This window comes from Myxine glutinosa, chromosome 10 (assembly GCF_964187855.1).
Source record: "Myxine glutinosa chromosome 10, kmMyxGlut1.1, whole genome shotgun sequence".
NCBI lineage: Eukaryota > Metazoa > Chordata > Myxini > Myxiniformes > Myxinidae > Myxine > Myxine glutinosa.
The window spans coordinates 104,869,108-104,941,196 of NC_136270.1; the positions used below are offsets into that span (position 1 = coordinate 104,869,108).

The 72,089-nt window shown below is 44.2% G+C and overlaps 2 protein-coding genes and 1 long non-coding RNA gene across 4 annotated transcripts in view; all 3 read right to left on the reverse strand.

Moving 5' to 3' along the window:
* Nucleotides 1–17,547: 17,547 nt before the first annotated feature.
* On the reverse strand, nt 17,548–18,445 carry LOC137433580 (uncharacterized). Its single transcript, XR_010985665.2, has 2 exons — nt 18,306–18,445; nt 17,548–18,016 (listed from the first exon to the last, which is right to left on the reverse strand). It is a non-coding gene; the product is annotated as an uncharacterized LOC137433580 (long non-coding RNA).
* Nucleotides 18,446–26,234: 7,789 nt separating this feature from the next.
* SCNN1B (sodium channel epithelial 1 subunit beta) lies at nt 26,235–55,590 on the reverse strand. The gene is made up of 12 exons (XM_078785220.1): nt 55,071–55,590; nt 53,822–54,134; nt 52,556–52,758; nt 50,982–51,079; nt 44,835–44,998; nt 42,612–42,710; nt 42,227–42,338; nt 35,728–35,806; nt 34,357–34,414; nt 33,878–33,939; nt 27,139–27,214; nt 26,235–26,731 (listed from the first exon to the last, which is right to left on the reverse strand). Exons 1-12 carry the CDS (start codon nt 55,550–55,552, stop codon nt 26,309–26,311), a joined length of 2,169 nt encoding a protein of 722 aa, XP_078641346.1. The 5' UTR covers nt 55,553–55,590; the 3' UTR covers nt 26,235–26,308.
* Nucleotides 55,591–61,497: 5,907 nt separating this feature from the next.
* The window catches only part of SCNN1G (sodium channel epithelial 1 subunit gamma), a 106,800-nt gene continuing 96,208 nt past the window's right edge, over nt 61,498–72,089 (reverse strand). For both annotated transcript variants that reach the window (XM_068126335.2, XM_068126334.2), the window contains exons 12-13: nt 70,516–70,591; nt 61,498–62,526 (exon numbers count right to left, since the gene is read on the reverse strand). In XM_068126335.2, coding sequence (XP_067982436.2) covers nt 62,164–62,526; nt 70,516–70,591 — 439 coding nt within the window. In that variant the 3' untranslated portion in view covers nt 61,498–62,163. The remainder of the gene's footprint in view (nt 62,527–70,515; nt 70,592–72,089) is intronic.

A 72,089-nucleotide genomic window follows, 5' to 3' on the forward strand; every position in this document is an offset into this window, starting at 1 on the left:
AAATCATGTACGTAATTAGTGAACAGAGAATATCGGGACATTATATTGTGGGTTAAACCGAAATCATGTACGTAATTAGTGAACAGAGAATATCGAGTTCTTTTATTTTTTTGTTGTTGTAATCGTCGTTGATGTCCCGATTCAGGGGACTCAATAAATAAACAGACTTCCGGTGCCGACCGGAAGCGTCAGGTACAGTACGCTTGAGTTTAATTTAACCGGGCCGAGCACAGTGACGTGTGTGATCGAGCAATGGGGATAGTCATGTTAAATGGAGGATATTTGGGAGGATGAAGAGATGCAAGTAACACGGATTAAGTTGTGGTATCAAGAGGTGGGTGCTGTATATTGGTATATTGGTACATCAAGTAGGTATATTGTGGTTATTATAACTCGCTGATTATAGGGGGCGCCGGGCGCACCAAGTACAGATCGGGTTGCATGATGGAGCATGGAGCAGGGTGGAACACCCCGTGTGGTTGGAGGTTGAAATGCAGTGAAATGCAGTGAACATGCCCGATTTTTGGCTTTGCGAGGCTCCGGATAGAAGTTGGCATTTCGATACTGTGGATTATATTGTGCCTGCCTGGAAAGGTGATGTCCTGTGCGGAGGCTGGCGACATGCCTCTGTTATTTGTCTGTCTGTCGGTCTGATTGTAAGTCTTTGGTACTGGGAGGGCTAATTGAGTGCTCAGGCGTCATTGTTCCATGAAGGCAAGTACTGGGCCCAGGTACTCATGGGAATGAATTAAACCCACAAGGAAATTCAGTCGCTGAAGTTGCCAGAACTGAGAATCGAACCCTGGGCTTCTCAAATGGTCACAAATTTGGACCTGGGATGGGATATAAGGTCAATGAATCAGGGAAAGGTAGATGTAACACAGAGAGATGGACAGGACAACAATGGAGTTTATATGGACGGGTTTGGGGCAGTTTCAATCTGACGATTACAGAGTGCTTTGTTCTGTTCACGAAACATGTAAAATTCATGGAGTTGAAGTGGTTTGCAAGAAGGCAGCAGAGTCAGTACTGGGATGCAACCTCGTCCAGGGGTTTTGGTCCAGCCTGCAAGGAGTCCAGGGGCTTGTTTCAGGGGTTTTGGGGAGGTTTTGGATGCAAAAAAAAAAAAAATGGGATGCTGTGCCCATCTGGATGTAAAATTATCCATCAAGGACGGGGAATGATGTGCAGTGTGATTGGGTAGGAGGTAAAGGCCATAAAACACCAACCCCATGAGGAACGAAATAAATGGAGACGTCGACAATCACATGATGGTTGGGATTGAAGAACAACCTACTGGGATTTCATGATGTGCAACAGTGTATGAGTGAGTAATTGTGATCTGTTTAAGTGTAAGAGGCGGTGGAGAAGAAAGGGGTGATGAAAAGTTATTTGTTTTAGTGTGAAGTAGGTTGGTTGCTTATTTGTCACAGTAAGGTGAGAGTTGTGTTTTTAAGCTTGGTTGCTGATATCGAGCTGGACTTGGTGTCAGTGAACTGCTAAAGGGCATAAAATCGTGTTGTGTGCATGGTAAATTGCATTTTCCCTGAGTTGATTTATCTGGTATGATTTATCTGGTACATTGGTGTTGAAATAATTGTGGCTTTGAATGAATTGTTGTTTGGAATGTGTTGATTGGAAAGTGATTTCTGATCGCTGATCCGATCTGGTTTTGAATTGTTTGATTTAATTTTGAGTTGATTGGAGGTATTAGTAAACAAAGACAGATGGGATTAATGTGTATATCAGAAACATTTTGGAAAAGAAATATGGATATATGACATTACTAAAATATAACCAAGCAATTGAGAGTTCTTGGGTTAATGGGATATAAATAAATGCATCTACAAGTTGATGGTTTATAAAAATTTAGTTCTGGATGATACTTAAACGATGAACAATGTTGGCAATATACAAAGAATGTGACTTGTTTTTTGGGGGGAAAACATGTGGTTTAAAAATGGTTGGCTAAGTTTTAAAGATGGAGATGTTTCGCAGAACTCTTATGATTATTTATATGAGTGGTGGACTATTCCATGGCGAAGCATTTTTCAGTTTATTGAAAGTTGGATTTTGTAAAATAATGGTTTAATATAACCACAGTAGAAAATAATATACAGATTTGGGACATTTTGTAAACTTTCGAATAATGAGAAGATTCATAAAATTCATTTTATTTATTTCATGGAAAATATTTGGGTTGCAAGTGGAGAAGCATGGTTGAAATTACGATCCAGTGGATGATATATATCCCAACACCATACAGTTTGATAACGTGTGACATCTACATACCGGTGCCATTTGTATTCACTGGTGAGAGTGGAAATATGAAAATTGTAAATGTGATGATAAAACTAGGTTATTTTTATTGTAAAAAATAATAAAAATAAAAATAAAAATAAAGAGGGAGTATCCAGGAAAAGGATGTTCAAGTGAACTTTGTGCTGTGAAAAGAATGTCGAGTTAATGGAAGTGTTTTGTTCGATTAATTTTGTTCAATTTGTGTTCAAATGATCAGTTTATCACAATTCATAAAAAAAAAATGCATCGTGCTCCAATTAATTGAATAAAATGAGTAATCTTGAACCAGAAAGGAAAGGGATGGACAGAGACGGGCGATGTTTTAAGGTGAAAGAAGGCTGTCTTTATGATCTGTTTAGTGTATTTTTCAAAGGAGAGGGTTTTGGTCAATGAGGATGCCAAGTTTCCGGATGCGAGGGAAGGTGGATACTGAGAAACCATCGATGTTGGGGGCAAAGTTATGGGTGGATTTGGTGAGTGGTTTTGGGCAAACGAAGATTAATTTAGATTTATCATAGTTAAGTTCGAGGAAGTTGATTTGAAGCCAGAATTTTATTTCAGTGATGCAGTTTGTCAGGATAGAGCGAATTGTGGTGATTAAGCTGTTGTGGATGCTGTCAATTTTGCTTTGGATGAATGGAAGGAAGGAGATGCTGTTGTCTACTCTGAATGACAGGTGGTGGTATCCAGGGCGCTGAGGAGTTTGTTCACGTTGTAAAGTTTGTTTATTTATTTATTTGTTTATTTAGTTTGTTTATTGTAAAGAGTGCTTTTGGGATTCCGGAGCCAGAGTGGATAATTTGAGAGTAGTAGGCGGAGTAGAGGGCATCTTTGCAGTGCTGTAGGTGGTCCTTGTAGGCTTGGGAGTGAACTGATTTGGGTTTAATAGGCACAAGCTGGTCTAAACAGGGTGAGGAGGATGGTGTGATTGATGATGTCAAAGGAGGCGTTGAGGTGAGGAGGATGAAAATGTTGAGGTTGCCGGCGTCAGAGGAGAGAGAAGGTCGCTGGTGATTTTGAGGAGAGCAGTTTCAGTACTGTGGCTGGAGCAGAATCCGGATTGGGATGTTTCATACAGGTTATTGGCAGAGTGGTGATGTTTGAGTTGAGTGGCCACAGCACGTTCCAAAACTTTTGACAGAAAGGGTAGGTTGGAGATGGGTCTGAAGTTATTTAGGGTGTCAGGGTTTAGTCCAGGGTTTTTCCAGAATGGGGGTGAAGTTTCACGAGTTTTTGGGGAAATCGGTATGTGAAGCTGGATTAAGTTGAAACTGCTTGATGAGCCATGGAGATGGATTGGGTTTTGTTGTTGGTTGTCTGGGAGTTCGGTTGTTGCATTGCCAAAGGTTTCTGTGTGGTGGACACACTCGTTGGCTGTTGTCTTGTGTGACGTGGGTGGAGATGTATGTGGCTGCGTGTGGCTGCCTGGAGTCGGGAAGGCGGCTACAGTGGTTGATATTGGTTGTGGATTGTCCGGGGTGCTTCGATTTGCATAGGGGGTGAAGATTGGGATATTACATTATTTTGAGTAAGTATTGGCATGAGTAATTACATAAGTAATTATGAGTTATTATGAGTAATTAGTGGTATGAGTATTAGTTATGAGTAAGTGATTATTTTAGTAAAGTTACATGTTTCGCTGTATTGTGGATCTGGGGACAAGCTAGTTTGATGGGTACCCTGGGGTCTTCGGCGTGTCTATGTGTTTGTCTGTCTGTTACACCGGACTCTTGAATGGGTTTTCATGAGACGAATTTCAGACATAACAGTGAGAATCTATTTTGAGCGAATCACAGTGGGTGAGAAAAACATTGTGTGTGACCAGACACCAGAACTGACCAGAATTGAAATTGGAAGTAGACCAGGTTATTTCTATTATTTGTTTATTCGTGAAAATAAATAAATAATAGGGGGAGGTTCATGGAGGTTAATGGTGGTTTGTTTGTGTTAATGGAGGTTAATGGTGGTTTGTTTGTGTTAATGGAGGTTAATGGTGGTTTGTTTGTGTTAATTCTAGTTGAAACTCTAGCTGAAGTAATTTTCGTTTATTTTTATTATTTTATTGATTTTTATGACTTTGATTGATTTTTTGATTTGATTTGAGATTTGAGATGATTGATTTTTATTATTTTATAATTTTATTTTTATTGATGTTGGAAACAGGTAATGGGATGCTGAGAGAAGGATTGAATTTAATTTGAATTGGACTGGATTAAATGGGATTGAATTTAAAAATTGAATATTGGATAAAATTGGATCCACTTGGAAAAAGTGGATTAGGAAATTGGAGACAAGGTGTTCTATTAAACTATGAATTGAATGAATTGAATCTATGAATTGGAGACCTGTAGACCAGGTGTTCCACCAGAGGAAAAAGACCAGGTGTTCGTGGAGCACTTCACCTGCAAGAACGCCTTGGAACCAAGGTGGAAGTGACCAGTCCAGGTGTTGCTGACTACACCAACGGCAGTCTTTTGCGAGGGCAAGACCTCGTGGATCCACGCCACGCACTGTAAGTTGGCCATACAAGCACCAGACACTACACCACAGCAACCACAGTAAGGATGGGCCTAATCATAGGTACGATACTATTGATAGCGACAGCAGCTAGGGGAAGCTCCGATTCCAATAGATGCGAAAACGAAACCCGACACCTCACCGTAACATGGGGACAAAGAGTATCACTACCACGTTTCGAACAGAAAGCCCTGCACACAAATTGGGTAAGCGTAAAATGGCTAGCACTGTCGGCAGGGCCTGGACGCGTTGGCATTGTACTACAAAAGCAACGAGAGTTCCGGGAAAACGGGCAAGCTAGCATTGAGACCTTGGCCCAACCAGGATACAAATGGGGAACCCCTGATTTTAAGCTACAAACACGCACGCGCCTAGAGAAAGGCATGACTATGCAGGTCCGGTGCAGCGTCTGGACCCCAGGAGCGGCCAGTGGCGAAACTAAACACACACCATGCATCGAATACATACTCACGCCACACCCACAGGATAAGGCCCCAAAGAGGGGGGAAAACACATATTGGAAAGTGGCCAGGGAGGTGGCAACAATTCAAAATAGGACACACTGCTGGTCGTGCATGCACTTTCCCCAAGCAGGCACCACAGGAATACACATGATAGTGCTACCTCTGTCCCTCAATGACCTCTGCTCACAACCTATCGATTCCCCATGTTTAGTCACCACGCTGGAAAGAGAAGGGGTTGACAACGGCAAGAGTTGCAATCGACAATTTAATTATCGCCCGTCAATGATTGCCCATGTGGCCGAGAGGCCTGCCCCCGTCTGGGTCAAACCACAGAAAGGGAGGGTCTGCCTCCAGGGTTCCGGCCACTTGCGTATGGGAGAATCAGAATGCGCCTACACTCTCCCCGGGAAGCTGGGACAAGGGAGCTCAGGGATTACATTACGAATAGTACTGCAAGATAAACACAACCACAACATAACGGCTATAACATTCTCTAGGGGGGTTAGTAGGATTAATGGGGTGGTAAAGGGACTCCGGTGCTTATCCATCCACCTGGTCCCACCCCATGGGACAATGTTTATATGCGGCGACAAGGCTTACCCCTATTTACCAAATAATTGGGGGGGCACATGTTATCTGGGTTCAGTCCTTCCTGACGTTGAGATACTGGATGAGCTAGACCCAAAGTCCTTGGACAGGCGTTATAAGAGGTCAGTCATGAACGAAGATGGAACCACTAAACTACACGGGAGCCTATGGGAAAAGGTGTTTGGTTTCTTCTTCCCAGGAGCGGGCACCGTCATGGATAGTTTCCGGATAGATAAATTGGCTTTGGCCCTAGAAAAGGTGGCAAACGACACCGCTACGGCTCATGACATACTATTGGATACGGTGATTCACATGCGTACAATGGTGATGCAGAATCGGGTGGCTTTGGACATGCTCTTGGCAGAGAAAGGAGGGGTATGCGGAATTATAGAGGGAAAATGTTGCACTTACATACCCGATCCATCTGAAGGAGTGTCAGCCGCAATAGTGAGACTAAGGGAAACTAGCCACGCCCTGACGATCGATCGGATCGCGCGCGAGAATTCTTATAAATTTAGCTGGCTCACTGACTGGTTCCGGGGATGGACGGGCACCATAGTGAAGTGGTTATTGACCGCACTGGCTGTGATACTTGGGGTAGTAATTTGGGGGGCACTAATGCAATCTCTAGTCCTCCTCTGTATGAGAAAGTATTTTACAGGATGGAAAGTGAAGAAGCCGCCGACAACGACTATGGTTCTGACCACAGAGGCCGTCGACCTGAATGAGCCCTTCAACAAGGCAGTTGCGACCAGCGCTCCAGAAAATTGTATTGAATTTTGTTACGACTGTGATACTTGTGTGGATCCCATGTGGGAACTGGCTGCTGCCTGTAACGGTCTGTGATGACTGTGATACTTGTGCTATAAACCCCTTGCGTGTACTGGCTAACGCTGCTTATGTATTACAAGCTGACAGCTGTACACCCCCTTCCGACCCAACTATGGATCTGATTGCGACGCTGGGCCTGGCGGTCGAGGGACCCGACGTGGATATCTTAGACCCGCAAGCCGACCAGGCGCCCATGGGAGACTTTGACATAAAGGAAGTTCCTCTCTTTGCTTCATATGTATTAAGTTCAAATGCTTCAAGTGAATCGGATTTTTACGCTCTGTACCCTGACCAGGAAATTGAGACACAAGATACTGACAATATTATGTATTCCCCAGAACAGCAGCACGTGAGGGACCTCATGGGCATGATCGTTGATTAACTTCGAAGATCTGCAAGGACCGAGTCTGCAAAGGGTGGGGGGAGCAAGTTCCGCAGGGGAGGTTGTTGGCCCCCTGGCGGAGCAGAACCTCATCTGGACCAGACGCCTTCGTTGTGGATCCGAAACGTTAATGGACTTTCATGTTCTGAGCCCTCAGGCTCCAAGCACGCACCACACGACACGTTCGCCAAATGCACGGGCGAGGCGCTTTGGGCGGACGATATGCCCTTGGGAGATACCCGCATTACACAATTATTTTTCAATAAAGCCCGATGTGGCACGTTGTCTCTTAAGATACTTTGTCTCGACGAGACAAGAGGCAGGAATGTCAAGTCGTAGATTCGTTATTGCTTAGAATTCTGTATAAGACGTCGGTCGAATAATATGTTATGCTTTAAAATGTTGCTTAATGTTTTTCATAAGTAAATAAAGGGGTTTTCGCTTTGCTGTGGATAAATGGGAAAGTACTCGATGCATTTCGTGCTGGACGGATGGCTCGTCCTCCGTGTGCCCTCTTGATGCAAGATAAGCCCGGTCATAAACTCTCTCCATTCGGTCCGCAGATGGCGCCTCGAGCCGCGGGCTGGCGGACGTTTATACGCGCGTGGAATGTGTAGTTTCATGTAAAATGCTCGGATTGTAGACATAAACCTTTGAATAATGGTCTTATCTGGGCCAAGCATGCACTCTTCTCTCTGTGAGTTACATTTTCTGTCACCTCAGAGCTTTGAAATTACATCTGGTCCGAATGATAAGGTGCGTGCTGCACTCCCCCGAATGACAGAGCGGATAACGGTGGGGGCTAGGGATAACGGTGGGAGGAACTCTCGCCAGTTCCTTTGTTCTCTCGGAGATTTTCTGATAAGCGTGTTCCTATTTAAGTGAACTGTGAATCAATGCATTTTTAGGAAGGGCTGAACGTGGCATGAGGGCAAGTCGTGCTATAGAGTTCGCTTCCTCCGGATCTGTATAAGTTGGTATTAATAAAGATCGTCATTCTCAGGCTATTGGTGGAACTTCTTTTAAGAGCCAAGAGTTGTTTCTTGACACTAGCACATGTGTGAAAAGTGGTTTTCAATGCCAGCACAAGTGTGGAAAGTGGTTTTGCAACACTAACACAAGTGCGGAAAGTGGTTTTCAACGCCAGCATAAGTGTGGAAAGTGGTTTTGCAACACTAACACAAGTGCGGAAAGTGGTTTTCAACGCCAGCACAAGTGCGGAAAGTGGTTCTGCAACACGAGCTGTAGTGCGGAAAGTGGTTTTCAACGCCAGCATAAGTGTGGAAAGTGGTTTTGCAACACTAACACAAGTGCGAAAGTGGTTTTCAACGCCAGAACGAGTGCGGAAAGTGGTTTTCAACGCCAGCATAAGTGTGGAAAGTGGTATTGCAACACTAACACAAATGCAAAAAGTGGGTTTCAATGCCAGCACAAGTACGGAAAGTGGTTCTACAACACTAACACAAGTGCGGAAAGTGGTTTTCATTGCCAGCACAAGTGCGCAAAGTGGTTCTGCAACACTAGCTGAAGTGCGGAAAGTGGTTTACAACGCCAGCATAAGTGTGGAAAGTGGTTTTGCAACACTAACACAAGTGCGAAAGTGGTTTTTCAACATGAGCACGAGTGCGGAAAGTGGTTTTCAATGCCAGCATAAGTGTGGAAAGTGGTTTTGCAACACTAACACAAGTGCGGAAAGTGGTTTTCAACGCCAGCACAAGTGCGGAAAGTGGTTCTGCAACACTAGCTGTATTGCGGAAAGTGGTTTTCAATGCCAGCATAAGTGAGGAAAGTGGTTTTTCAACACTAACACAAGTGCGAAAAGTGGTTTTTCAACACCAACACAAGTGCGAAAAGTGTTTTTTCCACACTAATACAAGTGCAAACGTGGTTTCCTGCACCAACACAAGTGCGAAAAGTGGTTTTTCAACACTAACACAAGTGCGAAAAGTGGTTTTTCAACACTAACACAAGTGCGAAAAGTGTTTTTTCCACACTAATACAAGTGCAAAAGTGGTTTCCTGCACCAACACAAGTGCGAAAGTGGTTTTTCTATACTAACACAAGTGCGAAAAGTGGTTTTTGAACACTAACACAAGTGCGAAAAGTGGTTTTTCAACACTAACACAAGTGCGAAAAGTGGTTTTTCCACAATAATACAAGTGCAAAAGTGGTTTCCTGCACCAACACAAGTGCGAAAAGTGGTTTTTCAACACTAACACAAGTGCGAAAAGTGGTTTTTCAACACTAACACAAGTGCGAAAAGTGGTTTTTCAACACTAACACAAGTGCGAAAAGTGGTTTTTCAACACTATCACAAGTGCAAAAAGTGTTTTTTCCACACTAATACAAGTGCAAAAGTGGTTTCCTGCACCAACACCAGTGCGAAAAGTGGTTTTTCAACACTAACACAAGTGCGAAAAGTGGTTTTTCAACACTAACACAAGTGCGAAAAGTGGTTTTTCAACACTAACACAAGTGCGAAAAGTGGTTTTTCAACACTATCACAAGTGCAAAAAGTGTTTTTTCCACACTAATACAAGTGCAAAAGTGGTTTCCTGCACCAACACAAGTGTGAAAAGTGGTTTTTCAACACTAACACAAGTGCGAAAAGTGGTTTTTCAACACTAACACAAGTCCGAAAAGTGGTTTTTCAACACTAACATAAGTGCGAAAAGTGGTTTTTCCACACTAATACAAGTGCAAAAGTGGTTTCCTGCACCAACACAAGTGCGAAAAGTGGTTTTTCAACACTAACACAAGTGCGAAAAGTGGTTTTTCAACACTAACACAAGTGCGAAAAGTGGTTTTTCAACACTAACACAGGTGCGAAAAGTGGTTTTTCCACACTAATACAAGTGCAAAAGTGGTTTTCAATGCCAGCACGAGTGCGGAAAGTGGTTTTTGCAACAATAACACAAGAGCGATAAGTGGTTTTCAACACGAGCACGAGCGTGGAAAGTGCTTTCGCAACACCAACACAAGTACGAAAAGTGGTTTTTGCAACAATAACACAAGTGCAAAAAGTGGTATTCAATGCCGGCACAAGTGCGGAAAGTCGTTCTGCAACATTAGCTCAAGTGCGGAAAGTGGTTTTCAACGCCAGCACAAGTGCGGAATGTGGTTCTGCAACACTAACACAAGTGCGGAAAGTGGTTTTCAATGCCAGCTCAAGTGGGAAAGTGGTTCTGCAACACTAGCTCAAGTGCGGAAAGTGGTTTTCAATGCCAGCACAAGTGCGGAAAGTGGTTCTGCAACACTAGCTCAAGTGCGGTAAGTGGTTTTACAACACTAACACAAGTGCGAGAAGTGGTTTTGCAACACTAACACAAGTGCAGAAAGTGGTTTTCAACTCTAACACTTGTGTGCAAAGTGGTTTTCAATGCTAGCTTGAGTGCTGAAAGTGGTTCTCAATGCCATCATGTGTGGAAATTGGTTTTTTCAACACTAAAACAAATTCCGCCACACCAACTCGTCCGCCAAACCAACTCGTCCGCCAAACCAACTCGTCCGCCAAACCAACTCGTCCGCCAAACCAACTCGTCCACCAAACCAACACGTCCGCCAAACCAACACGTCCGCCAGACCAACATGTCCGCCAAACCAACACGTCCGCCAAACCAACACGTCCACCAAACCAACACGTCCACCAAATCAACACATCCGCCAAACCAACACATGGGCCAAACCAACACATCCACCAAAACAACACAAGCGCCATAACAATACATCCGCCAAACTAACAAATCCACCAAACCAACACATCCGCCAAACCAACACATCCGCCAAACCAACACATCCGCCAAACCAACACATCCGCCAAACCGACACATCCGCCAAACCGACACTTCCGCCAAACCGACACATCCGCCAAACCGACACATCCGCCAAACCAACACATCCGCCAAACCAACACATCCGCCAAACCAACACATGCACCAAACCAACACATCCGCCAAACAAACACATCCGCCAATCAAACACGTACGCCAAACCAACTCGTCCGCCAAACCAACTCATCCGCCAAACCAACACTTCCGCCAAACCAACACATGCGCCAAACCAACACACACGCCACAACAATACATCCGCCAAACTAACAAATCCGCCAAACCAACACATACACCACAACAATACATCTGCCAAACGAACACATCTGCCACACCAACACATCCGCCAAACAAACACATCCGCCAAACCAATACATCCGCCAAACCAACACATCCGCCACACCAACACATCCACCACACCAACACATCCGCCAAACCAACACATCCGCCAATCCAACACATCCGCCAATCCAACACATCCGCCAATCCAACACATCCGCCAAACCATCACGTCCGCTAATCCAACACGTCCGCCAAACAAACACATCCGCCAAACAAACACATCCGCCAAACCAACACATCCGCCAAACCAATTCATGCGCCAAACCAATGCATCCGCCAAACCAACACATCCGCCAAACAAACACATCCGCCAAACCACCACACATACCAAACTAACACCCCCGCCAAACCAACACATCCGCCAAACCAATTCATGCGCCAAACCAATACATCGGCCAAAACGACACATGCACCAAACAGCCCATCCGCCAAACAGACACATTCGCCAAAACAACACATCACCCAAACCAACACATCCGCCAAACAAACACATCCGCCAAAGCAACACATTCGACAAACAAACACACCCGCCAAACCAACGCATGCGCCAAACCAACGCATGTGCCAAACCAACGCATTCGCCAAACCAATGCATCCGCCAAGCCAACAAATCCGCCAAACCAATTCATCCGCCAAACCAACACATCCGCCAAAACCAACAGATTCGCCAAACCAACACATTTGTCAAACTAATACATCCGCCAAACCAACACATCCGCCAAACCAACACATCCGCCAAACCAACACATCCGGCAAACCAACACATCCGCCAAACCAACACATCTGCCAAACCAACACATCCGCCAAACCAACACATCCGCCAAACCAACACATCCGCCAAACGAACACATCCGCCAAACCAACACATCCGCCAAACCAAGACAACCGCCAAACCAACACATCCGCCAAACCAACACATCCACCAAACCAACACATCCGCCAAACCAACAAATCCGCCAAACCAATTCATCCACCAAACCAACATGTCCGCCAATCCAACACGTCCGCCAAACCAACACGTCCACCAAACCAACACATCCGCCAAAGCAACACATCTGCCAAAGCAACACATCCGCCAAAATAACACATGCGCCAAACTAACACATCCGCCAAAACAACACACGCACCATAACAATACATCCGCCAAACCAACACATACACCACAACAATACATCTGCCAAACTAACATATCCACCACACCAACACATCCGCCAAAGGGTCATTCCATGTCAAATCATCAAAGAATCTGCCGTCATCTCTCAGATTTTTGTAAAACTTTGGGAACCAATTGGGACCCATGAAAAACGGCAAGAACTCAAATATTTTTGCTAACAGCCTCTTAATTAGTGAGATACAGACTAACGAACTTTGGACTAATTAGCGCGACGTCGCGAATTCAAATGGCCATATCTCTAAAAGTATAACACCTAGAGAGCTGGTTTTGGTGTCATTTTAAAGGTATTTTCATGCCCTATGAATTTGTCTGGGCAACATTTTCCTACCTCCAACCACAAAAAAGTTATCACAAAATATAAACTTCAATTGTGAATCCCCAAAAAATGTATCCTTCAAATTTCCTCAAATTCATCCCAGAGGTACCTTATGATGTCAAGAAGCTTCCACATAAATTGGAGGTAGGAAAATGTTGCCCAGACAAATTTATAGGGCATGAAAATACCTTTAAAATGACACCAAAACCAGCTCTCTCGGTGTTATACTTTTAGAGATATGGCCATTTAAATTCACGACGTCGCGCTAATTAGTCCAAAGTTCGTTAGTCTGTATCTCACTAATTAAGAGGCTGTTAGCAAAAATATTTGAGTTCTTGCCGTTTTTCATGGGTCCCAATTGGTTCCCAAAGTTTTACAAAAATCTGAGAGATGACGGCAGATTCTTTGATGATTTGACATGGAATGACCCTAACACAAGTGCGAAAAGTGGTTTTTCAACACTAACACAAGTGCGAAAAGTGGTTTTTCCACACTAATACAAGTGCAAAAGTGGTTTCCTGCACCAACACAAGTGCGAAAAGTGGTTTTTCAACACTAACACCAGTGCGAAAAGTGGTTTTTCCACACTAATACAAGTGCAAAAGTGGTTTCCTGCACCAAAACAAGTGCAAAAAGTGGTTTTTCAACACTAACACAAGTGCGAAAAGTGGGTTTTCAACACTATCACAAGTGCAAAAAGTGTTTTTTCCACAATAATACAAGTGCAAAAGTGGTTTCCTGCACCAATACAAGTGCGAAAAGTGGTTTTTCAACACTAACACCAGTGCGAAAAGTGGTATTTCAACACTAACACAAGTGCGAAAAGTGTTTTTTCAACACTAATACAAGTGCGAAAAGTGGTTTTTCCACACTAATACAAGTGCAAAAGTGGTTTCCTGCACCAACACAAGTGCGAAAAGTGGTTTTTCAACACTAACACAAGTGCGAAAAGTGGTTTTTCAACACTAACACAAGTGCGAAAAGTGGTTTTTCAACACTAACACAAGTGCGAAAAGTGGTTTTTCCACACGAATACAAGTGCAAAAGTGGTTTCCTGCACCAACACAAGTGCGAAAAGTGGTTTTTCAACACTAACACAAGTGCAAAAAGTGGTTTTTCAACACTAACACAAGTGGCAAAGTGGCTTCCTGCACCAACACAAGTGCGAAAAGTGGTTTTTCAACACAAACACAAGTGCGAAAAGTGGTTTTTCAACACTATCACAAATGTAAAAGTGGTTTTTCAACACTAACACAAGTGCGAAAAGTGGTTTTTCAACACTATCACAAGTGCAAAAAGTGTTTTTTCCACACTAATACAAGTGCAAAAGTGGTTTCCTGCACCAACACAAGTGCGAAAAGTGGTTTTTCAACACTAACACAAGTGTAAAAAGTGGTTTTTCAACAATATCACAAGTGCAAAAAGTGTTTTTTCCACACTAATACAAGTGCAAAAGTGGTTTCCTGCACCAACACAAGTGCGAAAAGTGGTTTTTCAACACTAACACAAGTGCAAAAAGTGGTTTTTCAACACCAACACAAGTGCGAAAAGTGTTTTTTCCACACTAATACAAGTGCAAAAGTGGTTTCCTGCACCAACACAAGTGCGAAAAGTGGTTTTTCAACACTAACAAGTGCAAAAAGTGGTTTTTCAACACTAACACAAGTGCGAAAAGTGGTTTTTCAACACTAACACAAGTGCGAAAAGTGGTTTTTCCACACAAACACAAGTGCAAAAGTGGTTTCCTGCACCAACACAAGTGCGAAAAGTGGTTTTTCAACACTAACACAAGTGCGAAAAGTGGTTTTTCACCACTATCACAAGTGCAAAAAGTGTTTTTTCCACACTAATACAAGTGCAAAAGTGGTTTCCAGCACCAACACAAGTGCGAAAAGTGGTTTTTCAACACTAACACAAGTGCGAAAAGTGGTTTTTCAACACTAACACAAGTGCGAAAAGTGTTTTTCCACACTAATACAAGTGCAAAAGTGGTTTCCTGCACCAATACAAGTGCGAAAGTGGTAAGCCAACTTGGACTTTCCCTGGGGATCTTAGACTGTGAAAGTTGCATCACCTCGAATTACCCACATGGGAAATCCCAGTTGGAATTCCCCAGATAAGAATTCCCCTCAGGCCCAGTTGAAAATGAAAGTATATGATACTTCAAAGCAATTGATGGTTGTTCCCTGTGTTCCCTGTCATGGCTAGGTTAGAATGATTGTATAATACATTACAAATGCTGATTTTCGAACCTATATGCCATACGAACATGTACATTATTGCTCATATCTCAGAAACTATTGGAGTGCCCATCACAAAACTTATGTGGAAGCTTCTTGACATCATAAGGTACATCTGGGATGAATTTGAGGAAATTTGAAGGATACATTTTTTTTGGATTCACGATTGAAGTTTATATTTTGTGATAACTTTTTTGTGATTGGAGGTAGGAAAATGTTGCCCAGACAAATTTATAGGGCATGAAAATACCTTTAAAATGACACCAAAACCAGCTCTCTCGGTGTTATACTTTTAGAGATATGGCCATTTAAATTCACGACATCGCGCTAATTAGTCCAAAGTTCGTTAACCTGTATCTCACTAATTAAGAGGCTGTTAGCAAAAATATTTGAGTTCTAGCTGTTTTTCATGGGTCCCAATTGGTTCCCAAAGTTTTACAAAAATCTGAGAGATGACGGCAGATTCTTTGATGATTTGACATGGAATGACGCCAAACCAACACATCCGCCAAACAAACACATCCACCAAACAAACACATCCGCCAAACAAACACATCCGCCAAACCAACACATCAGCCAAACCAACACATCCGCCAAACCAACACATCAGCCAAACAAACACATCCGCCAAGCCAACACATCAGCCAAACAAACACATCCGCCAAACCAACACATCCACCAAACCAACACATCAGCCAATCCAACACATCCGCCAAACCAACATATCCGCCAAACTACCACACATACCAAACTAACACCCCCACCAAACCAACGCATCCACCAAACCAACGCATGCGCCAAACCAACGCAGGCGCAAAACCAACGCATCCGCCAAACCAACAAATCCACCAAACCAATTCATCCACCAAACCAACACACCCACCAAACCAACACATCCGCCAAACCAATTCATCCGCCAAACCAACACACCCACCAAACCAACACACCCACCAAACCAACACATCCGCCAAACCAACACATGCGCCAAACCAACAAATGCACCAAACCAAAGCTCACATTTTTGTGACATCGTTTCATTGTACAGGGTCCGGCTGGGAGGTGTGACGATTTTCAGAAAACTCGTACAGTTATTTTTAGTCGAATTTCAATTTTTATTTTTTTTAAAGACTAAATATATAATGCCATTTAATACACTGTAACAAAGACATTTTAAAAATGTAATTCATGTTTGAATTGGGTATAACAATGCAAGTGGGGGGTCTAGCGCATGCGTGATGGCTGTTGGTTACTCGTCGTTAGGCGCCATTTCAGTAGCCATGGAGCTGTGGACGATTGAACATCGCGTCTTTGTAGTTGAGACGTTTATTCAAACGGGTAGTTCGGTGGTGCTTACACAGCGCAGATTTCGTACTCACTTCAATGTTGGTCGACGTGGCGCCGTTCCGTCTCGAAACACAACATTGAAGTGGGTAAAAAACTTCAGGACAACTGGATCTGTGAGGCCGGGAGCAGCTCGGGGAGGCGATCGAACCGTTAGGACCCCGGAAAACATCAAAAGGGTTCGACAAGCTGTGGAGGCCAGCCCTCGTCGGTCAGCGGTACGGCACGCTCGCGCTCTACGGATGTCAGACAGATCAGTTCGTCGAATTTTGCACTTGGACCTTCATTATCACGCGTACAAAATCATGGTGGTTCAAGAACTGCAGCAGAATGATTTCGTACGGCGGTTTACGTTCGCAGAAAGAATGCTGGAACTGCTGAGGGATGCTGCTGTGCTGAGAAATGCTGGAACTTTTCCGCGCGTCTGCAAGAATGCTTGGACAAGAACGGCCGCCATTTAGATGATGTCATTTTTCAAACATGAATTACATTTTTTAAATGTCTTTGTCTGCGATCACTGTAGCTTCTTACTTTAACATGGACAACAACATTATATATGTAGTCTTTAAAAAAAAAAAAAATTGAAATTCGACAAAAAATAACTGTGTACGAGTTTTCTGAAAATCGTCACACCTCCCTGACGGACCCTGTATTAATGGAGCGTTATCTTTTGATGAAGACCAATGTTTTGGGCATCGTCAACGTACTACAGCAACACATCAGTGTACAAGGTTTTGTAATTACCTTATGTTTGGGCATGGTATACCGACGTGTGTGATTGGGTGAGCATATAAGCTATTATTTATGAACTGAGTATCGTGGAGGCTGAAATATGCAAGGTCTCTTTCTGCTATCCACCACTCCTGTGTGTCCCACCAGATTGCACATAAGCCAACTTAATTGTTTTTCAACATCACAGATTGTGTCTGCACACACACAACTACACTCCTCCTTTATTCCTTTTTTGTCCTGGTGAATGAAGAGAGACACAAGAAAAAGAAGAAAGACATCTGAAAAGAAGCCAGCATTATTGGCCTTTCGTACATACCGTGGGCAAACGATTAGATCAACCAATCAGAAATGGGTTCAAGGACTTGAACCCTCCCAACTTGACAAACTTGTCAATCCAGTTCGTGGTCACAGAAGGACATGCTCTATTTTAAGTACACAAGGCCTGAAAACAACGTGACATAATTTGTAATTATTATAAACTAGCAAATGAAGTCGCTTTGCTGACGGATTTAATCAAAAGACAACACGTTGCACTTCACAAACATTTTGTTCTTGTCACTATGTTTATACAAGATGATGATTCGTAATACCAAATACCACCACGTGGTGTTATACAATACACATTTACACAGAGAATTGGGGTCTTCCCCCATTCTGAAATCCCCCTTATGTACCTACAGCGGTTCATTGATCAACTAGCACTGGACATCCCATCCTGGCATGTGTATTTTCCACTATCAGTATCAGTACCAGCTGGTACAAACAATCATGTATCGTGCATCATCCTGTGGCAAGAACACTGTGTTCTGACCCCAGGTGGAGCTGCCCTGGCTCCTCATCCTAGTCTCCATTCCAGCTCCATGATTATCCGGCTGATCCTTTTCCTGCGCTTTCTCAACAACCTGGACAGGAGACATTTCGGAGCTGGGATGTTGTTGCTCACTCTGCTGGCTGCCCATGTCTGCAATGGAAATGTCAAAGGTGGTGGAAAAGGAATTATCTGAGGTAACAAGTCCTGTGGACCACAAGATGTACAATGATCTCGTGTCTGACTGTCTTAAATTATTTTGTCGACGCATCTAACATAATTATGTTTATAAATTTCTTTAATATTCACAATCAGCTGAAATGTATATTAAAGACAAATTAAACACGTCACAAATCCAAGCGATCGCCCTCAATGCTGAGGTAAACAACGCGATTAAAACCTTTAAAAACCAAGCAACCCTTTTCAATCATCATTTCTTTACCGACGAACACTGTATCCACAAACTTGTAACTCGAAGGAAAAATGGTAAATGTACATCGAAATAATCGCTCAAAACCAGAGATAATAACCCGGATGATTGTTCTTCAATCGCTTCTTTTTTTTTTCGACGTTACAAATTACTATTTACCTCAGACAAATACGCCTACTGTATAATCTATGCTTTGAAAGTTGAAACTGTAGGGGGAGGAGTAACAGATAGATTGGGAAGGCTTGACTTTCCAAAAATATTAAAGCAGCGATCACTGTAGCTTCTTACTTTAACATGGAGAACAAACATTGGACATAAAATCAATATCTATTAACCGATTAAAGAATTTCTTTGAAAAATAAAGGCATGAGAGCAATTCCAGGTAAATTGAGCACAAAAACCTGAAAGACCCATCGCCCATCAAGGGAAGCGGCGACACAAAGAAAGCAAACATGTGTTGAAGGACATAATTGGTACCGTTCCCAGCATGCACCGGGAGGTCCCTCACAACTCACAACATAAACCACTGGGACTGGCGCCACCTTCTGCTTGTGGTAACACCATGGTATCATCTCCTTCCCTCTGATCGCATGTGATCGACATGGGTCAACAACAGTCAACGTGTTTACATTGGACGTTGCCACTGTGTTATCACCACACATGAGCCACGTAATATCCACAAGATCTATCCAATTATTGGGTACTAACAATATTCAAAGGGAGGCGCAAAGTGCCCCTCCCTTTATATAATTACTAGAACCCGACTGCAAAGCCGCAATGAGCCGGCGAAGCCAAAGCCTCTTGCCACTATTTTACCCATCACTATGGCATCAGTAGGTTAGGTAGTTGGTTGTAGGTAGGTGTAGTAGGTACCGTATCTAGTTCAAAATGACACCATTTGCATTCTGGATGAGATTAACATTTATAAAATTTCCTTCTTGATTAATTCGGTGAATTCCGTGTCAACTTCGGATATTTCCAGCCGTGAAAAACTATCCCCTACGGCCGCGGGATTTCTAAAACATAATTCTTCGTCAATTTTAGAATATTTGACGCCGTTTTCAGCCTCCGAAACACGGTAAAAAGCTTTTTTGAAATATTTTTTCAGATGCTCGAATCTCATTGGTTCCAGTAATTGGTGACGATTTTCGTTGAAGATAACCAGGGCCCATGGGGGCCCGGGGAACGAGGTTGGTCTTAAAGTATTTTAATTACAAATTACAGGTGCATAAGAATGTGAAACAAACAAAGACGGGTGAAACAAACAAAGACGGGTGAAACAAACTCCTATTGAAATTTTTCGCAATTTTTTTATGCATACTTCCGCATCTGGAAGATGGCGGCATCCATTGAGTGATTTGGTTTTTCAAATATTTTTTCAAATGCTCGAATCTCATTGGTTCCGGTGTTTGGTAACGATTTTCGTTAAAGATAACCAGGCCCGTGTGGGCCGAGGTTGGTCTTAAAGTATTTTAATTACAAATTAGAGGTGCATAAGATTGTGAATCAAAAAAAGACGAGTGAAACAAACTCCTCTTGAACTTTTTTCAATTTGTAATGCATACTTCCGGATCCGCAAGATGGCGGCCTCCATTGAGCGATTTGGTGCGTCAAAGCTTCGAAATTCTCAAGGGATCCAGAAAAATCTGGCTTTTCAACATAATACGTACGCGTTCATTCACAAAACCGGCTTCGCCGGCTACTAGTACCTGACTGCAAAGCCGCAATGAGCCGGCGAAGCCAAAGCCTCTTGCCACTATTTTACCCATCACTGTGGCATCAGGTTAGGACGTTGGTAGTAGGTAGGTGTAGTAGGTACCGTACCTAGTTCAAAATGACACCATTTACATTCTGGACGAGATTAAAATTGATAAAATTTCCTTCTTGATTAATTCGGTGAATTCGGTCTCAACTTCGGATATTTCCGGCCGTGAAAAACTATCCCCTACGGCCGCGAGATTTCTAAAAAATAATTATTCGTCAATTTTAGAATATTTGACGCCGTTTTCAGCCTCTGAAACGCGTAATAAGCTTTTTTGAAATAATTTTTGAAATGCTCGAATCTCATTGGTACCGGTGTTTGGTGACGATTTTCGTTGAAGATAACGAGGTTGGTTTTAAAGTATTTTAATTACACATTGGTGGTGCATCAGATTGTGAATCAAACAAAGACGGGTGAAACAAACTCATATTGAACGTTTTCTCAAATTTTTTATGCAAACTTCCGCATCCGGACTATGGCGGCCTCCATTGAGTGATTTGGTTTCTGAAATATTTTTTCAAATGCTCGCATCTCATTGGTTCCGGTGTTTGGTGACGATTTTCGTTGAAGATAACGAGGTTGGTCCTAAAGTATTTTAATTACAAATTAGAGGTGCATAAGATTGTGAATCAAACAAAGACGGGTGAAACAAACTCCTATTGAACGTTTTTCGATTTGTTATGCATACTTCCGCATCCGCAAGATGGCGGCCTCCATTGAGCGATTTGGTGCGTCACAGCTTCGGAATCTCAAGCCAAGGGATCCAGCATAATCTGGTTTTCAACATAATACGTACGCGTTTATTCACAACACCGGCTTCGCCGGCTACTAGTACCCGACTGCAAACCCGCAATGAGCCGGCGAAGCCAAAGCCTCTTGCCACTGTTTTATCCATCACTATGGCATCAGTAGGTTAGGTGGTTGGTCGTTGGTAGTAGGTCGGTGTAGTAGGTACCGTACCTAGTTCAAAATGACACCATTTGCATTCTGGATGAGATTAAAATTGATAAAATTTCCTTCTTGATTAATTCGGTGAATTCTGTCTCAATTTCGGATATTTCCGGCCATGAAAAACTATCCCCTACGGTCGCGAGATTTCTAAAAAATAATTCTTCGTCAATTTTAGAATATTTGATGCCGTTTTCAGCCTCCAAAACGCGGTAATAAGCTTTTTTTAAATACTTTTTCAAATGCTCGAATCTCATTGGTGGCAAGTGTTTGGTGACGATTTTCGTTGAAGATAACCAGGGCCCGGGGAACGAGGTTGGTCTTAAAGTATTTTAATTACAAATTAGAGGTGCATTAGATTGTGAATCAAACAAAGACGGGTGAAACAAACTCCTATTGAACTTTTTCGCAATTTTTTATGCATACTTCCGCATCCGGAAGATGGCGGCCTCCATGGAGCGATTTGGTTTTTGAAATATTTTTTCAAATGCTCGAATCTCATTGGTTCCGGTGTTTGGTGACGATTTTCATTGAAGATGCGGGCCCGGGGAACGAGGTTGGTCTTAAAGTATTTTAATTACAAATTAGAGGTGCATTAGATTGTGAATCACACAAAGACGGGTGAAACAAACTCCTATTGAACTTTTTCGCAATTGTTTATGCATACTTCCGTATCTGCAAGATGGCGGCCTCCATTGAGCGATTTGGTGCGTCAAAGCTTCGAAATTCTCAAGGGATCCAGCAAAATCTGGCTTTTCAACATAATACGTACGCGTTCATTCACAACACCGGCTTTGCCGGCTAAAAGGGATCGTTTCTCTTTGTGCAGCTTTATTTAACACGAGCCGAAACCCGTGGAACATCCACGGAAGGGAGGATGTGGTGTATGGATAGAGTGTACCATTATGGATGGCATAGGGGATTTGCTTGTCCGAGTAAGAGTTAGGAAGAAAGATGAGAATGAAGAGTGCATATATGAACAACGTATTTATTGCAATCTACTTAAATGACAACGCTACGATATACTTTTGAAAATATCACGTACCGTCTCGAAGTCAATGCCATCCTTTTATCTCTTCGTATACAACTCACTGATTTCTACCTTATCGTGAACAGGGTAAAGCCTACTTTGATAATCATGAACGGTGGCAGATGCAGGAGTTGGTGAAACGAAAGGGGGGGGGGCTGATCATTTATTGCAATCTACTTAAATGACAACGCTACGATATACTTTTGAAAATATCACGTACCGTCACGAAGTCAATGCCATCCTTTTATCTCTTCGTATACAACTCACTGATTTCTACCTTATCGTGAACAGGGTAAAGCCTACTTTGATAATCATGAACAGTGGCAGATGCAGGAGTTGGTGAAACGAAAGGGGGGGGGCTGATCATGACCTACCTGACGCCACATGGCCTACGCCATTTCATTTGTTGAGATCATGGCCACAATGGAAACACAACTGGATAGGTAGGGCCTAGGCCTAAGCCTTCGTTTCGTCACTCGGTGAAGTACACTTTGTTTTAAGCTTTCAAAAGCTGAAGCCTTGTTATTTATTGCTTTATATGATATTGATGGGCTGCTGATCGGTTTCACTTCGTCGTAATCACAGTATATGGAATAAATTATGGTAAACCCACCTGATGAGGTTAGCGTACACCGCGATCGATGACACCGGCACAAATGGCGGAATGCATGCTCTGGATTGTCCACTCAGTGGACGGCTTGCTGTCGCCTTCGACTGTCCAATCAGCAGACGGCTTGCTGCGCCTTCACCCAGCAGACGCCAATACGATGGCGTCGTAAGATGGCATCGTATCGGCCATTAATCGGATGCGTTTGGGCCCCAACGTCGGCTAATTCAGATTTTTCGAGTATGTCCATACGTGATAAACAAAGAGCGCGGTTCGTAGATAGTAAATCCATTAGTGCCGTGGGCATCGGGTCACTGGGTGCGGCGTAAAAGGGATAACAAAGTCGAGTCCTTACGGTATTATTATATAGACTAGCTGAAACCCGTGGAACATCCACGGAAGGGAGGATGTGGTGTATGGATAGAGTGTACCATTATGGATGGCATAGGCCATTGGGGATTTGCTTGTCTGAGTAAGAGTTAGGAAGAAAGATGAGAATGAAGAGTGCGTATATGAACAACGTATTTATTGCAATCTACTTAAATGACAACGCTACGATATACTTTTGAAAAATGAATGGATTCGTAATAGGAATCGGCATAGCACCACTCTGGGATTGTCCACTCAGTGGACGGCTTGCTGTCGCCTTCGCCTGTCCAATCAGTGGACGGCTTGCTTCGCCTTCGCCCAGCAGACGCCAATACGATGGCGTCGTAGGATGGCGTCGTATCGGCAGTTAATCGGATGCTTTTGGGCCCCAACGTCGGCTAATTCAGATTTTTCGAGTATGGCTGTAAGTGATAAGCAAAGAGCGTGGTTCGTAGATCGTAAATCCATTAGTGCCGTGGGCATTGCGTCACTGGGTGCGGCGTAAAAGGGATAACAAAGTCGAGTCCTTACGCTATTATTATATAGACGAGCCGAAACCCGTGGAACATCCACGGAAGGGAGGATGTGGTGTATGGATAAAGTGTACCATTATGGATGGCATAGGGGAGCGCTCATGGGATCTTCTTCTTCCGTGAAGCTCCATTTTTTTCTCTTTAGGTTAAGTCCAATCAGTCCTCTCTGCTCGAAGTGCTCAGGCCATGCCTTCCCGCTTTCATACTTTTATTTCTGTTCGGTGTAGAAAGAGATTGACATATCGTTCGTCTGTTTTCAGCTCGTTATCTTTAAGCTTCCTTACGTCTCGCCACCTGCTACACCTCTCTGAGTTATGAGGATTTATGCAACGCACCCCGAGTATCGCAACGTCACTCCATTTAACTTTATTAAAATGACGATAAAGACGTTTCCTTATATATCCTAATTTAAAATGTTCAAGGGAATAAAAAGACTATTTGGTTCACACCACCCATGTTCACACCACTCGACTGTCCAATCAGCGGACGGCTCGCTTCGCCTTCGCCCAGCAGACGCCAATACGATGGCATCGTAAGATGGCGTCGTATCGGCAGTTAATCGGATGCTTTTGGGCCCCAACGTCGGCTAATTCAGATTTTTCGAGTATGTCTGTACGTGATAAACAAAGAGCGCGGTTCGTAGATCGTAAATCCATTAGTGCCGTGGGCATCGGGTCACTGGGTGCGGCGTAAAAGGGATAACAAAGTCGAGTCCTTACGGTATTATTATATAGATGGGAACTGAAAATGCGTTTCTCGGCTTCTACTAGACGAAATCGACTGCAAATTTCAGGAGTAAATACTTTGTACGTTGAGGTAATATGTTCCAAATTTCAGCAACGTCTGTTTCCACATTCTTGAGTTTTATTTAGAAAACCCTCGAAATCATGTTGGTGCCCGTCCGTCCGTCCGTCCGTCCACCCGCCCAAAGTCTGTTGGCGCTCGTATCTCAAGGACTATACATTGAAACTAGCTGAAACTTGGAATATACATCGGCCAATAGGTCTAGTAGTCTTTCGAAACAAATTCCACCTAAGTGCTATCGTTTTTGCTTTAAAATTATATAGGTCCCCTTCCCTTATATATATATTTTTTTATATATAATTATATAGGTCCCATTTACGTTCCAACATTACAATGACCCCAAACATACAGCCGAAGCAACACTGGAATAGCTGGAATAGACTGGAAAGTCCTCAAGTGGTTCAGCCAATGAATCTCATTGAGAATCTGTGGAAAGACTTGAAAATGGCTGTTCAACGCTCCTCATCCAACTTGACAGAGCTTGAGTAAATCTCAAAGGAAGAATGGGAGAAACTTCCCAAATCCAGATGTGCAAAGCTGATACAGACATACCCAAGAAGACTCAACGCTTTAATCTCTGCCAAAGGTGCTTCAACAAAGTATTGACTGAGGCGGTTGAATACTTGTGTAAATTACATATTTCTGTATTACATTTTTAATTATTTTCGAAAAAAATTCCAAAGGATTTTTTAAAACTTTGATATTAAGTGGTATGTGTAGATCAGTGACAAAAAAAACAAATTTCATCCATTTTAAAATCAGGCTGTAGCACAACAAAATGTGAAAAAGTCAAGGGGTGTGAATACTTTCTGAAGGCACTGTAAGCAGTTTGAAGCATCACGTACTTTCTGAAGGCACTGTAAGCAGTTTCACTCACATTCACAAAAACACATATTGTGTCTGAATAACCTTTAATTGTAGAATTGCTGGAATATTAAAGGAAGGAAGAAGAATCACAGTTCACAATCAATCATTCAACTCCAAAGTGCTGTAACACTTGCAAATAAAAATTAAATTCTGGATAACTTTCAACAAACATTTGTGTAAAACATCACCGATGTAGAAGGAAAGCCAAACATGCAGGTTACAGATATTATTTTTAAAAAGTAACTGCACAAAAATTCCTGCAGACCCCTAACTCGTCTCATGGTGACAGTAAAGGTGCATAAGCATAAGGAATTGCAAATTATATTCATCACCTCTAATACCCATCTAACAAAATCGAAGTGCACATGTGGAAGTCCATGGTGATTATGTTTAACTAGCAGAGTTACCCGGTGAGGCTCGGAAAAGAAAGTCAGTCACGTGTGTGTAGTGGGCTTTTTATAGTCAGTGGAAGCCACACCCCTTGGGGACGCCCTGCTGCCACGCCCCTAGTCTAAATCTGATGCACCCATGTTTTTTGTCGTGAAAAGTTACCCCCCATGGACCCCCTCATCCCTCTTCAAGTCACTTCCTTAGTCTGTCCATGAGGCACAACCGAACAAACAGACGTTCACAAATAGGGTTATAAGAACATATGCATTCCCAATCAACCCCATTGATTATGATTTAACGAAAATATAATGCAAACCATAATGGTCAATTATGGCACCCCTTTGTGATTTAACATCATTTGCATGATGTGCCAACCTTGTGGTGTATAGTGGACCCTCTATGGACACACGTGAAGCCTACTGTATACCAAATAACGAGCATTCAGTTTACTTTTTGATAAAGAACATTTACTATCATCCTATGTTACTTGTGTAATAGATCCCTTACAGGTGTAATAAATTGGCCATGCCGCAGATAACCTGCTGTCAAAAGGTGATGCAAAAAAGTGAGGCCAAAAAATTATCTAGCATAGAATTTGCACATTCATAGTTATGAAACTCTAATAATTCAAACCAATTTAACCTCAAATCTTAATTTGGTATAATCACTACAAAACCTTCATAACAACAAAACGATCGTTAATTGCTAGAGTCTGTCCACAAACTCCTCCCAACGGTCACTGTCACATTTTAACAGGTGAGGGCATCGCACATTTAACGCTTCGTATTTTGGTGGTGGAGTACTGGGAATGGGTTGTTGTGCAGATTCAACTTCTTCAGTTTGTGCTGGGGGAGGGCCTCCACTGTCACCTACACCAGGTACCGTCTCTGTTTCACAGACAGAATTGACATGTCCTTGTTGCTCCAGCTGCTGGATCGATGGTGGCGCATCAGAGAAGGAAGGTTGTTTTTGAGATCTTGCCCGCAATTCCTTCATCTTCGCCGCCAACCAAATTATTCCGATCCACATCAGGTCAACTATAATCTCTGCTGCCTCGATGATGCAAAGCACCGAACCACCCATCCACAGACCAAACAGGCCACCAAAATTGGACAGCAGCGTAATGAGCTGAAACGCCACATGCAGTTTATGGTTACACAAGTTCACCTTCTACGACCACAAGTTGGCAGCATAAAGTGGTGGCACAATCTGTGTTGCTAAACAAAACCCTAACCCTAACCCTAACAACCAACCCTAACCCTAATCCTAACAACCAACACTAACCTTAACCCTAATAACAACCCTAATAACAACCAACCCTAACAACTAACCCTAACCCTAACCCTAATTAAATTAATCAAAGCATTGTTAACCTGCTTTATCACAAGTCACTTTACATCATCTAATCTACAAGCTCATCAATTCCATCAACAACTGTTTTTACACACAAAGCCTCATATATTAGTGGGGCCTAGTGTGAAACTGCTTATACAAACAGGTGTATTATAACATTGCCATAATTATTCACAACTTACCGTCTGTGCTGGTGACTCCATCGTCGTCTTGTGGTTAAACTCTTCAAAATACAGATTTACTTTCATGATGTTGTTCCTGCTCATCAAATACAGAGATAGTTCCAAAATGACTTGTAGCCACATTCAAACTTAATCATGATACTATCATCACACATATCCATTTTGTATTGCAATTAACTACATTTTAGAAATGGAGGCCAATAACAGGTAAAATCATGTGCAGGTGTTGGCAAAAAATGGAAACACCAAGGTAAAGTCTCTTAATAGGGCGTTGGGCTACCATCACGTGCAGCGCGCCATGGCATAGAGTCCAGCAGTGTCTGGAATTCCGCAGGAGGGATGCGGCACCACTGCTCCATGGAAAATCAAGTCACACCTGTTTAATGGAGCTGGAAAATGCTCTCAGGCGTTGTTCCAGAATATCCCATAAATGCTCGATTGGGTTCAGATCTGGTGACTGAGAAGTCCATGACATATGGGTAACATCAGTGGCATGCTCATCAAACCACTGGACAACCACACCTGCTCTGTGGAGGTCTACTCTTGCAACCATGTCAGCCATAAGTGGAGGCAAACAGGCCTGTACAACATTTTTATACATGACCCTAATCATGCTGGGATGGTATTTGCTTAATTTACACATGGGTCACACCTGTGTGGAAGCCGCTGCTTGGTGTCCCTCATTTACCCAGGTGTTTCCAATTTTTTTGTCCACTACCTATATGAACTTTAACAAAGGTTAAAATGTTCAACATCATACTAAAATATGCAATTTGGCGTCTGTCTGTCTCATGATTTTTGACTGCGATACATTCTGTCGTTACTTATTCAATCTCAACCAAACTTAACAGGATGACCAAGGGTTACATAATGATGGTTGTAGCACATTCAATTGCCACCCTCCCCAAGGGGTATTTTCTCCCTCAAGCAGGTTTTCCCTGCCATTTCCACCAATGGGGTTGTGTGTTGAGGTGTATAATCATATTAAGCTAGCTTTATCGTGGCTTTTTTCCAAGGCCGTTTCTAATAGCAAAACAAATGATAATAGCATAATATTAATGTTATTACAAGACAATATTCCGCAGGTTCAGAAACAACTTGCCTTCGTCTCCTGGAAAGCAAATCCAACGGAAGGAAATCTCATTTCCTTTCACAAAGCCCGAAACAAGTGTGTGTCCACCCTCAGGAGAGCCAGGAAACAATATCTCTCCGTTCTCAAGACCGAACTCTCTTATCTGTCTCCCTCTTCCAAATCCTGGTGGCGTCTGGTCAAATCTGTTTCTGGTGTTTGTTCCCTCTCCATCCCCTCCCTTACCTCAAACGGCTACACAGCTGACTCCGCACGTGAAAAAGCTGAATGCCTCAACTCTGTGTTTGCCTCTAAATCCTGTGTCCCAAACCCATCCCTCTCTGTACCCACCATACCCAGTCATACCCAGCTGCTCCTGGACTCTGTGTCCTTTCCTCCTTACAAGGTGGAAAAGTTTCTGTCAACCCTCGACTCTGATTCTGCAACTGGACCTGGCGGCATCAGCCCATGGGTCCTAAAATCCTGTTCATCTGCTCTTTCACTCCCTCTCTCTGTTCTCTTCACCATCTCTTTTGCTCAAGGTCAACTCCCATCTGCTTGGAAATCAGCCAACATCACCGCTTTACACAAAAAAGGTGCAAAAACAGATCCTAGTAACTACAGACCAATCAGCCTTCTCCCAATTATCAGCAAAGTCATGGAATCCATCATTGCTTCGGATATGAAATCTTTCCTCTTCTCCAATGGCTTGATCTCTGATCATCAATTTGGTTTCAGACCAGGTCACTTTACTCTGGACATGCTGCTTCTGCTGTCTCAACAATGGATGGAGGTCCTCAATGCCAAACAGGAAATTAAAGCTGTCTCCCTCGATATATCACGTGCCTTCGATACGGTCTGGCACCCCGCTCTGCTCACCAAACTCTCTTCCTTTGGTATCCATGGAAATCTCCATGCATGGCTGGCGGACTTCCTCTCTAGTCGTAGTCAACATGTGGTCCTGAATGGGTTTCTATCATCTCGTCTTCCTGTTCAGGCTGGAGTTCCCCAAGGCAGTGTTCTGGGCCCTGTGCTTTTTCTGGTCTTCATCAATGATCTCTCCGACTCTCTTGAAAATCCTCTCTATATCTTTGCTGATGACTCCACTCTCTGCCGCTCCATTCCTCATCCCTCAGAACGGCAGTCTGCAGCCTCCTCACTCTCTGCAGACCTGGACAAAATCACTGACTGGGCAAACAAGTGGAACATGTCTTTCAATCCTGACAAATCTCACTCTCTTACGATGTCTCTCCGAAAAGACCGACTGGACAAACCTCCCATCCACTTTCTGAATAATGCTCTCCAAGAAGTTCTGTCACTCAAGCTTTTGGGTCTCACTATCTGCCACGATCTTTCCTGGGAAAACCACATTTCAAATCTGGCCTCCAAAGCCAGTCGCCGACTGGGCAGTGGGCATCCTCCGTCGTGCGAAGTCCTTCCTTGGCACACTTGAGCTCCTCACCACATACAAGGCTTTCATCTGCAGCTCAATGGAATACTGTTCCCCCCTCTGGGCCGGTGCTCCTGCTCAACACCTAGCTCGTCTTCACGCTGTTGAAACCAAAGCGTTCAGAATCATTGGAATCTCCCGTGCTGAAGCTACCTCCGAGGGCCTTTCACTTACTCACTACAGGCAGGTTGGTGGTCTTTCTGTCTTCTACCGACTCCTCTCCGGCCTTGCTCCTCCAGCTCTCTCTGGGCTCTGTCCTCCAAATATTCCTAAAGGTCGCACAAGATCTGCCTGCAACCCTCTTATGGTTAAACTGCCAAAATCAAGACTCTCTGCTCACCTTCACTCTTTCATTCCTCTTTTCTCCCGCCTCTGGAACAAACTCCCCCACTCCCTTCAATCCCATTCCTCCCTCCAGGTCTTTAAAACAGCTGTTCACCACCATCTCTTATCTTCCCCCATCCAAAACCTTGATCTGTTCTACCCCCACTAATTTCACCCCAAATCCTCTTTTTTTAAATACCAACTTCTTTCCTGGAAGTCCTTGGTGTTCTTGTGTTTATACTTCTCCCACCCCACCCCCCTTCCCACGCCGCCTTCCTCCAAGCCCTCTCCCTCTCACACATTCCCGATGTCCCTCACAAATGTTGTGTTTATGTGCTTCCCCTTCTCTCCCCATCTTGTCTACCGCTCCCCTTTTTATATACTTTGTTTGTTTGTCTGTTTGATTTGTTTGTGTGATAAATGTTAGCTCTTTCACGAGCCTCGATTCTGTATACAAAAAAAAAAAAAAAATTAATACTAACAATGTCCCACATCACCAAGGAGTTTTTCCTCCTTGAACAAATGTCGTGTCAACGTTTATAAATAGCTTGTATGGCGTTTTTGTGGGAACAACGGCCTCTACCAAAAGTAAAAATATTGTTATGTCGGGTGGGGTAGCAATATCTAGAGCCAGATAGATCTGAATAGGTAACGAGCTTCGTCTGTCGCGGTAAGGATTCCACTTGTAGTAAGTTCTGTTAGTCCGATTTGTCGGTTAAGATGTATACCTGTGAACATACCAGGATGTTCGAGTGATAAATAGAGTAGGGATTAAAAGATAACGCCCCTGTGTGTCTCACCTGGTCATCTCACCTTTGTCCCTTTTGGCAATGCACACATTTAGACACTTAGGTAGGCTCTTTATTGCAACACTAAATAATTCCCTTCCCTGACATGACTTCGGAAGACGAAGAGGCAAGGGGGCCGGCTCGGGGCGCAGCCGCGTGGACCGTGGCCAGCTTTATCTCTGCTGGGCCTCGCGTAGCACGCTACACGCATGCGTTATGACCACGCTACATGCCACATGCTATAACCCTGCCCAGGAGGACTGTGATTGGTCAACGCGGAAGGCGCGAATCAACGCAGTAGGCGTGAGGAGGTTTGGCAAAAGGGCGGGAAGTTACGAGGCTCTGGTTGCGTGGCGCGCCGAGGCTGACGTCACCGCCGGAGGTTATAAGGAGGGCGCGCCGAACTCTGCGCACAAAGTCCTGTCCCTGGTGGAGTGAGGAGCTTTATTCAGAGTCCTGTCCCTGGTCGAGTGGAGAGTTACAGCTTCAGCAGCTTTAGTCCCGGCCGGCAGCCCGAGTTGAGTCCGACCCCGAGTTGAGTCCGATCCCGAGTTGAGTTGAGTCCGAGCCCGAGTGGAGTTGAGTCCGAGCCCGAGTGGAGTTCGCTTGCTTCATGTAACCCTGCGTTGGACCTTCGGTGCACGGACCTCGTGGGGGTTGGGGGGGGGGGGTCGACGAGGAGCCTGGAGTGGGCACTGGGCCGGGCCTTCGTGGTGCTGTGGTGCTGGAGTGAGGGGCCTCTTGGTGTGCAGCGGAGATTGAAGACGACAAGACCAGATAAAACCGAGCTCCACATTTCACAATTACATAATGGACGTGTTATTTTGGTTATTCTTTTCCCTCGTCTGTATTCGAAGTCGGTGTGTGGGATCCCAATGTAGGATGTAGTACATTTTGTTGTCGGCGCGTGCTTTTCCTGTCCTTTCCTTTATTTGTAATAAACCCTTATATTATTTTCCATTCCCTGTTAAACCTGTGTTCGCTTGAGATCATTAATTCCCCGCAGGATCGAAGCCGCAGTCGGCACGCTCCAGGTAAACTTTTACCTCAGCTTCCACTTTCCTTCTTCCTCCCGCGTCCATGGTTGAGTCCGTGTTTGGCCATCGCCTCAATTAAAGCCGTTTTCGGTCCATCCGCGAGCCTCTGGTATTAACCGGAGGCTACGCACGACAATATTATAAACCACAAACACATATGATTAGCTTTTTAAACAGTCGCTGATGCTGTTCATAACATTAAACAAAGAAATTTGGAGGAATCCCGACATCCATGAGGTAAGTTTTACTTTCAGAACCGAGCGAAGATCTACTGTAATCTACATACCCCACAGAGTTGAATAATAACATGACACTTCCTGCCGCTAAAGTGGCGTGCTTCATAGCAGCCTTTTGAAACCCACCAATTAAAGTTTGGTTTTGAAAACCACCAATGAAACCCAATTTTCCTGTTGTTTAACACGAAACTGAAAGGGAGGAAGCCCGGGGTGTGCTCATTTACCAAGCAGCTAGCTAGCGCTTGCCAAGCCAGCCATTCCTTAAGGGTTTTGAATGGAGTGCTTGCTCGAATGCATAAACCAAATGGTGATCTCTCCACAAGAAACTTGGCAAATGAACACACACCCAATGTTCTTGAGACCCGACCATAGATCGACTGTAATCTATATACCCCAAAGAGGAATGACCCTTCTGCCACTCCCGTAGTGTGCGGGTGTGCTGGTAAATTAAAATTTGGAATCTTTTGTCGCATGTTGCATCAAACCGAACCAAAATGGCCAAAAATAAATTCCCTTTAGTAACATTTGATATGATTTTGTGAAGATCAGGAAAGCTTCATAGATGGTTATCTAATGAGAACGTCATTTTTAAACAGAAAACGATCATAAGGTCCATCATTCACAATCACACTTGCATCCCATTATCTATGTAATTGATTCAAACTACTGACTATCCATTTACAAGTAGGGCCCAGGTAATGGCCCTGGAACCTCTACATTGATGCTTATAATAATTTGATAATTTCAATGTCCATCACAAATCTAAACAAAACAAACAGATGCACAATTTCTCAAATGGACAAGATAATCAAAGGTGGTGTCTTCTATTGGCATTTCACCAGAGCCACAGTATTTAGTCAAATGTGAATGAGGGCCAAACTCGAATGACAGAAACACACGTACTTCCCGTGTGGTGTGCACAACAGTCAAGACAAATGATAAGTTAATGGAAGCACAAAAAGTATTTTTGTAATGACTTAATGCAAAACTATTTATACTTTAATTCATTACATATCTTTCGCCTTCTTCATCCTTCCTCTTCTTCCATGAACCCCACTTTCTTGAGCTGCCTCCTCCTTCCATACCATACCTTCTTTCTCCCACAACCCCTCCTTTTTCTCCTCCCAACACTTCCTCTTCCCTTCCATACCCCCTCCCTCTTTCACCTCCCAACCCCACCTACATCTCACCCTCCCTATTCTTCCCTTAAGCCACCACCCACTTCTTCCTTATCCCGCAGCACCTATCCCCAACAACACCATCCGTGTATTGAAGAGGATAGAGGTAATATGACATGAATATATATTTTTTAATGTTACTAAATCCTTCATCTTGGTGGGGTAACAGAACTTAGTGTGACCTTCATACATATTGTTGACCAAACATCTCTGTCAACCACTTTGCCATCGCAGACAGGTTGGTGGTCTCCGTATTCTACCGCCTCCTTTCTGGTCTTGCACCCTCTGCTCTCTGTGCTTTGTCCCTCCCCCCCCCCCCACTCCCCTCCCTCCCCCCCACTAGATTTCTGCAGGGCTCACACATTCCCTCATCAACCCCCTTATAGTGAAGCTACCTAAATTCAAGATCACTGCTGACCTCCACTCATTTGTTCCTCATTTCTCCAGCCTTTGCAATCAACTGTCACCATCCTCTTGAATTTCATTTTTCCCTTCCAGGTTTTCAAGACAGCTGTTCACCACCATCTCAGATCGTCCCAATTCCAAAACCATGATCTTTTCTACCTTCGTTAACCCTCCCCACCCAAATCCCTCAAAATTTTCCAGTTTTTTCCAGACCATGTATGCAAACAAACCCCTCCAGCTTATTGTAAGCACCTGTTTATTTTTGCACCACCAGACGTGTTCTTTTCCTTGGAGAGAATGTGAAAAATCCATTTCTGAAAAGAAAAACAAACATAAAAAACCAACAACCACAAAAAAAACACATTTTGTTTCATAATCATCATCATCACAACTACATTCATTTATTTATTTATTTATACTCAACTGTGACCAACTCACTGTGCAAGCAATGACCCAGTGACCTGCTGTGTACGCATGCCAACATGTCGTAAATAGTTTGTTCGATTTTATCTATTCAAGAAAATTATTTAAATGATAAAGGTACAAAGCTGCTTTGAGGGGCTTGTTGCTGTGGCCAAGAATGTTTTGATGCACCCTAATGACGGGTAGGGTGTGAGGAGGGGTGATGAAATCACTGGTAATGCCTCCTTGTTATGGCACAACAACAAAAGCAGACCCTGGATGGCAATTTGCAAATTATTCAGTTCTTTCTTTTTAGGTTGTGACCTTACCTCAGAGGTTTCAGAAGGCCAATCTGCCATGGAGATGGTCATATGGTACTCCTTATCACTGTGCCAAGGAGGCAATTTGCAGAAAAATATAAAAAGGGCAATGACAAAACAATAAAACAAGTGAGCACATCAAGGTAATGGAAACGGCAATAGCAATGTTTTAATATGGGTGTTAAGGCTCATGGAAAAGCAAACAACAACAAATAAAAGATACAATAAATAATTGAAATAAATGCCTTTAGGGCAGCCAATCAACAATGGAAAAGTTGGGAAACAAATTGAATAGTCATAGTCAAACAGGAAAGGCGGCATTTGGAAATGGTTAGAGCGAGGCAAAGGATAAAGTACAAGTTGACCATGTGTTACCACGTTGAGGGACTGCAAGAAGGAACTCAACCTTTGTTAAAAGCTTATTCCATAGACAGGACAAAATGAGGAATTAATTAATTATTTTTTAAAAATAATACAGATTGGTGGGCAGTCTGGACTTAAGGTAGACAGGAAGTGGGCCATTGGAGGAATATGTGCATCCCCACCGGAAGGGGAGGATTGCAGAGTGAACTCGATGTAATCTTTCAGCCTCCTTACTCCAAATGGATGACCACCTCAGACAAAATCATGCAGATGGGCACTTATGCTCACAGAAATACACCCAAGCATACACCACTGCCAAATTTGCAGCAGCGGAAAGACCAATGTTGATTTCGTATCCAAAATTTCATCAAGAAATGTTTTAAAATGCGCCAGTAATTTCATTTTTTGCCATTTGACATTCTGACCCCACTCTCGGGCCCCATGAGGCCCTTTCCACCCCATTGCCAAAAAATAATGAAATGATATACATCAATGTGGTTTGCGGCATGTAAAAGTAAATGTCTCAAAGTTTTTTGACTTTGAAAAAGGACATGATTGAAAACAGGCTTTTTCGTTTCATTGTGTCTTTTGCAACACGTGACATCACATTTATTGCGAATTGCGATCCCACAAAAAAGCACAGAGAGTTGCCTGATTTATAGAGACCAAACCAGCGACAGTAGTTCAACAAAGCTTCAGGGCGACCTATGGAAGGCAGCCACCATCGAGAATAATGATTCAAAGTTTATGGAGACTGGTAGCACCCTGCACAAGAATTGGGCAGGCCTGCCAAGCACAAGTGGTGAGGATGTTGAACCTGTTAGTGAGTCATTCGAGAGCAGTCCCCGCAAGTCCATTTGCATTTGGAGGACAGTCCTGACAACGGAACTTTGACTATTATTCTTTCATGTGCAGCAAACCACACAGTTGTATCCCATTTCATCATATATTATTATGGTTTTAATTTGGAACGGTAATTTGTGGAGACCTTGTACTATATTGACAACACAGACTCACCTACATGGCTGCTTGCAGGCATCCATACAACTCGTATTTTCGTGCGAGAGCCGATGGTAGAGCTTGTAGTAACAATATGCTGCCGACACAACATGGTGTCAATCATCACAATAAAAACACTGCCAGCGTACACATAATTAATTTGCTTAATGCATGCTGACTTTTATGTACATATAACGTTACATACATCTAGGCTCTTCGGACACAAGTGCCTTCGTAACCGTGCAGCGAGATCAAGAACGATAAAGGAAGTCAAAATCAAGCAGATCAAGAATCAAGCGTCAAGATCAAGCAGCAACATCTATGAAGGCAAGATCAAGAAGATCAAGAATCAAGCTTCAAGATAAAGTGTCAAGCTCTATCAAGTCAAGATCAAGAAGATAAATAATCAAGCATCAAGATCAAGCATCAAGATCTGTCAAGTCAAGGTCAAGAAGATCAAGAATCAAGCGTCAAGATCAAGCAGCAAGATATATCAAGTCAAGATCAAGAAGATCAAGAATCAAGCAGGATCAAGAACGGTAAAGGAAGTCATGTCAAGTCATTGGACCACTATTAAAAAGGAATACTGCAGTGAGGGAAACGATTCATTTTAATAAGTTCATATTAACAGAAAACATTGGACATTGGACAAAACACTGGACTTGGCTCCATCAGCAGGTCAAAAAAGAGCTTTAAAATGCAAGGATTTTGCCCAGCCCTGAATACGGTTCGACTCCACACGACATGAAGGGTACATTTACCAGATTATTGATTTGCACAGCCCAACATTTGAGAGATCTCATAAGATCTTGGAGACGATGTCACGGATTTTCGAAGCTGTACACGGTCTCCACGTTTTCAAAGTTGTCATTGTTCACAATTGTATCTTGTCGAAACTGTATTTATCTTTCGTTGTGTGAACCTGTAGTGTGCCCCTTGGAAGTTTCTCGGTGTTTATCTTTCATAAATTAATCTCTTCTGTTTGCTGCGCGTGTGCGGCCTTGCCTCAGGCTTCCCCCATCGAAGTTTGTTCCTTCGTCCGCTGTTTTTGCTAGGTTTTTAGATTTTCCCTTCTCCCCCAAACTTCCCCGAACATCTACTCTTTGTCTAACGTTGTAACTCCCACGTTGTAACTCCCAGGCCACTCCATATGCTCTACACCACGGTCAGCAAGAAAGTGTTGGATCATGCAAGCACGATGAGGCCGTGCATTGTCATCTTGGAAGACAAACTTTCCTCGAAAGGCTGCACGAGCAAATGGAAGCAATGTTTCTTCCAGAATGGCCCTGTACTTGAACTGGTTCAGGTTTCCATTCAGAACAACCAGGTCAGTATTGCCCCCTGCATGAAAAGCAGCCCAAACGGTCACCCCACCACCTCCAGCTTGGACTCTTGGCACTATACAATCTTTGTTGTAGGCTTCATGCACTTGTCTGCGCACTCGGATGCGGCCATCTTGACGATAGACCAGAAATCTAGACTCGTCACTGAAGATCACGTGATTCCAGTGTCCTGGCTGCCATTGACGGTGCTCTCTGGCCCACTGCAATCGGCGCTGGTGGTGTTGTCTGGTAGGGCGTGGCTTTCTCAGGGGATGCCTGGCACGATAGCCTGCTTGAACCAGTCGTTGGTTGACTAGCCTTCTGGATACAGGCACATTTGTCAGTTGCTGCCACTCAGCCCTAAGCCGATTAGCTGACTTGGTACGGCCATTGCGGACTAACCGGTGCAGCTGGCGATCATCCCTCCTTGTGGTTCTGTGGGGATGTCCTGGCCTCGGTATTGGAGTAGGGACACCCCTCTGTGCATTTCGTTTCAGGATCTTTGACACCTGGCCTTGAGTGATGCCATACTGCCGAGCAATAGCACGCTGTTTCATGCCGTAATTTCGTAAAGCCACCACTCCATGACAAACACCATTGTCGAGTTGACAGACCATCTCCAGAGGAAGCGGCAATAATTTTGGAGACATGCAGCAGTTGTTTTCCACTAATACAGAACACAACAACCCTTGTATACCCGACTGTGAAGCCAATCATCAAATGCACCTGTCCGTACATTTTGCCACGCCACCTGTGATATAATCCTGTTGTTGACTTCTTGCTGCGACAGACAATCAGTGACATGGTTCTTTTAACAAATAAATCACCAAAGTGTAAAAGAAACTCACCAGATTGATATACTGAGTTAAGAAAGTAAACCAAAGTCAAGAAAAGAAAAAAAAATTCCATATTAAATGCCAAGTCTGTAAAAGGCTCCTTTCAATTTCCTCTTCAACTCATTCCATTTCAAAAAAATATTCAATCTCTTATAATTCTTTCTCACTACATGCTCTAAATTTTCATTCATTCCACCCCTCCTCCATCGTTCTTAAATGTATCGCTAACTTGAAAATCACAATAAACCCAATTTGTTATCATCTTTCATTAATCATCCACTTTCTAAACTCCCCCCTTGCCCCTCCCCTCCAAATCTCCCTCCTTGCCCCTCCCCCCCAAATCTCCCCCCTTGCTCCTCCCCTCCAAATCTCCCCCCTTTCCCCTCCCCTCCTAAACTCCCCCCTTGCCACTCTCCTCCTAAACTCCCCCTTGCCCCTCTCCTCCAAACCTTCCCCCTTGCCCCTCCCCTCATAAACTCCCCCCTTGCCCCTCCCTTCCCAAACTCACCCATTGCCCTTCCCCTGCTAAACTCCCCCCTTGCCCTTCCCCTCCTAAACTCCCCCCTTTCCCCTCCCATTCAAAACTCCCCCCAACCCCTCCCCTTCAAATCTCCCCCACAACCATCCCTCCCAAATTATCCCTCCTCCCACCTCCTTCTCAAAGCTGCCTCCCCCCACTTCGTCTCCCTTCTATCTCATACCTCCACCTCCCCCAACCTTCTACTTTCCTCTGCCCCCACTCAAACAACCCCTCACTGTGCCTCATCCCATCACCATCAAACCTTTCACCCTCCTCATCCTTCCCTTTCTTGTAACTCTTCTGTAATCTCTGACACACTATAAACTGCTCTCCCTACCTCCCCCTCTCATCCTTCATCTGACCCTGCCCCTCCCCTCCCCTCCCCTGTCCTGCACCCGATGCTCCCCCTCTCTCCTCATTAACGGTATGGACCTCATCCGGGGCCTTCGCTCAAACCTGATTGATCTCTCCATTCAGGTTGCTTCTGACAATCCAGACGTGATCTGCTTAACAGAAACTTTCCTCCTTCAAGATGTCTCTGATTCCTTAATATCTCTTCCTGGTTACTCCCTCCTCTGGTATGATAGACCTGAGCCTCGTCCTGGTGGTGGGGTGGCTATCTTTATCAAAAACTCTATCCGCACTCTCCTTGCACTGCCCTCTCTCCAACCCACCCCCAGGAGTACCTCTGGCTACGGCTTTCTCTCCGCTCCCACCTTTTGTTCATATGTGTTCTGTACGGTCCTCCAAACAGTGATGACTCCATTTACATGTCGCTGTCTGACAACATGGACCAACTTCTATCAACTCATCCAAACTCTCTCTTCCTCATATGTGGCGACTTCAACTGTCATCACGCCAGCTGGCTGGGTGTGGGTTCCTCTCTCACCAGCCATGGCACCTCAGCAAAAGACTTCTGCGTCTCATTGGGACTGACACAATCTGTCAATTTCCCGACCCGGATCGCAGTCAATGGAGGATCTTCTCTTCTAGACTTGGTTATGACAAACTTCCCTGCTAATGTCTGCTACTCTTCTTCTGCTCCAATCGGTTCTTCTGATCATGTGCTTGTTAAAGTGGACATCTCTCTGGCCAATCTCAGAGAGCCTCCTCAGCACCGACGAGACTGGCATTTCACTCAGGCTGACTTGCACGGTCTGCAAGCAGCCATCAATCATCTGGACTGGTCTCCCATCTCTACCGCCTCTGACATCAATTCTTCCTGGGAATTCTTCCAAAGAAGCTCTCTCTCATGCACAGATTTATCCCATCTCGTCTTCAGTTGGCTTACCCTTCCTCCCGTCCATGGTACACTGAATCTTGTGGTGAGGCAGTTGCCCTGAAACAACTTGCCTTTGCCTCTTGGAAGGCAAATCCAACTGAAGGCAATCTCAGTTCCTTCCACCAAGCTCGGAACAAGTGTGTGTCTACCCTCAGGAGTGCCAGGAAGCACTATCTCTCCACACTCAAGATTGAACTCTCAAACCTGTCTCCTTCCTCCAAATCGTGGTGGCGTCTGGTCAAATCCGTTTCTGGTGTTTGTTCCCCCTCCATCCCCTCCCTTACCTCAAATGGCCACACAGTTGACACCGCACGTGACAAAGCCGAATGCCTCAACTCTGTGTTTGCCTCAAAATCTTGTGGCCCAAACCCATCTCTCTCTGTTCCCACCTTTCCCAGTCGAACCCAACTGCTCCTGGACTCTGTGTCCTTCTCTCCTGACAAGGTGGAGAAGTTTTTGTCAAACCTCGACTCTGATTCTGCAACTGGACCAGACGGCATTAGCCCACGGGTCCTAAAATCCTGCTCTGCCACTCTATCTCACCCTCACTCTGTTCTTTTCACCCTCTCTTTTGCTCTAGATCATCTGCCAGCATCTTGGAAATCAGCAAACATTACCGCGTTACACAAAAAGGTGCAAAAACAGATCCTTGCAACTACAGACCAATCAGCCTGCTTCCAATTATCAGCAAAGTAATGGAATCAATCATTGCTTCGGATATCAAATCCTAACTCTTCTCCAATGGTTTGATCTCTGATCATCAATTTCGATTCAGACCAGGTCATTCTTCTCTGGACATGTTGCTTCTGCTGTCTCAACAATGGATGGAGGTCCTCAATGCCAAACAGGATTTCAGAGCTGTCTCACTTGACATATCACGTGCCTTCGATACGGTCTGGCATCCAGCTCTGCTCACCAAACACTCCTCCTATGGTATCCATGGAAATCTCCACTCATGGCTTGCGGACTTCCTCTCAAGTCGTAGGCAACGTGTGGCCCTGAATGGATTTCTCTCATCTCCCCTTCCTGTTCTGGCTGGAGTTCCCCAAGGTAGTGTTCTGGGCCCTGTGCTATTTCTGGTCTTCATCAATGAACTCTCTGACTCTCTGGAAAATCCTCTCTATCTCTTTGCTGATGACTCCACTATCTGCCGCTCCATTCCTCATCCCACAGATCGGCAGTCTGCAGCCTCCTCACTCTCTGCAGACCTGGACAAAATCACAGACTGGTCAAACAAGTGGAACATGTCTTTCAATCCAGACAAATCTCACACTCTTACTATGTCTCTCAAAAAATACCGACTGGAAAACCCTCCCATCTACTTTCTCAACAATCCTCTCCAAGAAGTTCTGTCGCTCAAGCTTTTGGGTCTCACTACTGCCATGACATGATCTTTCTTGGGAAAACCCCATTTCCAAGCTGGCCTCCAAAGCCAGTCGCCGACTGGGCATCCTCCGTCGTGCGAAGTCCTTCCTTGGCACACCTGAGCTCCTCACCACATACAAGGCTTTCATCCGCAGCTCAATGGAATACTGTTTCCCCCCCCCCCCCCCCCCCTCTGGGCCGGTGCTCCTGCCTCACACCTAGCTCGGCTTCACGCTGTTGAAACCAAAGCTTTCAGAATCATTGGAATCTCCCGCGGTGAAGCGAACTCCGAGGGCCTTTCACTCACTCACCGCAGGCAAGTTGGTGGTCTTTCTGTCTTCTACCAACTCCTCTCCGGCCTTGCTCCCCCAGCTCTCCCTGTGCTCTGTCCCCCCAATATTCCTTCAGGTCGCACAAGATCTGCCTGCAACCATCTTATGGTTAAACTGCCAAAATCTAGGCTCTCTGCTCACCTTCACTCTTTCATTCCTCTTTTCTCCTGCCTCTGGAACAAACTCCCCCACTCCCTTCAATCCCACACCTTCCTCCAGGTCTTTAAAACAGCTGTTCACTACCATCTCTTATCTTCCCCCATTCAAAACCTTGATCTTTTCTACCCCCGCTAATTCACCCCAGATACACTTTTTTTGGAAATTCCAACTTCTTTCCTGGAAGTAATTGCAGTGTCCATATGTTTTATACCTCGCCCACCTCCCCCAAAGCCCTCCCCCTCCCACATTTCTCCCGATGTCCCTGCTCTCAAATATTGTGTTTGTGTCCTTCCCCCTCTCTCCCCATCTTGTCTACCGCTCCCCTTATTTTTGTGTTTTATGTGTCGGTCTGACTTTTTGTGTGATTAATGTTAGCTCTTTCACGAGCCTCGATGTTGTATACAAAAAAAAAAAACAAGATAAAAAAGAGAAAAAAAAACGTCCTCAAGATTGGAAAATTTATAACACCAACCCCAAGAGGCAGTGTGCTAATAACAAGCTTTTTTTTTAATACAAAAACTTTAACTATCCAATACTTTTTTGACTATCCCCACCCAAAAAAGCAAGACTTTTTAAATCCAAAAACTGCTCTGAATGGTGGGTCCGCAGCGTTGGATGACCATTGGATACAACTATTCAAGTAGAGTGATAAAGATGGATAACCAACGGTCCACAACCTTAGAAACCACACCCAGTCATACCCCAATGGCTGTTCTTCTGACAGTATTCTGCCCCAGGAGGAAGTGGGTACAGGTAGTAACCACATCCACATTCCCTCACCATGTGCATTTGAAAGCAAGATGTGAGGCAAACCTGCAATGTTTTAAAGGTAGATTTTTGGAATTTTGTTTAATTAACCAAAAGTACATTTTTATCAGACAAGTTGACATTTGAAATAATTTTGAATAAATTCTTAACAGCAGTTAAGACAACATGAATTTCAGGTAATTTTCATTGCTGAAAATAAAACTGATTAGTGATCACACATTTCATTGCGAATGCATATTTATATATTTCATTTATTTCATAAATATATACAAGTTCATTTACGTGACTTATTCTGTGACAGCAGAAAACTACACAAACCTGAAAGGAGTAGGTCATGTTGTAGAGGTTGGGTACACTGAGATCCAGCCCATCCTTCGTGCAGTTGCTGTAAGGAGGACCAAGAAGCTCAATATCCTCCTGTTCGGAAAACAGCAACACCACAAGTTTAGAGATGTATTAAAAAAACAAAATTTTGTTTCAAAACGAATGCAACGTCATATAAATAGCATTAGGCTATGAGCCAAGGGGGTTGGTCAGTACCATACAGATGGAGTAAGGCTCATTGTGATTTTTAGCAAGATATATGTCCCTAGATATGAAAAAAAGTGATAGCAGTGTATAACTCTCGGCCATCTCTGTGTTATCATCCGAAATATTATTATACGCCCGCTTCGCTTCACCAAACAATGTGATATTTGCTAAAATTTGAATAAATATATGTTTTTAAGGACCACAGAGGCCAATAATTTGCATACTGGATGCCAACTAATATAGTAATAGAAAATAGAACATTTGTGGGGGTTATTTATCAAAATATTGATACAATGACAAAAAATATGTTAAATTTAGTGAAAAAGTGGTCGAAATCGCTTCGAGTTCAGAATTCACATTGTACATTTTTGTCAATATTTCAAAAATGAAAACTCCCAGAGTAACATTTGACCCCTCAAAATCTTCGCAAGGAACCACTGCATTGGAATATATCATTACTTTGTAATATGGTGGTTGTTTGGGGCACATATTTTGGCAAAGTTCAAAATATGTTCAACCATACCCCCTAATTTTGATATTTTGGAACGAAACATAGCTTTTGAACATTTTAGGTTTATTCGTCTACTACTTTTGGTATCTCAGTGTAATTTTTGGTATTAGCTAGTATCCTAAAGTAGGTTTGTAACATCAGCTACATTATATTTCACAATGCATGCAAACTTGCTCCACACTCTAGGTTTATCATGATCTCTCGAACAAATACGCCTTGTTATTATACAGTATTATTACCAATCAATTTTTAACACAATTGACACAGATTACAGGCATTTAAAACACATACTAAATAATGCTTATAAATTGAACCTATCCTTTTATGCATCGGGCTACTTTAAATTACAATGAACGTCATACATAATTATTATACTTAAATCACTTAACAGAAAATAAATGTCTGAAATGACATCACGAAAGTGTCCCTCCCTTTCGATGCGCAGCATATTTGGCTCAGAATCCGTATTCTTGCTCCTCGTCTTTAAAGATTTTGAGGGGTCAAATGTTACTCTAGGAGTTTTCATTTTTGAAATATTGACAAAAATGTACAATGTGAATTCTGAACTCGAAGCGATTTCGACCACTTTTTCACTAAATTTAACATATTTTTTGTCATTATATCAAAAATTTGATAAATAACCCCCACAAATGTTCTATATTTATATTACTATATTAGTTGGCATCCAGTATGCAAATTATTGGCACTCTGTGGTCCTTAAAAACATATTTATTCCAATTTTAGCAAATATCACATTTTTTGGCAAAGCGAAGCGGGCGTATAATAATATTTCGGGTGATAACACAGAGATGGCCGAGAGTTATACACTGCTATCACTTTTTTTTCATATCTAGGGACATATATCTTGCTAAAAATCACAATGAGCCTTACTCCATCTGTATGGTACCGACCGGCCAATTTGGGGGGTCTGGCTCATAGCCTACATTAGAAGAACCCTCTTTAAATCGAGCCTCAATTCAAGTATTGTAGGAATTCAAGTACCTTAGACTTGTCTTGTGAACACAAATTTGGGGTTGGGAAAAACAGTCAATTAATTTCTCCACCTCATCAGCAGCCACGACAGCTCCTGGCCTAACATTAGATCAAAACTGTCCGCAAAAGCCACCCACATAATGGCATCTCTGACCATCACCTTTTCTGATAAATCTGAACTAAACACAGCTTAAAAATACCTTTGTCTGTATCACAAAGGAGTCACTGTTCTCTCCTAGTGTGCAGGCCTCCCTCCCCACTTCACATCAGTCTCCTTGATTTTGCAAAATGAAAAATTCACGTTATTTCAAGCTGGGCCGAGATTCAAACCCAGGCTAGACAGCTTAGAGGCGAGTGTGCGTACCCCAGACCATCCTGTCAGCCCACCATCCTCCTTGGATCCCAATGTTGACTATACCAGTGATTGCAATACAAAAAAACGCTACCTTATGACACAAGACATGCAGACAATTGAGAACTTGTGTTTTCGAACATATGTCAGGTACCATTTCAATTCCTATAGATGTTTCCATGCCAGGCAAGATGTAGATTCCTCCCTCCTGCAGGAATGGGTAAGAACCCTGTGGATGCAGCATTACAAGGGCTCCAGCAGACCTCATAAGGTATGGGACGTAGTCGTGTTGGTCAATGCTTAGAATCAAACTCATACCTAAAGGAAAATAGAAACAAGGATTGATGAAGCTTTGCTACCATCAAAAACAATTGGCCTGTGGTAATCACGAGGTAAGAGAATCCCAAAATTACCTTGCATAGCATCATCACCAACGTTTGGTCTTCATTGAAGAGAGCACATTTCAAAAATAGTCAGAACAACCAAAAATAAATATATTTTGTTGCGATCGTTGGCAACAATACCAGGTTATAGTGAGGTGGCTTTTCCAACCTATTGTGCATTTTGTGATACAAGCATCAAATTTGGCACAGATGAATATAATCAATATAATTGTGAACAGATCTGGATATTGAGGCATCATGGATTCGGCCCCTGACGAACGTGGAAACCATTTTACAAAATGGCCACTAGCGGTTTCAATTAGTTGACTGACCAAATGAACTCTTTTGGCCAGAAGTTGAAAGTGAAGGCTATTATTGAACACACAGACACATGTGGACATGTTGTAGAACAGAAACCAAATGATTTTGGTGGAGTAATTTGTCAATGAAATGTAAAACCAAATGCTGTATTGGAGTCATCAGAAGGAACCCAAAGAAAAATAAATAAATAAAAGAGCAAATTTGGAATCATCAGGAGGAACCTGGATAGGATTCCGGTTTCAGTTGCTACTCCTCAACCCTCAAACCCATCCAGACGCAGCCAAAGTGAACCTTCCAGAAAAATCTCTGCAAGAATTCACGTCTCCTAAGACAGATAGATAAAAGGAGAAATAAATGAAAAGCACGAATTAGAATGAATATAGAGAAATATGAAAAAGTAGAAAGAAATGTAAAAAGAACAAAGACGTTGGGAAGAACCCAGATAGATAGATTTCAGCACTTCTTGCTCTATTCAGCATTGGGTTGTTGAATTTGAGCCGACATGTATGGTGATACGGTGAGCTGACTACTACGACTACTCAGGCTAAAAACGCAGCAACAGTTACAAGCTACCAGCGGTCCATCAGCGAGGAAGCAGAGTCCACACCGCATCAGGATATGGTACAATCATAATGAAACAGAAAACCAAATACTGCATTGGAGTTATTGGAGTCATCAATTTAGTCTCAGTAGACTAATTATACCACAAAGCAAATGGCTCAATTCCATACCATGAATTTTTGTTTTTATGTGCACGCCATAGTTACTTACAGCTGTGGTAGTAGTAGTAATAGTAGTAGTAGTAGTAGTAGTAGTAGTAGTAGTAGTAGTAGTAGTAGTAGTAGTAGTAGTAGTGGTATTAGTAGTAGTCGTAGTAGATGTTGATGATTAGTCATTACCATTATGATTTCATCGTCTTGTTGCAGGGTCGCCATCAAGGGATCACCATGTCTACATGAAAAAGCGTCAAACTTGTTGACCCAGAGCATCCTGGCCCATCAACCTCCCCACATCCAAATGAGGCCAACTGGAAGTTGTGCATCATCTGCCAAAAGAACAAGGCAGAGCAGTTGACACATCCTTCACAGTCGAAAAGACCTGACGTGGTGAGTGGATACACTTCACTGACAGAAAACCTGGTTAAATTCAGTGATCTGGGGCTACTTCCACGGGCACTGCAGCTAGAGAGACTTGACGAAGGATGCGGCATTGAAGCTGCCATGGTCGCTCACGATGCACAGTATCACCATACATGTCGGCTCCAATTAAACAACACAATGCTGAACAAAGCAAGAAAAAAGAAAAAAAAAAAACACTGAAGATAGAAAGTCTCTGCCAAGATGTAGACCAACTAGCTGCATGAAAGGTCATCGGTAGCGAATATCAAGTACTGAGAAGAAGGTTCACGAGGCATCGTGCTTCTTCTGCAGACAAGCAGCTGGCCCTGAAGGACCCCACAAAGCAGCAAACTTCCCACTAGATAGCTAGTTGCGGGCTTGCGCACACTTCCTTGAAGACACAGACCTGCTGGCCAGACTCAGTGCGGGTGACGTGGTGGCTCTGCGAGCCAAGTACCATGCCAAGTGCTTGACAGGCTTGTACAATCGAGCCATGAAGACCAAGGCTGCTGAATGCACTTTCACTGACAGAGGTTTCACTTTCACTTTCACAGAGGGAGGTATCCGCGACTGCATTCACAGAATTGGTTCTCTACATCGATTAAACACATCTGGATGAGAAAACAACACCCATCTTCAAACTGGCTGATGTGCTCACCTTTAACTCACTCGTCCTGCGGCCATTTTGTAAAATGGCTGCCACGGCCGTCTGGGGCCGAATCCACGATGTCTCAATATCCAAATCTGTTCACAATATATTGTCCTATATCTCAAAATATTCATGCTTGTTTCACTAAATGCACAATTGGTGTATATATTTCAGCACTATTACATTGGATCACGGAAAAGACCGATTGTTACATAAATTGCATCCATATTTGGACAGTGTGGCATCTTCCGATTGCTTAAGGAACTCCTTCGTAGATCTTTCTGATCCTTTGTTCACACCAAAGAAGACCCCAAAACCCAACTTAGCTGTGCATCGAATGTCAGTGACATCAAAGCTTTTCTTCATAGCTTTCCACGGTACTCCTGATATGTAGGTGAGATGAATTTGTTCCAGATTGGCGGTATAAAAACTTGAAAAATCCAAATTGGAAATTTGGCCTAATATCATAGGAGGACCTTCAAAAGTAGCCAAGAATAAGTTGCTCTTTTCTTATTCAGGTTCCTTGTAATGACTCCATTACAGTATTTGGTCTTTCATTTGATTGGAATTTTAAAAAAATGTTGAAGAAACAGCAAATTTGATTGTTAAGCAATAATCTCGGAGGAGCTTATGCATATATATGATAAGGACTATAGAAGGTAGTGTCTTTTTACATGAATTACAAGGTTACAAGGACAACTAGAAAGCATCTGAAAATGTAAAGCCCATCCGCGTGCGTTTGCTTTCAGACGGATTCTTCTTCTTCTTCTTCTTCTTATTCTTCTTCTTCTTCTGTATGCTCAAAATAACGAAAACAGTTTTTAAAAAAATACAAAATGAAAATGGATGATTTTATGCAGCCTTGACCTTTGACTTTTTAATTTTTTAATACAAGATTTAGGCTCGTGTCAGAGCTAACATTAATGACAAAAAAACATAAACGGACACATAAAACATAATGAAGGGAGCGGAGACAAGATGGGGAGAGAGAGGGAAGCACACAAGTACAACAGAAGATAACAGGGACATCGGGAGATCTGTGGGAGGGAGAGGGGGCATGAGAAGGGAGGGGGGGGGGGATTTATAAAACAAATGGACACTGCTAGGACTTCCAGGAAAGAAGTCGATAATTCAAAAAGTGGATCTGGGGTGAATTAACGGCGGTAGAAAAGATCAAGGTTTTGGATGGAGGAAGATAAGACATGGTGGTGAACAGCTGTTTTAAAGACCTGGAGGGAAGAGAGAGACGGAAGAGAGTGAGGGAGTTTGTTCCAGAGGCGGGAGAAAAGAGGAATGAAAGAGTGAAGGTGAGCAGAAAGTCTTGATTTTGGCAGTTTCACCAGAAGAGGGTTGCTGGCAGATCTTGTGCGACATGAAGAAATATTGGTGGACAGAGCTGGAGGAGCTAGGCCACAGAGGAGTTGGTAGAACACAGAAAGACCACCAACCTGCCTGCGGTGAGCGAGTGAAAGGCCCTCAGCATCAGCTTCATCGCGGGAGATTCCAATGATTCTGAAAGCTTTGGTTTCAACAGCGTGAAGCCGAGCTAAGTGTGAAGCAGGAGCACCAGCCCAGAGGAGAGAGTAGTACTCCATCAAGCTGCGGATGAAAGTCTTGTATGTGGTGAGGTGACCTTTTGATCTAAAAATAAAATAATCAGCTTCTAGCTTTTGATTGGTGAGCCAATTCATGACCCAATATGCAAATTCTTAAAATTTCAGGTAAATTGGATGAAAATTAATGATTTTGTGTGATGCTAACCTTTAACCTTTTGATAAAATGTCATAATAACGATTTGGTGAAACTTTGATGACAATAACTCAAATGGTAAAAACGTTACGGCCTGGACACACACACACACACACACACACACACACACACACACACACGTGGCGTATCTCAGGGGGGGGTGTGGGGGGCTATTTGAAAATTCCCCCCGGGCCCCCAATGGAGGGGGGCGCCCAAATGGATCTCAGGATCTGTATTTTTTTAATTAAACAAAAAAAATCAAGGGAGCCCTGGGAGCCCTGGGAGGATATACTCCTTGTAACTCTTTGCTGTTATGTGGTTTTCCAAAAAAAAAAAGTGTACAACTGATGTTTTTTACTTGTGTTATTATTTGATTTTGTCTTGTTTTGGTGGCATGAGGAAGCTACCGTATTTTCAAATTTTCAGTTCAAATTGAAATTCAAAGAAAAAAAGATTTATTGTTGCAATTTTTTCTATTTTTCATCAAACCTCACCAAATGTTGGAGGGGGCCCCTCAAGGAGTCAAGCCCCTCGGGCCCCCAAATCTCTAGCTACGCCTCTGACACACACACACACACACACACACACACACACACACACACAAGTGACTACAAAACCCCGGCCCCTGCATAAATGCACTCAGATAAAAACGCCAACATGGACTTCATAAAAAAACTAGAACCATGTGACTGTCACCAATATGCCTCCACATAGTCCCACAATGGGTAGGGGATGCCATCACTCTGCATATGTATGGGTAGGAGTTCATGTTTGTGAAGTTTCATGCTGATCGGATAAGGTTCATTTTTCTATCCAAGATGGCTGCCAAACCACGTGACCTATGACATCATCATTTTCAAACTATATGCAACAGTGCTGTCAGATGATATTTGTAAAATTTCGCATCGATAGGGTGAGCGGTTTCAGAGATATGATTATTTAATATTTTCCTTCAATCCAATACGGCTGCCAAACCATGTGACCTATGATGTCATAAATTTAATATTTCAATACAAATGGGTCATATGTCATGTGCATGCAATTTCAGATTTGTAGAATAAGGAATTAGATTAAAACATTTTTGGCTGATATACCACTTCACCTATGATGTCATCATTATCATGCTTTTGTTCCCCATTGGGAGTACTTGACAATGTGCCAAGTTTAAAAAATTTCCATTCAACGGTTTCCGAGAAATAATTAATCATTTCCTTTTAATCCAAGATGCCTGCCATACCACGTAACCTATGACGTCACATTTACCATAACAACATTCTGCGTGGGTGTCACTCCTACCCTGAAAGTGTCGTCTCAATCGGACATATGGTTGCTGAGAAAAACGAGGTTTAGCCCGTACAGACGGACGTACGGACGTACAACCCGAAAACATAAGTCGGCGGAGGCATAAAAATGACAGTTTATTAGAAACAAATGCAGAATGCACACGGTCTGCTTATAGTAACCTACTTCTGGGAAACCTTCTCAACATCCAGGCTCACTGCGCACGTCCAATCATTCTTTCCGATCTTTTATTTCGCCTGTGGACCCAACTTCCTCAATCTGTTCAATGTCACTCTTTTTAAGGGTTTCAAGATGGCTACTCCCCTACTCCTCAGGTCATCCCCTAATCTATACTCATGATCCTTTTCTACCCTAATAAACACTCCCTTTCCTCTCTAAGTTTGAGTTTTCTTCCCTTTATTTGCACCCACCTTTCCATTTTTTACCATGATGTTCCTTCCTGTTCTTTCAAGCCCCCCTCCATGTTGCGTTTCAGCACTCTCCTCTCCAGCTTGTTCCTCCCATGTGTCCCCATCACCTTGTTCGCATTCTTTCTCAAAGTGTCCCTTTATTCTGCCATCGGTGTGTTTTCCTGCTTTCTTCAACGATCATAAACTTGTATGACCTTATCTGTCTGCATTCCCAACATTTAAATAGTTGCTATTACTTGAAGTCCACGTCACATTGCAGCAACCATGAGGACGCATTAAAAATGCATACGCGGGAACAAAAATAACTTATTGCATCAATGAACTCCCATTTTCCATTTGAAAAATAATTTTATTAGTCCAGCAACTTACCAAACTCCACACCAGGATTTGACACCTGTAATGGATCATCCCCAGAGTTGATTGTGTAGCAGTTGCCGTAAATGGGATGGAAGAAGCTCGAGAAGTTCCTGACAAGTTGGAGAAATATATAAACCTGAGATGCAACGATTTTTGCATGAGGCCTTGAAATTTCACTCTTTATACAGGGTGATTTATTTATTTATTCGAGAACCCCAAATAATTCCCATACACGAAGAACTATATCTGTGAGGAACCTGATATTTGTGTAAATGTAGCCTAATGTTACAGAAAGACGTGACGTGATCCTGAGAGTTATAAGGTATCACATGACTTGGCAATGACGTATAACGGTTTTCACTCAGTCACGCCATGGCGCTCACTGTGGATGAACACGTGTTTCTCAGCGAACATTACATCAAGAGTGCATCCTTTAGGAGTTTAGGGAATGTCAAATTGTATTTAAAAGTTGCTTTGGTGGTTTTACAAAACCTTAAAATGAGTGACATGGAAACTGGTGAAGCAGTTTAGAGAAACAGGACGCGTGAAAGTTTAAAAGTGCATGCGCCAGCCAAGTGTTGTTACACCAGAGAAAGTGGATGAAGTGTCGGGAAAGAATGGAAGCAAGCCCGAAGAAATGTCTGAGATGTTTAGCACAACAAGCTCAATGTTCATATTCTACTGTAAGAAAGATGGTCAAGACACTCAAACCTTATCCCGGCAAAATCCATGCAGTGCATCAGTTACTGGAGCCAGATAAAGAGAACCATGTAGCCTGCTGTGAGTGGCTCCAGAGCATGGTAAGAACTAGGCAATGTTTTGGATGTTATATTTTTAACAGACGAAGCATAGTTTCATATTTCTGAGCATGTAAATTCACAAAACACTCGTTTATGGCAAAGTGAACAACCTTATGCAATGCATGAAAGGCCATTTCATTCAATGAAATTTGGTATTTGGTGTGCCGTAAGTCAGCAAATAATTATTGGCCCAATTTTCTTAGAAACAGTAAACTCAGAACGTTACATCAACATAATCCATGAGTTTCTTTGGAACCTCACAGAAAACAAAATCAACCAAGGATGGTTTCAGCAAGATGGTGCCACGAGTCACACTTTGCGATTCAGCATGAACCATCTTGGGCCACTCATTGGTGACCATGTAGTGTCCGAGTCATTATGGCCACCTAGATCCCCAGATCTTGCGTCGCCAGAATTTTTGTGGGGATATTTGAAGGTTATATTGTACACTACAAATCCACACACTCTTGGTGAATTAAAAGTAATAATGAGTGACACAATCATCAATATTCCCCAATAAATGCTACACTTTGTTGGAGAGCATGCTGTGAATAATGAATTTGTGCCTGCAACATGGTGGTAGACATTTCCAGCACTTCATTTAAGGCAAACTAGTGTGTGAATAATGTCACGTCTTTTTGTAACATTAGGCTACATTTAAAATATTAGGTTCCTAAGTTTTAGTTGCAAGTATTAATACATTATTAAATCTTTTATTATTTTACTTTTATATACAAAAGCAAACCCCAGAGAAATACAATCAAAAGTGCCCATCTCGAGTCTTACCTGGCTTGTGACTTGGCCTCACAAGTTTGGCCACTAAAGATGCATGCATGGATCAAGTCCTTCGCTGTGTAACCAAGTTTGGCCTTATCAGCCTGTGACAGATCACCGAGCAAGTCGAGCAGCTGCAGTTGGTACCAGGACCGAATGGCATTCACTGCAGAGTTAAACACCTTGTACAAGCACTCATGGCCAGACAAGTCACACTGTGGAAATGGGTCAAAAGGAATGTCTGATTATAATGGGAAGGTGTCTACAAGCAATTTGTATTAGAAGGCAATTCCATTTGAGAATACTTTAAAGCGCTAATGTGACACACAAACTCCAGTTTGGAACTCAATGGACCTCTTTATCAAGATTGAGACAATGTTGAGAGAAGTGTCAAGACAAGTTGTTGACAAGTGCCAAGAAGGAATAATCGTAAAACAATGCCACATATATTTTATCAATAACTATTATAGTGAGTACTACACAATGATAAATATGATGGTTTCAGCAGTTTAATCAAAAGTGAACCATTAGGTTTCATTTGAAACCCAATGTCTAATTGTGAACAGGATATCTCCAAAAGTTGTGGACGGATTCGGACGAAATTTGCTGAAGAGGCAAAATTAGCTTTTAGTGAAGATCTGGATTCCAATCCGGGTCTGAGAATTTTTTTTAGCGATTCTTTACCATTGATTGATTGGGCTAAAACCGATATATAGCAGGATATCTCAAAAAGTTATGGACAGATTCAGACATAACTTTGTGGATAGGTTGTGTGTTTAACAAAGCCAAATCCATTCGATTTTAGTGAAAATCAGAACCCAGATCCGGATACGATAATTTTTAATCATTGAGAGATATTGATTCATCTTCGCCATTGAGAGATAGGACCAAAAGCTATATACAGCATGATATTTCAAAAATATGGATGACGTATGACAAAACAAGGTGGATGAATTGGTTCGGCAACAAGAACAAGCCAATTCGATTTTGGTTCAGGTGCGGATCCAGATCTGACGTAACAGTGGGAAACAAAACGTAAACTGTTGAGCCTGGTGGAGGTTTGGTATTTTCTCTACCGAATGCCGTTCTAGTGCTTTTTTGATTGCATATCCTATTTTCAATAGAAATTGCACTCCAGGAAGCAAGGTAATTTTCTATTCTAAGTATATCCCACTTTTAGACTATCTACTGCTCTCAACGTCACAAAATGTATTTTTAGGACCCTGATACATTTCACAATAATTGGTAGTAGGAGTTACCATAAAGAGTATTCCTCACCAGACGAAAACCGATGCCTTTTTCACTGCCTCTTGGTTGTTCTTGAGAAAGGCAGTTGTCCTGCAAAACCATATTTGACTGAACAACTTGGGACAAGGTACCATTTTGCCATTCACATTTCTCACTTACTATGTCAGTCACCCGAAAACCATTGGGAAGTTTCTCTATCCAGACTAACGGTGTGAAGTCCCAATGTTTCGCCAAGCCACGAGTAAACTTCCACTCATCTCGTCCGACCTCGGTGTACAGGCCATTCAGCACCAACTGCGTATAGTTATCTAGTTCTTCTATGTATTTGTTGATGGCACTAAATCTAAAGGATAAAAAAGACAAGTTAGATAAGAGGTTAATGAAGTTTTATGCAATGTCATGTATTGGCAGAGTTTTCATCGTTAAGTGTCTGCAAGACTTCCCAGGTACATCACATAGACCAGAGGTCATCCTCACAAACAACTTTATACTTACCACAGAAGGACCCTTCTAGATGATGAGCAGTCACATGCACGTTGTGCCATGAGAAATTACTTCTAATTATCTTTTCTCAACAACTCATCCTCTCCATACCAACACCCTTTCCTTTAACCCAAAACAATGTATTTGGCCATAATCAAGGTACAGTATTCCATTGTCATTGGCAAATAATGGTGCAGTGTTGCAAGGGAAGGTTGCAGCAATTTAACTCCTCTCCCACCCCTCCGCCCTTTTAAAAGAGAATAAACCCGCAAAAATGTGGGGGAGGAATAAAAAGAACAAGAAGAATAAACAAAACAAAAACAATAGGTTTCCCAACCTTGATGGCTAATAATCTACATATAATGGAGCAGATGTAACTATGTCCAGCCACTAACGGCACCTTTTATAGCGTGTATCCATGAATATTTGTGTTCCTGTTAGAGCTTGGAGCATAAATAATAATAAAAAATGCACACCTGCTGGTAGCACCCAGGGTCAGGTCATGGGCACGAAAAAAATCCCACTGCCCCCCCCCCCCCACACCCCCTGCCCCTCTGCGAGCTGGGGGTGGGGGGGCAGATGATGACGTACAATTTTCACATGTACATGTGTCACAGTGCAAGTGGTTTACATGGGATTTTCATGGCCCGATTTGCCTTTGAATAAAAGGCCCATTATAAAACAACCGCATAGTAGTTGCAAAGCTTCATTGCAAACAAAACCGAGAAACCAAAAAAATGACCAATTCCTCGAGGAAAGTCCCACACCATACCCAAATGATTCGATGCTCGCTCACCTGTAAGGGTTGAGATTGCAGATCGTGACAGCTGGAAAGTTCAACTTTTGGAAGCCCATGGTCACGGTCACTGTGACTCCGTACGAGAGGTATTCTTGGGCTATTTCGTACCACTGCCACAGCATCACACAGAGGACGGTGAGCGTGATGAGCATCCAAGCGGTGCGTTTTTTTGGACCACCAGCTATGACACGTCCAGGCCCGTGGGTGTTGGTGTTTTGGCAGTACCAGATGAGAAGCTCCGAGGTGGTGAAAAGTGGGCCCTTTTGAATCCGATGCAGCACCCGAGTCATGTACCTTCTAAGCCACATGTTCTCCTGTAGGACTCTGAATAACATCAAGATTTTATCATCACCGAAAACTGGCTGATACATCGAAAATTTCTTAAAATATAAAAAGAGTTTATGATAGTACAGATTCAGTGGACTATTGGTGGAGAACTTGGACCAGAAAAACCATGTCCACATCTCCTGGGGCAGCATAAAATAAAATAAAAATCTGATAAAATACCAGCCGGCTCACTAATAACTTTCAAGGAAAGGCTAATCTGCCTGGTCGATGTAGTCTGATTCACACATATGGATCCCACATCCACCAAATTAGGGGTGCGCAGGAGGGGAGTTCACCGCTTTTTATGTTAAAACCACGAGTGAGGTACCCGTGCTAGGCACGGGTGGGAGGCCAGAAGCAAACAGACAATGCAGAAACGGCGAATGCTAAAGCATGAAACCAATAAATTACACAATCCTGTAGCACCTTCAGTCACACGTCAGACATGGACAGCAAGTTTGTGAAGGACTTCCATGAAAAACGCACCCGTTCCCAAACAAACGGGTACGTGTGTTCCATACTCAGTCAATGGCGAATCTGCATATGGCGATCTGCGAATTTCACGTTTAGAAAGTAGAAACCGTCATGGCATTTCGTCATTCACTTGAACTCGATATCTTTTTTCAATCCAAACAGCATAACTCCAATCACAAATTAATTAGCATTAATATAAAAAATAAACTTTTAACAACGTTCGTGACAAAAACAAATATTTAAATCCTGATGTGAAGTTCCGTACGGTTGGGTGAACACAATTACGAATTCAAAATCGTAATTGCATTCACTCAATCCCAATCATCAATTGATACTTTAACAAAACTAGTGAGATACCCATGCTACGCACGGGTGGAAGGCCAGAAGCAAACAGGCAATGCAGATACGGCGAATGCTAAAGCATGAAACCAATAAATTCCACATTCCTGTAGCACCTTCAGTCGCATGTCAGACATGGACAGCAAGTTCGTGAAGGACTTCCATGAAAAACGTACCCGTTCGCAAACAAACGGGTACGTACAAGTATAGAAACATCGATCGTGGGTCCGTGGCGAATCTGAATATGGCGATCCGCAAAGTTCATGGTTAGAAAGTAGAAACCATCACGGCATGTCATCATTTACTTGAACTCGATATCTCTTTTTTCATTCCAAACAATTATTCACAATCACAATCACAAATTAATCACAAAATATACTTTTAACAACATTGTTAATGTTTCCTTCATTGTAAAAACTACCAAGTCAACAGTTAAAAGGATTTTGAGCCGATAGGTGTTACCGCCTTGGCAAGATCGATGGAGACAGCGATCTGTTAGTGTATACACCACCCAAGTAGCTATGTGGAATTATCCCATGTAGAGATTAAACTCACGTCGTTTGAACTTTGGCCGAGGTCATTATTTACTTTTAATGATGTTTATATACAAATCAAAAAGAAGATAATTGGTTTTGGGTCGTACTTTCCGCATATCTCGTGCGATTGCGAGTTGGAGAGACGACCGTGATGGCGGGAAAGAGGTTGGCATTCTCTCAAGCAGGGATTCAACCCATTTCCTTATAAAAAGGTTTTTGTCCGAGGTCACCGAGTCCGATCGGTGCAGCTGTGCAGCAATCGGTGTAGCCATTTTGCGACACCCAGGAAAAAAACGTTACGTGGGAGTCCAAACCTGAAAATGCTGGAGGCCAAAGCTGAAATTGGAAAAATAATATACCCTATTTTACTCCAGGAGATGCTAGGATTAAACCACCCAAAATATCGTTGCGATCGGTTCAGCCGTTTTTGCGGTACCTTCGAACGGACGGACAGACAGACAGACGGACGGACATTTGGTGAATTATAGCAAGATACTGTTTTAAATGACGGTTGAATTGGGATATTATCAAACCCGCTCATTGCCGTAATCTGTCCACTTCCGCATTTGCGGCAGGTTAATAATTCTCATGACAATCCAAACAGTATTTGTAGAATTTCAATAAAAGCCACATCACTATTCATATCGGTAAATATTATTCCATCGTGTTTGGAAAAACTGGAAAATTGGGAAAAAAAATTGGAAAAACAATATAGCCTATTTTACTCCAGTTCGTGAAGGACAGCTCCAGTCCAGGATTACCCACCCAAAATATCGTTGCGATCGATTCAGCCGTTTTTGCGGTACCTGCGAACAGACAGACAGACGGACATTTGGTGAATTACAGTAAGATTCTTTTAACATGTGCCAACCTGATGGAAAGGTCACCAACAATGAACTATAGTGGATGTATTGCAAGTTGAGTAAAGTAAGACTGAGATTTAATTTCTAGTACAAGGTTATAGTTATAAAATATAAAAAATTAACCTAATTCTGCATAAATTCCAAATTTTCAACATTGTGAGAATTACAAACCAAACTAGAACGACACTCAGTAGGAGAGCATACCTCCGCCAGGTTGAACAATTTACGTTTTGTATCCCACTGATATGGCGGATCTGGATCCAGACCTGAACCAAAATGAAATCGGCTTGTTCTTGTCACTTACCCAACTCATCGACCAAGATTTGTCATAATCCTTCCATAACTTTTTCAAATATCATGTTATATATCGCTTTTGAGCCGATCTCTCAATGGTGAAGAATCACTTTAAATTATAGTATCCGAATCCGGAACCGGATCTTCACCAAAATCTAATCATTTCGTCCTTATCACACACCCAACCTCTCCATCAAATTTCGTCCGAATCCGTCCACAACATTTGGAGATATATTGTTCACAGACAATCAGACAGACAGACAGACAGGGGTGAAAACATAACCTCCATCCACCTTCAAATATCGGTGGCTAACACCCATTATTAGGTAGACTCGTTCACATTATGATACAAGCATGACATTGGTTAGTGATGTTCTTATATAGATGCTCTTCAAATCCAGTTGATTAGCCAACTCTAAATTCAACATGGCGGAAATTATTTTTTCAAAATGGCCGTCAAAATTGTAAAAACGCGCCATAAAGCTTTTAACATTGAATTTAGGATGTACGAGCATCAATACAAAATCACAGAACTGCATATATCTATAAGAGGTAGATTAATCAGATAAATTGAAAATTTTTCATTTGAATAGATGTTTTTTTCCGTACTTCAGAATGCAAATACAAAGCCCGGTGGTGGCTTAACGACTTAACGTTTAAAGTTGCTGGTTTAAGATGATAGGGTCTTGAATTGGAGCCCCTGAAGTGCCGTTAACTAACACCAGGTAGGTTGACTCAGCCTGTCATCCTTCTGAGGTCGATAAAATGAGTACCAGCTTACTTGGTTACATGGGGTACTGAATCAACGGCACAGGCACGTCCCCAGAAATGATGCAACCAACAACAACAGGCTGCATGCAAAAACAAGTGCAAATACAGTGCATCATTATGCAGTACAGTAGTGTGCAAGGGAAGTGGCCAACAACTACCACCTCATGAGAGGGTGTATAAAACGTCATGAAAATAGATCGTCAACCAGGGGCAACGTTTACGAGATCACGATACATTGTTCCCTCGAGGACAGCCGGCTTTTTAAGATGGTCGCCCTCCCGCGCGGACTACCAAACGATGGTGGATGTGATGACCTCGATTTATCGAAGGTAGATTCCACCGTTTCATGGTCCAAGTACAACGTTTAGTAGGAGGGAATAAACCACCTGGACATTGTAACGACAATTCATCCCCCACCTGACATTTTCAACGACAACATAAACCACAGGTCAACGAGAAGACCCCTTACTCTTACCTCAAACACCGATCCGTTCCTAGGTAAGAATGCCTACCTGCGTACCTGTGTGAAGCCGCGAGCAAGGCAGAAAGCTGGATGGAGGACGAGGTTCGTCTGTGGTGAAGAAAGAGCTCGTTATCGGCGCTAGAGTGGATTTTAATGAGGCAAATCGAGCCTGATGATCTCCACGATAAAATGAATAAACTCAGCCGGTTCTCACGACCAGTTTCTCCACATTGGCTCTGAGGTGCCCGTGGGGCTAAAACCCGCATAGATAACGTGCCCGTGGCGCTCAAACCCACGTGCATAACATGCCCGTGGCGGTCAAACCCACATAGATAACGCCTCGTTCGGACAAACAGAACACACAATGACACGACCCTCCGTGTATAGGTGTGCTTGTACCTGTACGTGGGGGCGTTCAAAGTGTCCTCGGGTTATTAAATCTCCTTGTGATAAATGGTAAATCCACAGGCAAGACAAAACGTATTTTGGTCCAGCTATAAACTATCACACTCACACAGTGTGCTGGCGGTACTCGGGGTCAGGTCATGGGTACAACCTAATCTCAAAACGCCCGGAAACGCTCAATATGTTTGTGCGAAAGTCTGAAAATCATAGAAACTGACCTCAAGCTAGGAGATCAGGCCATTTGGCCCATCATTGCCGTGGTGCACTCCCAGGTGAATTTCTGCTTCAGCTTTCAGCATCAATCTTCTTAATGGCTCAATAAACTCTAAATAACCCCATCTTGATCGGGTGACCCAGTGTGTGTATACACACACACACACACACACACACACACACACACACACACACACACACACACACACACACACACACACACACACACACACACATACATATATATACATACACGTTTCTGTGCGTATAATCTATCTATAATTCCACTAATCTCTGTGTGTGTGTATGCGACCGCTGTTTCTCGACAACTACCGGTCCGATATACTTGAAACTTGCCAGGTATATTGCTGGGGACCCGAGGATGTGCCTTTTCAAGTTTTGAAATTAATCGGACAAGTAGTTACCGAGCTATGTCCAAAAAACGATTCGACCAATCAGAGAGCAGCGAGCTACCGAGCTATGGCGATTTAGCCGTTCGCCGTTCGCTTTGGCTTTGCGAATGGACCAAACCATTTCATGTAAATAGAGGGGGGGGTTCTACCGTACTCGCAAGCCGTTCGCTTTGGCTTTGCGAATGGACCAAACCATTTCATGTAAATAGAGGGGGGGGTTCTACCGTACTCGCAAGCCGTTCGCTTTGGCTTTGCGAATGGACCAAACCATTTCATGTAAATAGAGGGGGGGGGGATATAATTTTAGATATATATATAGTACGGGCATGCCCTAGTAATTGACAAATGTGGGAAAATTACACACCCAGACCAGGAATCGAACCCAGGACTCTGGTGAACCGTACCAGTGCTCTGCCATCTGAGCTATCTGACCACCAAGGCAACCCTGACCACCAAGTATACATACATACATACATACATACACACACACACATACATACATACATACATACACACACATACATACACACATACATACATACATACATACATACACACACACACACACATACATACATACATACATACATACATACATACATACCCTAATGGCACCGTGGGATATTTGGATTCTTACCAAAGCCAATTAGTGAAGCTGACAAAATAGTCCAACAAGGCCAATGCCCAATACATCAGCTTTCATTTCCTTTCCATGACGTTTAAGAACACCTTTGTCAACTTTCAGTTGATTTAACCTATTATTCAAACTGTCTGCCAATACAGACCAACACAAACTGACAAAAATGTTTCCCACACCTTTGTATGTATCCAATGTCCTTTTAAAATACATTGATTGGAAAATGATGGAATAAATATACATTGCCATGTGACTGAGAATTACGGACTGTGACTACACCTGATTTAAGGTCTGGTGGGATGGCCTCGGCCCTAGAGCCCTAGACATGTGCACCCTCACCTCTAAGCTGTGTCATCTGGGTTCAAATCCAAATCCAACTATAAACTGTCATCCCCGTATTTCACACGCAGGGTAATCCATCAATGTGTGTGCCGCCCCTTGGATGGACGTTAAACAACGTGGTGTCTTGTCTGATAGCATTAGTTGGTCGACGTTAAAGATCCCACCATGTCCTTCCTGAAGAGTAGGCAAGCCATCGTCACCCTGAACAAATGAAAAATTCCTGAAAAAATATAACACGTTCAGTTGACCGCCAGGCCTGGCCAACTTGTTGTGAAAGAAGAGAATGAAACACTTTTCCTAGCCAACCCAACAAGGTGGTAATTATCAAGGCCATCAAAAAAAAAGACTCCTTTTGATGAATCTTTATTTCAACTTACACTCTTTACTCAGATGTGCAATTGTAAAATAAAATGACACCACAATTTCCCATTTAAATGCAAGTGTAGATATGAGCACTAAAATTAAAAGCTAAAATCATAATATTGTTGATGCTTGCCCAACAGCATGCACCACAATGGCCTAACGGGCTGTGGAAGTAAAGGAAGGGCTATGTGGGGAGGTACAGTGGGGTGGCTGGAGTGGTTGGGTGGTTGAGGGGTGGTGGGGGAGGGGAGGGAGGAGAAAGGAAGACAAAAATTCTGCAAAATTTTCATGCAAAATAAAGAGACTCACCAAGTGGATGTCCAAGTTTGAAAAAAAATAAAAAATAACTCCAAAACATTAAGGCCCAAGTTAGACCAAAGGGCCTATTGTCTATTGAGGTTGAAACTTTGGGGTTAGCCTATTTCAATGTTCGAGTAATTGAAGGACAGGATGTACATATCACCTTTTTTAATTATAAGAGGTAATGTGCTAGAGTGGAAACGTGCAAATGTGAAGTAGATGGGTTTGAAATCAAAACTAGAACTTGAAGTTATCAAACAATTACCAATCTAAAAGGACAACATTAGCTGTGTATAAATGACAAAGTTTAGAGTTTAAAAGCAATCAGAAATAGGAAAAAAGAAAAACGTTCAAGAGGACTGCCATCCATCCAGACTGTCAGAATCGTTGTTTTCAAACTCCAATTCTCTCCGAACAGAAAGGGAATAGTAGTTTGGAGGTGGTGTGCTCGGAGTTGTTGGAAACGAGGGACATTGTAGAGCAGATTGGAAGGTCGGGGGTTCAAACTGAGCTTCTTCAAGAGCTGGGGCTACCGTTTGCGGGGGAGATGTCACCGTCATGGTGGCGTTTCGTGACCAGCCACGCCTCATCTTCTTCAGCAGGATCCAAGGAAGGTCGATGGCAAATATCTCGATAATCTCGATAACACAAATCACTGAACAGCTCATCCACAAACCCAACTGTCCTCCACAGTTGGACAGCAGGGTAACAATCTGCAAATACAGAGAGCAGAACTCCTCAGTTCTTCTTCCGAATAATTGCTCTTTCTTCCCAACATAGCAGCTGAAACCCAATGTCTTACAAACATATCCAAAATTTGACTAAATGACTTGCTAGCACACCCAAAGTTTAACAAAAGGGCTGACAATCATACCAAAGTTTAACAAAAGGACCTACAATCTTACAAAAGTTTAACAAGGACCTACAATTATACCAAAGTTTAACCAAAAGGTCTACAATCACATACACTCGCACTCAAAATTTAACAAAAGGACCTACAATCACATACATTCACACTCAAAATTTAACAAAAGGATCTACAATCATACCAAAGTTTAACCAAAAGGTCTACAATCACATACATTCACACTCAAAATTTAACAAAAGGACCTACAATCATACCAAAGTTTAACCAAAAGGTCTACAATCACATACATTCACACTCAAAATTTAACAAAAGGACCTACAATCATACCAAAGTTTAACAAAAGGACATACAATCACATACATTCACACCCAAAGTTTAACAAAAGGATGTACAATCATACCAAAGTTTAATAAAAGGACCTACAATCACATACACTCACACTCAAAATTTAACAAAAGGACCTACAATCATACCAAAGTTTAATAGAAGGACCGACAATCACATACACTCACACTCAAAATTTAACAAAAGGACCTACAATCACATACATTCACACTCAAAATTTAACAAAAGGACCTACAATCACATACATTCACACCCAAAGTTTAACAAAAGGACGTACAATCACATACAATCACACTCAAAATTTAACAAAAGGACCTACAATCATACCAAAGTTTAACAAAAGGACCTACAATCACATACATTCACACCCAAAGTTTAACAAAAGGACATACAATCATACCAAAGTTTAACCAAAAGGTCTACAATCACACGCAAAGTTTAACAAAAGGACATACAATCACATACAATCACATGCAAAGTTTAACAAAAGGACATACAATCACATACAATCACATGCAATCACATGCAAAGTTTAACTAGAACGGGCACTCGGTAGAGCGCATACCTTCGCCGCAGCTACTGTTCTGTACTTGGCATGGGAGTGTAGGGAACAGAACAGTGAACAGTTTGGTGCTGATTTCATGCAAATCGGATAAGAATTGACCGAGTTATGACAAAAAACGCACATTTTGCAAGGTCGTGACCCCCCTGACCTTTGACCCCCAACCGCTAACAAGGGTAATGTCTTCACTGGGTCATGTCGTATATCACAAGATCGGGCATTGAATTCTGAACATTTTGGCATTAGTTGCATGCCAATTGGATAAAAATTGACCGCGCTATGGTAAAAATACGATTTTGACCTTTTCGTGACCTTGACCTTGACCTTTGACCCGATTGCTCCCAAAATCTAATCAAATGTGTCCCGTATAATAACCAATCATCCCACCAAATTTCATGCAATTCGGTTGAATACTTTTTGAGTTATGCGAATAACATACACACACACACACACAGACATACAAATAAATACACAGCGATCAAAACATAACCTTCCGCTTTTGCGAAGGTAACAAAATGACATACAATCACATACAATCACACTCAAAATTTAACAAAAGGACCTACAATCATACCAAAGTTTAACAAAAGGTCTACAACCACACCCATAGTTTAACAAAAGGACCTACAATCATACCCAAGTTTAACCAAAAGGACCTACAATCACACCCAAAGTTTAACAAAAGGACCTACAATCACATACAATCACACCCAAAGTTTAACAAAAGGACATACAATCACATACAATCACACTCAAAATTTAACAAAAGGACCTACAATCACATACAATCACACCCAAAGTTTAACAAAAGGACATACAATCATACCCAAAGTTTAACCAAAAGGTCTACAACCAGACCCAAAGTTTAACAAAAGGACCTACAATCATACCTAAGTTTAACCAAAAGGTCTACAACCACACCCAAAGTTTAACAAACGGACCTACAACCACACCCAAAGTTTAACCAAAAGGTCTACAACCACACCCAAATTTTAACAAAAGGACCTACTAAAGCGCGGCGTTACGCGCGCTGCTTGTGAGCAAGGAGGAAGCGGACAAGCGGTAACATATAAACGCCTTTATTCAAGACTACACTGTAACACTGTACCGCTCCGGGCTGGGCGCCCGGTGTCTCTCATGAGGCCACGCCTACCACTCGGACGTGGCCACCGCCCACTTGGTGCGTGGAATGATGTCACCACGCCAGTGGGCTTTTGTGTCCGCCACACGCGCCCCCCCAGAATTCCCGCGCACCTGGAGGGCCAGTTTGCGGGGCAGACGAATGACCCGGCCGAAGCGCCCCCTGGCGATCGGCGGCGTCCGGGGTGCAGGGATGCCAGGTGGGATGCCCCTGGCTGCTCCTGGGATGGGTGCAGGACCGGGGGGCGGCGTGGCGGTGGGGCTGGGCGGTGCCGGGGGTCCGCCCGCAGGAGGGCGGCCCCGACGTGGGGGTCGGGCCACTGGCGGTGGATGGTCCACATCGAGGTGGGCCGGCTTGAGGCGGTCTACCGAAACGCGGTCAGGAGTACCGCCGATGTCCAGGGTGAAGTGCTTCGCCCCGGTCTCCAGCACGCGGAAAGGCCCGTCGTACGGGGGCCGCAGTGGTGTCCGATGGGCATCGTGGCGGACGAAGACGTACTCCGCCGTGCGAAGCTCCGGGGCGACGTGCGTCGGTGGGTGCCCGTGGCATGCCGTTGGCACCGGGGCGAACCTCTGGGCGGTCTCTTGCAGAGCGGAGCGCTGCTGTGCCGCGGACCATGGTGCCGTGGAGTCGGGGAGGAACTCGCCCGGCACCCGCAGCGGTTGCCCGAAGACCAACTCCGCCGCGGATGCGCGCAGGTCCTCCTTGGGCGCCGTCCGGAGGCCCAGCAGGACCCAGGGGAGCCTGTCGACCCAGCCGCCGTCGCGGAGGGTGGCCCGGAGCGCGGCCTTCAATGAGCGGTGAAATCGCTCACACAGGCCGTTAGCCTGGGGGTGGTAGGCCGTGGTTCGGTGCAGCCGGACCCCGAGCCCCTGCGCAACCGCCCCCCAGAGCTCCGAGGTGAACTGGGGGCCGCGGTCGGATGAGATGTCTGAGGGGGCGCCGAACCGGGCGACCCAGGTGGCGATGAAAGCCTGCGCGACATCGGCCGCCGTTGTCGACGCCAAGGGCACGGCCTCCGGCCACCGGGTGGTGCGGTCCACCATGGTGAGGACGTGGGTGAAACCCCGCGAGGGGGGCAGAGGTCCCACCAGGTCCACGTGGACGTGGTCAAACCGGCATTCCGGCACCGTGAACGGGGCCAACGGGGCCTGGGTGTGCCGGTGCACCTTGGCGCGCTGGCACGCGAGGCATGTCCTGGCCCAGCCGCGGAGGGCCTTCCGGAGGCCATGCCAGATGAACTTGTCGGCGATCAGCCTTTGGGAGGCCCTCGCGCCCGGGTGGGACAGGCCGTGGATGGCGTCAAACACCTGGCGCTGCCAGCCCGCGGACACAATGGGGCGAGGACGCCCGAGGGAGACGTCGCACAAGAGGGCCGCGCCCGCGCCGTCGAACGGCACCTCGGTGACGCGGAGGCCCGTGACGGCGGTCCGCAAGGCCTGGACGTCGGGGTCAGCGGCCTGGTCCGCTGCCATCCGGGCATAGTCGATGCCGAGGTGGACTGCGTGGGCGACGGCCCGGGAAAGGCAATCCGCCACCGGGTTGTCCTTCCCCGCGACGTGCTGGATGTCTGTCGTGTACTCGGACACGGCCGAGAGGTGACGCTGCTGCCGGGCCGACCACGGCTCGGTGACCTTGCCCATCGCGAAGATCAGCGGCTTGTGGTCGACGAAGGCAGTGAACGCCCGGCCCTCGAGCAGATGGCGGAAGTGCCTGACCGCCAAGTGAAGTCCGAGCAACTCGCGGTCGAAGGTACTGTAACGGCGTTCGGGCGGGCGAAGCTGCCGGCTAAAGAACGCCAGCGGTTGCCAAGCTCCACGCACCCATTGCTCGTGCACCGCGCCCACCGCGTAGTCCGAGGCATCGGTGGTGAGGGCGATCGGTGCATCGGGCGCCGGGTGCGCGAGCATGGTGGCGTTAGCCAAGGCGAGCTTCGCGCCCGTGAACGCCGTGTGCATCTGCTCGGTCCAGGTAACGTCGCCTTTGCCCGGCTTACCTCGGAGAGCTTCGTGCAGGGGGCGCAGGAGCTGGGCGATACGGGGCAGGAACCGATGGTAAAAGTTCACCATGCCCAGGAACTCCTGCAGCCCTCTGATCGTGCGGGGGCGCGGAAACCCCTTCACCGCCTCCACCTTGGCCGGCAGGGGGACGGCTCCGTGCCTGGTGACACGGTGCCCCAGAAAATCGATTGTGGCGGCGCCGAACCGGCACTTTGCGGGGTTCACAATCAGGCCATGCTGGCCCAGGCGTTCGAAGAGCGTGCGGAGGTGGCGTAGGTGCTCTTCGCGGGACGCGCTGGCGACGAGGATATCGTCCAGGTAGACGTAGACAAAATCCAAGTCGCGCAGGACGCTGTCCATCAGTCGCTGGAACGCCTGAGCCGCATTCTTCAGACCGAAGGGCATGCGCAGGAACTCGAAGAGTCCAAATGGCGTGATGACCGCCGTCTTCGGGACGTCCTCCGGCCTGACGGGGACCTGATGGTAGCCGCGTATGAGGTCCACCTTCGAGAAGAAGGACCTGCCCGCCAAACGGGCGGAAAAGTCCTGAATGTGGGGGACGGGGTAGCGGTCGGGAGTCGTGGCGTCATTGAGACGGCGATAGTCCCCGCACGGTCGCCATCCCCCGCCGGGCTTCGGCACGATGTGCAGCGGCGACGCCCAAGCGCTCTCTGAGCGCCGAACGATGCCGAGTCGCTCCAGGGTAGCGAACTCCGCTTTTGCCACCGCCAGCTTCGTCGGCTCGAGGCGGCGTGCCCGGGCGTAGACCGGTGGCCCGACGGTGGAGATGTGATGGGCCACCCCGTGCTTGACGGCCCCCGCCGAGAAGGTGGGCCGCGTGAGGGCCGGGAAACCGGCGAGGAGGCGGGTGAATGCGTCCGCTGCCGGAAGCGTACAGACCAACGTGGCCGGAACCGAATCGTTCGGCAAGCCGCTCGTTGAGCTGGGCAACGCACATGCGAGCGAGCTGAACGTCTCGGCCTGGACAAGCCGTCTGCGCTTGACGTCGACCAGGAGCCCATTAGCGCACAGGAAGTCCGCGCCAAGCAGTGCCATGGGCACGTCGGCGGTGACGAACGTCCATCGGAAAACCTGCCCTCCAAACCGCAGAGAGAGGCAGCGTTTTCCGTACGTACGGATGGGCGTCCCGTTCGCGGCAAGCAGCGCGGGGCCCCCACCCGCGGCGTGCTTGTCTGACATGCCGGCGGGAATGAAACTCACCTGTGCTCCCGTGTCGCACAGGTAACGGCGCCCGGAGAAGGTGTCCGTTATGAACAGCAGGCTGCTCGAACGGCCGGCGCTCATCGCCACAATTGAGCGCCGGCCCGGGCGTTTCCCGACCCGTTGAAGGAGCACGGCGGATGACACCGCCGAGCTTCGTGGCCGAACTTGGCGTGGAACCAGCACCAGGTGGTGGAGCTGGAGGAGCGCGGCTGGCTCCGCCAGGCCGGTGGAGTCGACGGGTTTCCCCGCGGTGGCGGTTTTCGCCGCGGCGGTGGGCGGGGCGTGGCGGCGTTCACGAGGTGCGTATCAGCATGCTGCTGAACCACAGCGTGCTGTAGAAGATGATGCTGTGGAACATCAGCGTGCTGTAGAAGATGATGCTGTGGAACAGCAGCGTCGAAGGCCGTGACGGCCACGCCAACGCTCGCCCGCGTGTCCGAAGCGGCGAAGTACTTGTCCGCCTCGGCCGCCAATGCTCGGGGTTCCGTTAGCCCGGTCCCGGCCAACGCGAGGCGAACCTGCGCTGGAAGTTGGCGACGGAAAAGCGCCCGGAATAGCGAACCGGGGGCTTCGTCGCCCAACAGTGACAGCATATGGTCCATTCGGACCGACGGGCGCGTCTCACCGAGCTCGGGGAGATCCAGGAGGCGGTCGGCCCGTGCGTCGTCCGTGAGTCTGAACGTGGCTAGGAGTAGCCGCTTGAGTGCCTCGTACTTGTGGCCGTCCGGTGGGTGGCGAAGGACGGACACAACTCGAGCGGCCGTGCCGGGCCCGAGGGAGGCGACGACGTGGCAGTAGCGCGTGTCATCGCCGGTGAGGTGCCGAAGCTGAAATTGGGCTTCGGCCTGGACGAACCAGACTTCGGCCTGAGCCTCCCAAAATTCCGGAAGTTTGACGAAGGCGGCCATGGCGATGGCGTCGCGTGTGGAAGGATCGCTCCGGCAGATCCAACGTCGAGGGTCACCAATAAAGCGCGGCGTTACGCGCGCTGCTTGTGAGCAAGGAGGAAGCGGACAAGCGGTAACATATAAACGCCTTTATTCAAGACTACACTGTAACACTGTACCGCTCCGGGCTGGGCGCCCGGTGTCTCTCATGAGGCCACGCCTACCACTCGGACGTGGCCACCGCCCACTTGGTGCGTGGAATGATGTCACCACGCCAGTGGGCTTTTGTGTCCGCCACACTACAATCATACCCAAAGTTTAACCAAAAGGTCTACAACCACACCCAAAGTTTAACCAAAAGGTCTACGACCACACCCAAATTTTAACAAAAGGACCTACAATCATACCCAAAGTTTAACCAAAAGGACCTACAACCACACCCAAAGTTTAACCAAAAGGTCTACAACCACACCCAAATTTTAACAAAAGGACCTACAATCATACCCAAAGTTTAACCAAAAGGTCTACAACCACACCCAAAGTTCAACAAAAGGGCTCACAATCACATATAGACATACCTAAAGTTTAACCAAAGGACCGACAATCACACCCAAAGTTTAACAACAGGACCTACAATTATACCCAAAGTTTGACAAAAGGGCCGACAATCACACCCAAAGTTTAACCAAAGGGCCGACAATCACACCCAAAGTTTGACCAAAGGGCCTACAATCATACCTAAAGTTTGACCAAAGGGCCTACAATCACACCCAAAGTTTAACCAAAGGACCTACAATCACACAAAAGTTTAACCAAAGGACTTACAATCATCCCCAAAGTTTAACCAAAGGACCTACAATCACATGCAAAGTTTGACCAAAGGGCACACAATCAGTGAGGCGTTTTGATTTATCATTAGAAGGCATGTTTTTGCTTCCCGGGGTTTTATTTTTATTTGCAGGAGCGATTGAGGGAGCGGTCAGTTGCCTATACACTGCCCAAATAAAGGTACAGTATGTGTCAGGAGAACGTGTTGGATGCTTGGATCAAGAACGCCCGAACGGCGGGTACTCTGCTAGTATCATAGAATTCATAAAGACTACAATCAGAAGTACACCAATACACCAATTTTGAAAACGTTATACTTCCTGGACGGACATAGTTGCACAAAACTCTTGCAATGACGTTTGACCCTGGTGAACTAATTGGGCAAACTTTGATGAAAAGCACCCTGAGATTTACAGCCATACTTTCAGATGTATCGTTAAACCATGCAGCAAGAAAACAGTAACATTAAAATTAAAACTTTTAATTCAGTAATGAACAAGAGGTATTAGACCCCAAATCCCAATCTTAACCTCCACTCCCTTCAACCTTTATTAACCCCTACTTTCATTTGCATTGAAAAAGAAAGTATTTAAATGGCTTTAACTTTCAGGGTAAATTGGCCCATTGTTATTCAGGCCCAAGTGGATCTAGTCCCTCAATCGCAGAAAAGATCTTGTAATTGGAAGGACGCGCAATAAATAACACTGGAGAATTTTTTTCCGCGGCATAGTGAACTAAGGACTAATGGTTTCTTCAACCCGTTTTCCTCTTTGTCCTCTCGGACGTGGTCATTGCTACAAGAGGGCGCAAGTAATACATGTCAGCATTGTGTGTGTAGGAAGCTTACAGTATTAGCTGGGGATTCGACAAACGACCGCACCACCAACTTGTTGAAGTAGATATTGACACCAGTGACATCAGACCTGCCAAGCAAAAAGCACAGATTTCAACTCATCATGTGTTATGCTAAAAATGTTTCTTTATTACCAATAACATATCGATTGATGTGATTGGCTGAAACCAATCACGTGACAACTCTACTCTACCATACTGAACTCACTATCTATATTATAATAGCCGTAGATGAGTCTGTCTGTCTGTCTGTCTGTTGGGCGTCTGTCCGGGGTGTGGCTTACTCGGTTTGCAGAGTAGCTCCACCCATAGCTCCACCCATTCTGGGAGTGGCTTCATATAATTATAAACAAATATCCACCATTTTATTAACTCGCATAGCTTTGAGGCCTGTTTTGTAGGCCCGTGGTGTCTTGCTCTCTCTCCCAGTTTTATTTCAAATCAAATTCGATATATCATTTCATTTTTCACAGTCGCTAACATAGTTTTAGACTCGGTTGAAAAAAAACGAGAAGAAAATCCGATGAAAGTTGCCGTTTATAGAACGAAATGAATTCTCAAATGCCTGTAACTTCAAGGCCATTGAGTCTCTCTCACGCCTTTATCTCCAATATAACTCACCATATGATTTCATTTTTATCGATGGTTTTAGAGTCGGTGTCAGCAATAATTGAGAACATTCCACACACGCGGGAAAATGCAGATATATTTTTTAAAATCGCGTCATGGTGTATCATACACCGCCTAACATGACACCGACGGCAACGTGTCGATACATATTAAAAATTCGATATATCATTTCATTTTTCACAGTCGCTAACATAGTTTTCGACTCGGTTGAAAAAAAACGGGAAGGAAATCCAATGAAAGTTGCCGTTTATAGAACGAAATGAATTCTCAAACGCCTGTAACTTCAACTTCAAGGCCATTGAGTCTCTCTCACGCCTTTATCTCCAATCTAACTCACCATATGATTTCATTTTTATCGATGGTTTTGGACTCGGTGTCAGCAATAATTGAGAACATTCCACACACGCGGGAAAATGCAGAGATATATTTTTAAAAATCGCGTCATGGTGTATCATACACCGCCCAACATGACACCGACGGCAACGTGTCGATATATATTAAAAATTCGCTTTTGCTTTTCCGTTAAGATATATTACTTTTTCGTTTGATGACAGTCGTCACAAAAACGTCAACAATGATGCCGACATATATTTCTTCGTTTTTATTTAATTCAACATTATTAGCCGGAAGTAAAATATGTTTCAGGAAATTACCGAGAGATATTTCTTCGTTTTTTAAAATTAGTTATGTGCGAATACACTTTAAATAGGTTTATTTGAAATCTTTAATTTTCCACAATATAATTTACTTGCCATTTATCATTTGATGATTACGAGACAAATTCCTCTTGAGGATCGTGACAATTCATGCGCTGCGTGGAAACTTCTATTTCCAAAATGAATGAGACGATCGATGAAGAACGCAGACTTGAACAGGATGCAGCAAGAAAACGAATGAGACGGGCGAACGAGTCCATCGACGAACGTCAATGCAAACTTG

What these genes read in the sequence shown, in the direction of transcription:
- SCNN1B (XM_078785220.1), bottom strand. Translation starts at nt 55,552, where the DNA reads ATGCTGCCCCAGGAGATGTGGACATGGTTTTTCTGGTCCAAGTTCTCC. An exon ending in TCAGAAGAACAGCCATTGGG is followed by an intron (nt 35,807 to 42,226) that starts GTATGACTGGGT and finishes TTGTGTCGGCAG; the next exon opens with CATATTGTTACTACAAGCTC. An exon ending in GGTGGTGCAAAAATAAACAG is followed by an intron (nt 27,215 to 33,877) that starts GTGCTTACAATA and finishes TTTGATGAGCAG; the next exon opens with GAACAACATCATGAAAGTAA.